Source organism: Pristis pectinata, chromosome 21, assembly GCF_009764475.1.
Source record: "Pristis pectinata isolate sPriPec2 chromosome 21, sPriPec2.1.pri, whole genome shotgun sequence".
NCBI classification, from domain to species: domain Eukaryota; kingdom Metazoa; phylum Chordata; class Chondrichthyes; order Rhinopristiformes; family Pristidae; genus Pristis; species Pristis pectinata.
This window is the reverse complement of record NC_067425.1, coordinates 34,030,901-34,091,848: the sequence shown is the minus strand read 5'-3', so window position 1 is coordinate 34,091,848 and position 60,948 is coordinate 34,030,901. Positions and strand designations below refer to the sequence as shown.

At 42.1% G+C, this 60,948-nt stretch overlaps 2 protein-coding genes across 2 annotated transcripts; one reads left to right on the top strand and one right to left on the bottom strand.

The window, feature by feature from the left end:
• Positions 1–1,011: 1,011 nt before the first annotated feature.
• On the bottom strand, positions 1,012–27,145 carry styxl1 (serine/threonine/tyrosine interacting-like 1). Its single transcript, XM_052035969.1, has 8 exons — positions 26,728–27,145; positions 20,992–21,053; positions 19,539–19,638; positions 10,795–10,928; positions 7,318–7,463; positions 3,871–3,965; positions 2,429–2,538; positions 1,012–1,143 (listed from the first exon to the last, which is right to left on the bottom strand). The coding sequence occupies exons 1-8, from the start codon at positions 26,828–26,830 to the stop codon at positions 1,012–1,014; spliced, it is 882 nt and encodes a 293-aa protein (XP_051891929.1). The 5' UTR covers positions 26,831–27,145.
• A 43-nt stretch (positions 27,146–27,188) lies between these two features.
• mdh2 (malate dehydrogenase 2, NAD (mitochondrial)) lies at positions 27,189–48,177 on the top strand. The gene is made up of 9 exons (XM_052035856.1): positions 27,189–27,344; positions 32,221–32,389; positions 35,224–35,307; positions 37,180–37,289; positions 40,837–40,962; positions 42,588–42,665; positions 44,939–45,038; positions 46,298–46,449; positions 47,703–48,177. The coding sequence occupies exons 1-9, from the start codon at positions 27,273–27,275 to the stop codon at positions 47,832–47,834; spliced, it is 1,023 nt and encodes a 340-aa protein (XP_051891816.1). The 5' UTR covers positions 27,189–27,272; the 3' UTR covers positions 47,835–48,177.
• Positions 48,178–60,948: the final 12,771 nt, after the last annotated feature.

Sequence of the window (60,948 nt, the reverse complement as noted above, 5' to 3'; positions counted from 1 at the left end):
TCCTGCATCTCCATCTTACATTATTGGCACTGGCTGGCTGGACAATAAGGGAAGTTTGTGGCCTATATACCAAGAAATTGACCAAAACTTAACATCCCAGCAAGCCATTAGCAAGGGGTGTGTGATGTACACAATGTGAGAGCAAAGAGACAGGAGAGGACTGGCGTGTATTTGCTGAAATTATCTCTTTCTCTTGTTGAATCCCTGTAGTTTTTAACTATCCAAAAATTCTGATTTTTCCATGACAGCCTAGACTCCAAGAAGTCTGGATTAATTCCCAGTCTTTGGAAATGCTAACGGTCACATTTAAGATGAAGCCCATTAAACAGCTCTTCAAAAATGTAGACAAAGTCAGAGACATTTTGATTAAAGCACCACTATGTGGTACTTAAAGAATGGTATTATAGCTGGCACTGTGGAACAGATGGTAGAGCTTCAGGAACTGGGCTTCAGTTTGGACCTCCAGTGCTGCCTCTGTGGAATTTGCATGTTGCCACTGTATCCAGTGGGTTTCTTCCCACATCCCAAAAACTAGTGGGTTAGGAGGTTAATTGGCCACTGTAAATCCCCCTTGTGCAGATGTAAATGGGTGCTTGATGGTCAGCATGGACTTTGTGGGCTGAAGGGCCTGTTTTTGTGCGCCATGATTCTATGGTAGATCAATGTTGTCAGTGACAATAGTGAGGTTAACTGCAGCTTTTACCACACACAAATGAAATGAGGACATGTTCTGCTGACATTGAATATGCCTACTGACACTGCCAAGCATTCCTTTAAACTACAACATCCGTGATAAATATGTAAATTATAATTCAAGGTGCATGGATTTATTGATATAAATGGCATTATAATTAGAAATAATGAAGAGAATTTAAATTACGGTTGCATTATAAATTAGATAATATTGTAGATACCTTTCAAGCTATTAAATCTTTTTAAAAAACAGAAACATTTCCAAATCTTGTTTTGACAATGGAGGAATGTTTGCACTGACAGTCGTTATATACCAGTTCAGTAATAAGGGTCAGAGACATCTGTGATCTTTTTCTTTAGGACAACTTCCTCCCACTTAGAAAGCTGATGTACAAAATCACGATGTGGGCGAATGGTTGCTTTACACTTCTGTACATGTGCCCAGACATCCTAAGGAAAAGGAACATGGAGGTACATGCAACTCATCTGCAAACCCAGGTTTCAAAAAGTAGCAATAAAACAAAATACTTTGTCTATTTCTCATCAAGCTATTCAGCAAGCTGTGGAGGACTCAATATTCCTGTCTGCAACAATGGTAGGGTTTATATGTGATTGAGGGGTCGGTGAGGAGTGGAGAATTCGGCAATGTGTGCACCTGCCTCCTTTCCAGACCTTTTGCCGATTATTATTCAGTAATATTTCTTTGAATTGTAATCTTTCTTTAGCCAGCTGTCAAAATAGCCAGTTCTGTTTGGATCAGTTCTGCATGGATCAGTTCTGCATGATTCCAGTGATTTCTACACTGGTCTCCACCAGCTCTGTCGATGATAGACCCAAAAAGAGCTCTAATGCTGATGTTAACTCAGACCTGTGAGAGTTCAACTAGAAGTGAGATGGACACAATTGCAAGTAATCACTGCAAACAAACTGTGGTCAGACTAAACAAAATAGGAATTGATTATCAAGGTTCACTGGTCCCGAGTCCCTATAATTAAGTATCTTAGTTCCATCATAGGAAAGATCTCATTTAAAGAAGGTTTGAAATTATAAATGTTAAAGAAAAAAGAAAATGGAAATCCAATCTCAAACTATAGAAAGGAGAAATTTTTACTCCCTGCGTGAGTTGGTGGTTAAGAAAAGGATTCCAATAAAAAAGCATTTAACCTGGAGAACTAGGAGTTGTCATAGAGTAAATGTTTCTCATGAAAGCATCCAAAAACAAAAGCAGATTGCATTTCATCTTAGAAAAGATAATGTTTTTGGTTTCCTATTCTGTACTAATTCAGCCATTTCACTGCTGGCCAGAAATGTTGGGTTCAGAAAGGATTTTATATTCACATTGACCGATGTCACTGAAAGGAAAATCGTTCTGGGGATACAGTCTGACAGAGTGGCATCGTTAGTGATGGAAAGTCAACAAACTGCAGATTCCAGATGTCTGAAATAAAACTGCAAGTACTGGAAATGCTCAGCAGGCAGCAAATGTGGGGAGGGAAACCAAGTTAGTGTTTAAGATCAATAGTCTTTCATGAGAACTGCGCAGAAATATGTGACTTTTCTTCTTATTTCTGTCATTATTTTGTCCAGCAAATATTGTTTTCCCTGCTCTCATCAGGATGATTGCAATAGAAATGATAATTCAGACAATCTAACAGTTGTTTTGTGGTTCTGCAGTGTTGTGTTCAGGGTGGCTGTTTGTTCTAACAGTCATTTTTTAAACAATCTGATCACTTACCTTTAGTGGAAGTTTCTGAGAATGAATGAGGTAGACCATCACTGCAGTACAACAGCGGCTTATACCCAGGGTGGAGACTACGCACACAACACCTTTATCCAGGTGGTCATCTGTATGTAAGAAAATAATGTAGTGTGATTCTGGAGCCCCTCAAAGTCAGGTATCAAATAACAGCACAGATTTCTTAATTATAAATCATCAATACAATTGCGGTAAAGTTCCAAAATCACTAGCACACATCATTGATTAGGATAGTAATAGGGTTGTAGATCCTGAAGTCCCTTATTCACACCATGGAACATCTAGAAACACCAATGGGACCCAGAGATGAAACTTGTATGAAATGCTATGTTGTACCTTGCACAGCAATTCCCTGTGGTATCAGTTGGGGTGGAGCAAGTGATACACCAGACACTTCCTTCATCTTAATGGGACCCACTACATGTTTGGAGGCCAGTATCGAATGGAAGATGTTTAGCTTCACCATAGTTGCCAAAAACTCACTGTTTTAAATACAAAGCAGCCATTGATGGCAGTGGCGTGTTTTAGGCATTTTACATCAATGCTTTTGATGACTTTAATGGAAGGGCCCACATCACCAAGAGCCTGCCTCTACAGGAGCCTCTCCCCTGAACTTTAACCAAGTCTGCAACTGAGTTCTGCCTGCAAAGGTTAGGGTTTAGTGGCATGGGAGGAGGGGATGAATTCCCATTTGCAAATTTGTTTAAACATGTTGAAATTGGTATGTTGTTAAAATAAATGATGATTAATATGCTGGTGAGCCTAAATACAGCAGACATTTGCTTTGGAGCAGGGAAATACTTAACTCAATTAGTATCTCACTAATCATTAAATGTGAACACATGCTACACTTTAGTCAGCATTTTGGGCTTTCTACACCCAAGCCTCGATTGCTTGACCCATTTTCTTGATTTATGAAATGGGTGACATTCTATTCCTCGGTACTCTTGCTCAGCAGAGTACAAAAATTGTCACAAAAAACTAGCATGTGATAGATTGCCTTAAATAAACTTTTTGGCCTAAAAACAAACATATCTTCTGTAATGCAAAAGCAAATGGTAGAAATCTAAAGTAAAAACAGAAATTTCAGTAAATACTCAGTGGGCTAAGCAGCTCTATAAAGAGAAAGACAAATAAAGGTCATGAAAAAAGTCATTGACTTGAAACATTCTCTTGTTTTTCTGTCCACAGATGCTGCCTGAGCTGCTGAGTAATTTTTCAGCATTTTTCTGTTTTACATTGCATCTTCCCAAATTCATTATTGATTATTTTTCATGATACACAGATTGCAGGGCTCACCATTGATCAAAAGAATAAAAATGCAATTAAATTAGAGGGTATAATTTTTATTTGCATTAACACAAATCCTCGGCAAGCTGCAAAAGAAATTCAATGTCAGTAGGATTATTAATTAAACTTACCAAGAAAGTTACAGATCAATGGAAAATGGACGAAGAAATCAGTGGTATCTGACGAAGAAATGTGTAAGACCGTAATATTTTGATCTTCTTCCAAGCTAAAGAAAGGTAAACAGAGTGAAAAAATTGTTTCTTAACTTGTTGTGAAATGAGGGACAGTTTTAGGGCAGAATTGCATAGATACATACAAAGGAAATATTACAGGGCTGTGGGGAAGGGGAAGGGACTGAAACCAATTGGGTCACTCTTGAAGGCAGCAGTGCAGATATGTTGGGACAAACGGCTTCCTTCTTTAGAAACATAGAAAACCTACAGCACAATTTAGGCCCTTCGGTCCACAAAGCTGTGCTGAACATGTCCCTACCTTAGAAATTACTCGGCTTACCCATGGCCCTCTATTTTTCTCAGCTCCATGTACCTACCCAAAAGTCTCTTAAAAAACCCTATCGTATCCGCCTCCACCACCGTTGCCGGCAGCCCATTCCACGCACTCACCACTCTGAGTAAAAAACTTACCCCTGACATCTCCTCCATAGCTGCTCCCCAGCACCTTAAACCTATGTCCTCTTGTAGTAACCATTTCAGCCCTGGGGAAAAGCCTCTGACTATCTACCCGATCAATGACTCTCATTATCTTATACACCTCTATCAGGTCCCCCCTCATCCTCCATCGCTCCAAGGAGAAAAGGCCGAGTTCCCTCAACCTGCTTTCATAAGGCATGCTCTGCATTTTGGGCAGCATCCATGTAATTCTCCTCTGCACCCTTTCTATGGCTTCCACATCCTTCCTGTAGTGAGGTGACCAGAACTGAGCACAGTACTCCAAGTGGGGTCTGACCAGGGTCCTATATAGCTGCAACAATACCTCTCAGCTCCTAAATTCAATTCCACGGTTGATGAAGGACAATACACCATATGCCTTCTTAACCACAGAGTCAACCTGTGCAGCTGCTTTGAGCATCCTATGGACTCGGACCCCAAGATCCCTCTGATCCTCCACACTGCCAAGAGTCGTACCATTAATTCTATACTCTGCCATCATATTTGACCTACCAAAATGAACCATTTCACACTTATCTGGGTTGAACTCCATCTGCCACTTCTCAGCCCAGCTTTGCATCCTATCTATGTCCCACTGTAACCTCTGACAGCCCTCTATACTGTCCACAACACATCCAACCTTTGTGTCATCCGCAAACGTACTAACCCATCCCTCCACTTCATCATCCAGGTCGTTAATAAAAATCACAAAAAGTAACACCACTGGTCACCGACCTCCATGCAGAATACGACCCTTCAACAACCACTCTTTGCCTTCTGTGGGCCAGCCAGTTCTGGATCCACAGTGCAATGTCCCCTTGGATACCATGCCTCCTTACTTTCTCAATAAGTCTTGCATGGGGTACCTTATCAAATGCCTTGCTGAGATCCATATACACTACATCTACTGCTCTCCCTTCATCGATGTGTTTAGTCACATCCTCAAAAAATTCAATCAGGCTCGTAAGGCAGGACCTGCCCTTGACAAAGCCATGCTGACTATTCCTAATCATATTATACCTCTCCAAATGTTCAGAAATCCTGCCTCTCAGGATCTTCTCCACCAGCTTACCAACCACTGATTTAAGACTCACTGGTCTATAATTTCCTGGGTTATCTCTACTCCCTTTCTTGAATAAGGGAACAACATCCGCAACCCTCCAATCTTCTGGAACCTCTCCTGTCTCCATTGATGATGCAAAGATCATCGTCAGAGGCTCCGCAATCTCCTCCCTCGCCTCCCACAGCAGCCTGGAGTACATCTCATCCGGTCCCAGTGACTTATCCAACTTGATGCTTTCCAAAAGTTTCAGCACTTCCTCTTTCTTAATATCTACATCTTTACTGTAGACTTGCATAATGCTCCTCCCAGTCAGTATGTTCTGTTCCAAAAACACCAGGAAGTATATGGACAAATGTCTTTGGATATGTGGATAAGTTTTTTTTTAAAAATCCCCTTCCCTAGAAATACTTCTGGTGCCAACCAGCCAAGCAGAGTTATCTCCCATGCTACTATTGTTTGAAAGTCAAATGTTGGTAGACAAAGCTGATTCCAGGCTCACTGACATATTCACAGAGTAAGGCACACTATTTTACCAAATAGGAATCAAGAGCAGACACACCAATCTTCCTCTTCCTTTGTCTAGGCAATCCGAGGCAGAATGCAGACTCTTTGCTGGCACTGAGGTCATGATCAAATACATCAAGACTGGATACTGAGTCTAAAATCTTCCTGATCTGTACTGTTGCATGACTCTGCTCTCCCTAGACTGCACATCTACAATGTGGGCCACACAAAGTACTTAGATAAATTATTTTTTTATAAAAAATAGATACGTCAGATGAGTGTTGCTGGTTCTGTGGAATCAAACATATTCTTGCACTGGGGATAAATATCAACATCGAGGGTAAGAGGGTGCACTCGAGGTGTTGATCAGTAGTTTGCCATTCTCCTGCAGGCTGCTGTAGGTCATACTGACAAATGTACTTATTACAATACAGATGGAGGCCATTCAACCCACTGACCCCATGTCAGCATGCAGTAGAGTAAACCCATCAGTCCAATCTTCCCCTTATTCCCCTGTAGCCATGCAACTTCCCCTTTCGATTCTTTCACTACTTACTTGGGGTGTGGGAAGAAACCGGAGTATCTGACAAACCTACTTATTCAGAGGGGGAGCTGTCAACCTCCATGCACCCAAGATCAGGATCAATCCTGAGTCCCTGGAGCTGTGAGGCAGCAGCACTAATGCTGTGGCGACATGCCACCTCTAACACCTGAATTATTCAGCCCATCGGGTCCATGCCAGCCTCTAGCAGACCAAGCCCGTCAGTCCTATTACCCCACTCCTTACAGTCATGGTAGCCCTCCAACATGTTCCCATCAACTCCCTTTTGATTGTTTGCCCCTAATATACATTCAGGAATAATTTACAGTCAACAATTAAGTTACCAGCCCATCTTAGGCATGTAGGAGGAAACCAAAGTATCCAGCAGATACCCATATGATGATGGTACAGACAGCATAATGCTTGTCCTTGTGGTGGTCAAATCAAACTCTGACAGACATCACAGGGTCTGCCCATTGGCTGCTGGAGGAGACCAATGTTATGGGGACGATCTGGTGCACTTTTGCCTTGGGTCTTAGGCATGCAAGGCTGAAAAGGTTTCTGTTGTACCTCAGAGGATGAGCTGAAGGCTCATGAGTTCAAAGATACTGCAAGGTTCCTACATTACAATCCCCATTGTTGCACACTCGGCTCAGTTTCTTTTTACAGCGACAATTTATCAGCAGTACAAGATGTACATTAATCTTATTCATTTCATACTGTCATCATAGACTTTCTATGTGTCAGCCTCAGAGCATGCACATTTTGAAAGAAAGTAAAGAACATCTTGTCAATTACTCACACTATCTCTTTATCGTGGCAGAGGTTGACATATGCCTTGATCTTCAGATCTTTCCGAACTTGTGGGTCACAGGATTGTTTGTAGTCACTCATATAAAGTTTGGCTGGCAAAATTTCTATTGGATAGGGCTCAAAGGCATCCAGCTCCTGTAGGCAACATATAATGCAGAAGAATTGACACATCTTGACGAACCTGAATTTGCAAGGAAATACCAGGAGTTCCATGTGGAACTGCTGCCGTTTCTTGGCACGTTACAGGATTAGGGATTTCCCACATGCATGTGACGTTTCCCACGTGTGTGTGTGAATGTCCTAAATTTACTGACCACTCCTTTATGAAACACATTGGTCACTTGCTGGCTACAAAATCCAAACCAGCAAGTAACAATCTAGTTGGAGGTGGGGGAAATTACAAAAACATCCATTTAACGTGGAGGCTGATGGGGTGGAATGTGAGAACCAGGGGAACTGTGTCCTTGCTCTCACCAGGAGAGGGGGGTGAGAGCAGAGGTGAAGGAAATAGATGAAATGTGGTTAAGGGCTCTGTCACCTATGGTAGAGGTGAAGCCATGGTTCAGGTAGCTATCTCCACTATATTTCCACTGACCCAGCTTTCTCTAAAGACTCCATTCTATTCTGTAAATACTGCCATCTCTGTTGTATTTGCTCTGATGATGGGACTTTTCACACAGGCATCTCCAGCATACATCACAGGGTCACTTTATGGATCGCGTACATCCTGTCCGCAAGACCAACCCTGAGCTTCTGGTTGCCTGCCATCTTAATGTTCTGTCCCACACCCATTCTGGCTGATCTGTCTACAGCCTCCTGCACTGTTATAACAAGGCCCAATGCAAGCTTGAGGAACAACACCTCATCCCCCGTAGGGGCACATTGTAGTTTTCCAGATTCAGTACCAAATTCTCCAACTTCAGGTAACTCTGCCTGTACCTGAGCTGGCCATTTCTGTCATTGACTCAGTTTTTCCCTCTCATTAGCACAGCCAGGCCAGCTGGGCATGTCCTACAGCCCTGCATTACACAATGCTCCTTTGTGTGTACTCTCACTCTCTAACTGCTCCCACTAACTCACTGATCAGATGACTACTACAACTTATCTCCCTACATAGTCCTCACCCTAAAGGAGATATTCCTTCCCCTGCCTTCTCTGTAACTTAAAACTAACCTGTTTTCTCTTTTTTTCAGTTCTGACATCGGGCCTTTGATCTGAAATGTTAACTCTTTCCACAGATGCTGCCTGACCCGCTGAGTGGTTCCAGTATTTTTTTTACCTTTGAGTTTCTCAAGAGGTAGACACTGCAGGGGTAATTGTCGTGGGCCTCACAGGTCTTTACCAACTCCCAAATGCTATAACACATCACATATCTTGCCATTTCTAACAAGTCTTGTTTCATGTGTTCAATGTGTTCAATTAATTCAAGTTTCTATTTAACTAATAATTAATTTTTAACCAGCTTATCCACTAAAGGCCAATTTTTCTATCTTTTACAGTTACCTTTCCGTAATTTGTAAGCTTAGTCAATAAAAACATTAATTTTTACAAAGCTCTAGATAAGATTATAAATACTTACCTCCTTGAATGTATGCATATTGGAGGCACACACCTTCTTACCCATTTGTGATAAATATCCAGGCTGACCAATTTCCCAGCATTAGCACGGGTTATGACGCATTCCATTAGGTTTACTCTCATAGAGTGTGATACAGTGTGGAAACACGCCCTTCAGCCCAACTTGTCCATACCAATCAAGGGGCCTTCCTGACCTAGTCCCATTTGTTCTGCATTTGGCCCATATCCCTCTAAACCTCTCCAACCTATGTACCTGTCTAAATATCTTTTAAACGTTGTAATTGTACCCAGCCTTACCACTTCCTGTGGCAGCTCATTCCATATACCCACCACCCTCTGTGTGGAAAGCTTGCCCCTCAGGTCTCATTTAAACTTTTCCCCTCTCATCTGACACCTACGTTCTCTAGTTTTAGACTCCCTTACGCTGGGAAAAAGACCATTGTCATCTGCTTTATCTATTACCCTCATGATTTTATAAATCTCCATAAAGTCACCCCTCAGCCTCCTTCGCTCCAGGGAAAACAGCCCCAGCCTATCCAGTCTCTCCTCATAACTCAAGCCCTCCAGTCCCAGCCTATCCAGTCTCTCCTCATAACTCAAGCCCTCCAGTCCCAGCCTATCCAGTCTCTCCTCATAACTCAAGCCCTCCAGTCCCAGCCTATCCAGTCTCTCCTTATAACTCAAGCTCTCCAGTCCCAGCAGCATCCCTGTGAATCTTTCCTGCACCCTCTCCTACCTTCAGTAAGGTGATCAGAACTGCACACAATATTCCAGGTGTGATCTCACCAACAACTTGCACAGTTGCAACATAATGTCCCAACTCCTGTACTCAGTGCCCCGTCTGATGAAAGCAAACGTGCCAAACCCCTTCTTCACCACCATGTCTACCTGTGCCGCCACTGTCAGGGAACTATGTACTTGCACCCCAAGGTCTCTCCGTTCTACAAAACTCTCCGGGGCCCTGTCATTTACTGATTAATACTGCCCTGCTTCGACTTCCCAAAATACATCACCTCACACTTGACTGAGTTAAATTCCATCAGCCGTTCCTTTGCCCACTTTCCCAGTTGATCTAGATCATGTTGTAACCTCAGACAACTTTCTTCACTGTCCACTATACCACCAATTTTGGTGTCATCTGCAAACTTACTAACCATGCCAGCTACATTCTCATCCTAATTGTTGATCTATCTGACAAACGACAGTGGACCCAGCTGCAATCTCTGCGGCACACCACCAGCCACAGGCCTCCAATCTGAAAAAAGAAGCCTCCACTAGCATCCTCTGACTCCTTCCAACTAACCAATTTTGTATCCAGTTGGCTATCTCACCCTAGGTCCCGTGTGATGTCACTTTCCCAACCAATCTACAATGTGGGACCTGGTCAAAAGCCATGTTAAAGTCCATGTAGACAATGTCTACTGCCCTGCCCTCATCAGTTCCCTTGGTTACCTTTTCAAAACAACTCAATTAAATTCATGAGGCATGATTTCCCATGCACAAAGCCACACTGACTCTCCCTAATCAGTCTTTGCCTTTCCAAATGCAGATGGATTGTGTTTCTCAGAATCCCCTCCAGTAACTTTCCCACCACTGATGTAAAGCCCACCAGCCTGTACTTCCCTGGCTTGTCCTTGCACCCCTTGTTAAATAAATCACATTCTGTGAGAGTTTTTTTCTGATATCCATTAGTAGGTTCTGAAGAGCACTCTGATCATGAATATTTTTCCCTTTCTTCCAAGCTGTTGCTCCTCTTAAAAAATACGATTGTTTATGCAAATGTGAGCTGCACTTTTGAAAATTGGACTCTCAGTGTTGGGGAAGGCCACATGGTTCCAGATCACCCAGTTATTGAAGACTCCTGCTCCACACAACCCCTTGACCTTACCTGTGGCATGTAAAATATTTTCTGTGTCCTGAAGAATGGATAGCAAGCAGAGAAAAGTTCATATCCACCATTCAGGACTCTAATTGGTTGTCGGCTGACTTCTTCCAGAAGCTTTGCATATTGGATTGCAGGACCTAGAAATGACGAATGTAAAAATAGTTTCATAAACGTTTAAAAAAAGAGTACATTACCATAAAACTTTAATGTGAAACACTTATCTTAATCTATAAACGTGCAACGCTATTTCCAAAAGCCCTACTGAGGGATGAAGTTACAAGTTGGAAATTTAAATGTATAGACTCTACAACATGGGGGTAATTTTTGAAAGAAAGCATCAGAATTTCTCCGAGAGGCCAATCCGAATACTAGGATTAGCATCCAGTCAAGCAAGGACAAAGGTGTAGACCCAAGGAAGGAGTTTGATTTTGAGAGTGGGAGGCAGGGATAAGTTATGTTCCCTAAATAGAAATGGATCAGTTTCCCAGTTGTGTGTTATTTGTGTGAAGGCTGTTGTGGGAGATCCAATCTAAGAGCAGAAGGTAAGCTTGTAGTCTGAAAGTAAAGACATCTGCTTCTCTTGGCCCTCACAAGTGTTATAAGGTCATATAGTTTTCCCTGAAGCTATTCACATCTCCCTTGAGTGCCAGGTTTACGGAAGCCTGGGTAAACAGTTATAGATGGTTAAACAGGATAAACGTAAGACTTATGGGCTCATTACAGTATGAAAATAGTCAGCCTAACTGGTGGGAACTGCCAGAAATTGAAGATCAGTTGGTATCAGGGAAGCGATTGTATAGTTGATGCACTTCTTGCCTTGTAGAACATACATCCAGATCTTGTAAAGATGGAAGATATGGGCTTTTGTTTCTTGGGTAGGAAAATTTGGAACATAGGAGCTCATTTTCTTTCATGATTTTTAATTCACAAAGGTGAAGTGTAAAACAATGGCATTTCAACAAAAGAGGGCAGATATTATTGGTACTGGTATTGGTTTATTATTGTCACTTGTACCGAGGTACAGTGAAAAGCTTGTCTTACAAACCGATCGTACAGGTCAATTCATTACACAGTGCAATTACATTGAGTTAGTACAGAGTCCATTGATGTAGTACAGGTAAAAACAATAACGGTACGGAGTAAAGTGTCACAGCTACAGAGAAAGTGCAGTGCAATAAGGTGCAAACTCACAACAAGGTAGATTGTGAGGTCAGAGTCCATCTCATTGTATAAGGAAACCGTTCAGATCACGGAATTATTTAATTTTTGTTGTATTAAGCACTATTTCTTTCCTCTCAGTTTGTAAGATCTACCCACGTCTGCTAAATGTTCTTATTTCTTGAAGAGGAATAGTACAATCGGTAGTGGTTACCAATTGGTAGCTTGCCTAAATGTCCTTAATTCATGTCTGAGTCATGAGTCATAGAGAGGTATAGCATGGAAACACAGGCCCTTCAGCCTACCAACTCTATACTGACTGTCAACTGCTAATTCTACCTTAATCTCATTTTTATTAGAACATAGAACAATTACAGCACAATTCAGGCCCTTCGGCCTACAAAGCTGTTCTCCCCATATTCCCATCAACTTCTCCCAGATTCCACCACTCACCTATATACTAGGGGAAATTTACAGTGGCCAATTTACCTACCAATCCACACATATTTGAAGTGTGGGAGGAAACTGCAGCACCCAGGGGAAACCCACGCAGTCACAGGAGAACATGCAAACTCCACACCGACAGCACCCGAGGTCAGGATTGGACTTGGGTCTCTGATACTGTGAGGCAATGGCTCTTTTAGTTTGTGCCACTGTGCCACCAAAGTCTTAATAAACTACCACCTATTCTGTCACAGGTAGTGTCAGGACCAAGGGTGATTCTATGCTCACATAAAGTTCATAATTCCTGCAGCAACCTCTGGATAGAAATAAAAGTTGTTTCTGGATTTTCACTTGCTAACTCAGAGGCCATGAAAAGTCAATAGCATCTCACTTGCCACCAGATAAGAGAGCATAAAATTAACCTACTGTCTTCCTGCATACCATGGCTTACTTACTCAATGGATTACTCATTGAAGTATCAGGGGAATCAGGGATCTACTGCCACTTGTAGAGTGGGAGAGACCTCTTCAAAATGGACAGGTTGCATCTCAGTATGGCTCGGGATAATGTCCTTGCAGGGAGATTCACTGCTGTTGTCGGGAAACGTTTAAGATAAATTGGCATGGGACTAGGCACCAGCAAACAGGAATAAGATACATCAAAGAATGAGAATGGTAAAACAGAATTTGAGGAGGAGGTATTACAGTTTTGGGTGGGAGCAAGCTAAAAGGTACTACAAGAAAAGTTTGACAAGTTAGAATGCATTTGTGTAATTGCACGAAGTGTGGTAAAATCAAACGTTGGTGAGTTACAGCACAAATGGCCTTGTGGGATAATGATGTAACGGTGATAACTGAAACATTTCTGACAAAAAAAGATCAGGATTGGGCATAATATTCCTGGGTGGGGAAAAGGTGCTCAGAAAAGAAGGGAATCAGAGAAAGGAGGCGGGGTGATACTGCTAATAATGGAAGATATTATAATGCTGGTCAAATCAGATACTCTTTAAAGATCAAATACAGAATCCATTTGGTTAGATTTAAGAAACAAGAACACTTAAATACTATTGGGGCTAAGTGACCAAACAGTGGGAGAAATATTAAAGCAATTCTGCAGGGAAATTACAGAGATGTGCAAGAACTGTAGATGGCAGATATTGGGGGATCAGATTCCATCCGATATCGATTGAGAGCGTTAGTGAAAAGGAGAGGAATTTCTGAAATGTTCAGGAGAACACTTGATGGGTACGTTTATGGCCCAATGAGGGAGCAGCCGTTGCTGAATTTGGTTTTGAGAAATGTGGTGGGAAAACGTCAGGGGGAAACTATCTGGAGGACAGAGATTTAGATTGGTTATGAAGAAGTGAAAGGAATAATCTAAACTAGAACTTTTAAAGGCCAATTTCAATAGAACAAGAGAAGATCTTGCAAGGATATTGTAAAGCCAAAGTTTGGCAGTTAAAACTGTAATAAGAGACTTTAAAAAAGGTGTGTTGGTACAGGCTAAGTTAATTCCCACAAGATGGGAAAGTGGGAGCACATGGGTGCCAAAGGAGTTGGAGACTATGATGAAACCAAAGGTGAATGGTGTATGTCAATAATTCAAGTGAGAACCGGTGGAACATAGTAAACTGAGAGGTTTACTATATAAAACAAGACAGTCAAAGGCAGAATAGGAGACTAGAGTGGCAGTTAACATAAAGGGGAACCTAAAAGTCCTCTATAGAGTGAGTGAGTGGCAGGTGGAGTATCACTGATTACGGGCTCAGAAAATGGCTTTTGCATTGAGTCAGAGAGCAAGGCTAAACACTTAATTACTTTGAATCAGCCTTTATCATGAAAGAGGTTTCTGTGAATATTTCTATTACCTCCTTATTAAGTGAGATAATTAGTGTGGTGAAAACTGATAAGGTTCTCGAAAGGCTAGTTATGGTTACAGATTGGTTGCGTTCTTGGTCACTTCAGGAAGGGAGGTGGCAATTGCAGAAGGACTTATCATAACCTTTCAACACTCCCTAGGTTTTGTTGAGGAGCCAGAGAACTAAAGAATGACAAATTTTACATCCTTATTTGAAAAAAGGTATAAAGGCACACCTGGCATTTACAAGTCAATCGGCAGAGAAACTTTTAAAAACATTAATCAGGGAAAAAAAAGCAAGTAAATTGAAAAAAGTTACAATGAAAAAAACTGACGCAAAACAAATTTGTTGAAAGAAAGTGCATTTGAAAATCTGATTGAACTTTTTGATGAGGTAACAGACAAGGTTGCAGAAGGAATGCAGCAGGTGTCATCTACGTGAGTTTTCAGAAGCTTTTAATAAAATCCAATGCTGGTTTGTAAAACTGAGGACATAATGAAGGCAATGGCAATATGAAAGAAATTGGCCAAAAGGCAGTAAGCAGAGAATTATGATAAGCAGTTGTTTGTTAGACTGTAGTATAGGAGACAGTCGTACTCCATACTCCCAGGGTCAGTGCTTGAACAGTGCAATTTAGATAAGGATGCGAAGGGTAAGATGTAAAAATGTACAGACAATGTCAGTGTGGTAAACAGTGAGGAGAATTATAGAAGGTTGCAAGAGGACCTTGAAATGGTGGCACATTGAACAGACAAATGGCAGATGACATTTATCACACGTAAGTGTGAAATGATATATTTTGAAAGAAAGAACTTAAGTTTTAAGGAATGAAGATCTGTATTCTTTGGTGTTTAGAAGAATGTCGGATGATCTCATTGAAACATGCAAAATCTTATATGAACATTTCAGTGTAGACGTTGAGATGGTTCCACTGGTGGGAGAGTCTCGAACAAGGGAACATAATTAAAAGGGCAGTCATTTAAAACTGAAGTGTATAGGAACTTCTTCTTGTAGAGGGTGGTAAATCTCTGAAATTCTCTACGCTGGAAGGTTGTGGAGGCTAGATCACTGGTGGTATTTAAAGAGGTAGATAAATATTTGAAAGATTGGAGAACTGAGGAGTTAAGGTCTGGGACAGATCAGCCATGATCATATTGAATGGCAGGGCAGGATTGATGGGCCAAGTGGACGACTCCTGTTCCTGTTTTTTCCTTCGTGTGAAGCGGGCCAGGTGGAAGGAGTATCAGTGGGGGAGCATTTTGGTGATAACGATCATACTTCAGGGAGATTCAGGCTGTTATAGAAAATAAGAAAAATATAAAATTGTAGTAGTAAAAGCTCTAAATTGGGGCAGGGACAATTTTATTAGATTGAGAGTGATTTTAGAAAAATGAGCTGGAAACAGCTACTTGTAGGTAAATCAGTCTCAGAGCAATGGGAGGCTTTAAAGAAGGAATTTCAAGAGGTTCATGTTAAACACATTCTCAATAAAGATAAAGGGTAGGACTGCCAAACCTGAAGTTCCTTGAATGACAAGTTGCACAGAGAGCAGGATAAGACAAAACAGGGATATTTATGTCAGAAACTAAGAGCTTGATACACCAGAATGGTGCCGAGTGTGTGGGAGTGAAATTGCAAGGAAAATTAGTAGGTTCTGAAAAATGCTGGCAAGTAGAAAAAAGAAAATCTAGTGATGTTTTATAAGTTCATAAACAGCAAGAGGATAGCTAAGGATAGAGCAGCCACTATTAGGGACCAAAAAGATGCAGAAAACGTGGGTAAGGTTCTTAATGAATATTTTGCAACTATCTTCAGGGGAAGATGCTGATGTTGTCATTAGAGCAAACAGGTGTGAAATATTGAATGGTATAAACATAGTAGCAAAGGGTTTAACATCTTTGAAAAGGGATAATTCACCAGGTTTGGATAAAATGCATCTCAGGCTGTTAAAGCAAGCATGGGAGGAAATCGTGGAGGCTTTGAATGCAATTTCTCAATCTTCGCTGGCGACAGGAAGGGCACCAGAGAATTAGGGGGCTGGCAATGTTGTATTGTTGTTTAAAAAGGGAGGAAAGGATAAAGCAAGTAACGGGAACATCATTGGAATCCATTCGAAAGAAAGGTATAAATCGTCATTTAATGAAAATACGAAAGTCTAAAAAAAATCAGGAATAAGCCATCTGACTCATCATGCCTAGTCTGCTGTTCACTAAATTAGAGCACTTCTTTTACCGCGACAACATTTTCCGGAACTAATTCCAATCTCCCTCGATTCCCCTCATATCTAAAGGACTATCAATCTCTGCCTTGATAATGCTCAGTGGCTGAGCCCCAACAGTCCTGTTGGGTGGAGAATTCCAAAGATTCACTAAGTTCTGGGTGAAGCAATTTCTTCTCCTCTCTGTTCTGAGTGGCCTACCCTTTATTTGAGACTGTAATCCCTGGTTCTTGACACCCCAGCCTTGGGAAACATTATCCCTGCATCCAACTTGCCAAGCCCCGCAAGAACTTTGTACATTTCAATGACATCACCTCTCATTCTTTTAAATTCTGTTTAATCTCTCTTAATAGGACAAACCCACCATCCCATACAGGAATCATCACTGTACTCCCTCCTTCATAGATATTTCCCTCCTTAAGTAGGGACATCAAACCTCTACACAAAATTACAGATGCTGATTCATCAGAGCCCTATATATACTTGGAGCAATCCATCACTACTCTTACCCTCAAATCCTTTAGAAATAAAAGCCAACATACTATTTGCCTTCCTAATTGCTTCCTGTACCTACATATTAACTTTCAGTGATTTATGTACAAGGACACCCAGGTCACTCTGAGACACCAGAGATTCTGCAGATGCTGGAATCTGGAGCAACACACACAAAATGCTGGAGGAACTCAGCAGGTCAGGCGGCATCTATGGAGGGAAATAAACAGTCGACGTTTTGGGTCGAGACCCGAAATATCGACTGTTTATTTCCCTCCATGGATGCTGTCTGACCTGCTGAGTTCCTCCAGCATTTTGTGTGTGTTGCTCCAGGTCATTCTGACTACTGATAGCTTTCAATCTTGCACTCTGCCTTTCTTGTCTTACCTATCAGAGGACAACCTCACATTTTTTCCACATTACATTCCATCTGCTATGTCATAGAGTCATTGAGTTACACAGCATGGAAGCAGGCCCTTCGGCCCACCTTGTCCATGCTGACCCACTTGTCTATCCAAGCTAGCCCCATTTGCCAGAGTTTGGCCCATATCCCTCACTGCCCATTTACTTGGTTTGCCTACACCTCTATGAAGGCTCTGTATCCTTCTCATGGGCTACACTGCTTTGTATCATCACCAAACTTAGATATATCGCACAATCCCTTCATCCAAATCACTGATGGTCATTGCAACCCAACCAAAAAATTAACTATTTACCCCAGCTCTCTGTTTCCTGCCTGTTAACTAATGCTGAATCTATTCTAAGGAGAGGCGTTAACTCTGTTCCTCATTCCACTGACCTAATGAACATTTCCACCTTTTCCTATTTTTATCTCAACCTACGTCAGTACATTGGCCCAGTATTGTGTGCTTTAATTTTAGTTACTAATCCCTTGTGAGGCACCTTACTGAAGAACTTCTGAAAGCCAAATTGCTGGTTACAACCTCAAAAATGCTGACGGATTAGTCAACCATGATTTCCGTTTCACACGTCCATGAAGGAGACTAAGTGGCACCATTCAAAGAGTGTGCAGAAACAGTAGGATGGATGGATGTGGGCAGGCACAGTAGTGTAGCAGTTAGCGTAACACTTTACAGTGCCAGCGACGCAGGTTCAATTCCCGGTGCTGTCTGTAAGGAGTTTGTACGTTCTCCCCGTGTGTCTGCGTGGGTTTCCTCCGGGTGCTCCGGTTTCCTCCCACATTCTAAAGACGTACGGGTTAGGAAGTTGTGGGCGTGCTAAGTTGGCGCCAGAAGCGTGGCGGCACTTGCAGGCTGCCCCCCAGAACACTATGCAAAAGATGCATTTCACTGTGTGTTTCAATGTACATGTGACTAATAAAGATCTTATCTTATCTTATGTGCAAAAGTGGCGGGAGTTGTTGAAAGAACAGTCAGCATAGTACATGGAATCCTGGGCTTCAGAGGTGTACAATAGATGTATCGAGTACAAAAGCAGGGATATTCTGTTGAATCTTTATAAAACACTGATTGGAGCACCGCTGAAATATACATCTGTACTCACCAAACTGAAGGAAGGATATGGAAATCCAATAGAGGGTGGAAAAGACACTTACTAAAATAGTACCAGGGATGAGGAATTTTAGCTGCAAGAATAGAGTGGAGAAGCTGAGATTGCTTTCCTTGAAGTAGGTTGAGAGGAGATTCAACAGCGATATACAAGATAATGAGAGGCAAATAGAGGGTAAATAGGGAGAAGCTGTTCTCATTAGCAGATCTCTCTCACACCCATGCATGCATGCGCGTGAACATACACAAAATCTGCAGGGCTGTGGGCATTCGGCAGAGGAATGGAACTGAATACATTGCACTACATGGAAGTGGCTTGGACTCAATGTGGTGAATATCCTGCTTCTCTACCAGAACGATTGTACAGTTCTGTCATGTTAATGACATTGAGGCAATTCAGTCAATAATGGCCAGGCTGATAGTTATTCAGCCTGACAGAGGGTGAGAGTTTGGCAGAGAGCTGTGGACGCAGCTCAGCATATCATGAAAACCAGCTTCCCCCTCCATGGACTCTGTCCACACTTATTGCTGCCTCAGTAAGGCAGCCAACATAATCAAAGACCCCTCCAACCCTGGGCATTCTCTCTTCCCCCCCCTCCCATTGGGCAAAAGATACAAAAGCCTGAAAGCACGTACCACCAGGCTCAATGACAGTTTCTATCCCACGTTATAAGACTACTGAACAGTCCTCTTGTACAATAAGATGGACTCTTGACCTCACAATCTACCTTGACATGGCCTTGCACCTTATTGACTGCATGCACTGCACTTTCTCTGTAACATTATATATTGCATTCTGTTATTACTTTTCCCCTGTACTACCTCGATGTACTGACATGATGAAATGATCTGTGTGGATGGCAGGCAAAACAAAGTTTTTTTACTGTACCTCGGTACATGTGACAATAATAAACCAATTATCAACTATTCAGTTGTCTTCAAATTATAACTCAATTTTTCACCAGTGTTCAAGATGAATGTTTATCCCTGTACGATGACTATGCCTCAAGTTTATCTTTATAGTTACAATTTCTGATTGTATATTTACCGTCTGTGTTCGATGAGGTTGTGTGCCCATCATAAACCACACAATACTTTACACACTCAAGCTCTACGTCTTCTGGCATCAGATAATTTCCATCCATGTCCTGCAAAATAACAAATAAAAAGCATGATTGGAAGAGTAAAGGATTTAACTGATCAGCAAGCTTTATCATTCTAGGGACGAATATTTTGGTTTTGGCAAAAAGCCTTAAGCACAATTTTGCATACGAACGCACATGTTTCAAGCTATAAACAGCAGGCTGTTTTGGACCAGAGGACAGGAATCATAAAGCATGCAATTTTGTCGAATCATCTATATGTTTGTTTTTCAGTGCTGATTGGTAATGCTTAGTAGATTTCATTTTGTACTAATCTGCAAGAATGATGCAGTGCCTTGCCAGCAAGAACATGCTTTTTGCAAAAAATATACAATTATATTTGATGCAGTAAGGTGATACAATTTTCAAAGGTTGGATTTCCAAAATGAGAATGCAAACTCCAGAAGTGGATTTGTTCAATGTTTTAAATTCTTAGCTCTGGCTCTGTTTTGTTATTGAGAATGATATTGTTTTATAGTTCACTGGCCAGAGCTGTTCGAGTTAACCTATTTATACCACTTATACTAGAACACCAGGCTGAAGGAAACAGGATCAGGAGGAGGCAACATGTGCCCCTGAGCCACACAATAAGATCATGGCTCAACCCTACATCAACAGCACTTTCCCCATTCTATTCCTTTAATAGTCAAAAGAAACCTATTGATCTCAAATGGTGAACAGACTCATTAACCGAACATCCATTGGGTCAGAGAATTCCAATGAGTAATTTCGTTATGGGTAAAGTAATTTCTCTGAGACCTAGATAGCTAACTTCTTTTCCTCAGACTAAGAGTTTTAGTTCTTCTAAGGGAAAAAGTCACAGGACATCCATGCGTTAATACAATATTGCATGTCCTTATGTTTTTGCTGAACTATGGAACTACACTTCTACATGATATATTATGAACCTTGATGATAATATGTCAAATTTTGTTAAATTCAGCAAGGTTCTATTGGTGTCAAGAGAATCTGAAATCAAGTGTTAAAGACCCACTCTAGGCCTTGAAAACATTATCAAGATTGCCACTTCCAAAATTACTGAGAATGTGCTATATTTTGGATGAGATGTTAAACTGGGGCTCATCTGCCTACTCAAATGGATGAAAGAGTCCTCTCAGCACTAGCTGAAGTACAGGGAGTTCTGTCAAAGATAAGACCAAAATTTCAGCCTCAGTTAACATCATCAGTACAATTAACTATCTATCCAGGTGGGATCTTGCTTTGGGCCAAATGGTTGTCAACATAAAAATGATTACACTTTATCTACTGCTTTGAAAGCAACTTCAGAATTCATGAGGATGGGCTTCATATAAATTTAAGTTATTTCCTCTTTTAACAAACAGAAGTATAAAATATTACCCTTTTTGCTCTCTTGGCTGTTATCACATGACTTTCATCATATTGATATTTGGTCCGTACATCTGTAATAATAGATTTTAAATAGAATTTAAGTAGATTAATAATAGATTAAGTAATAATCTATAAGTAATAATAGTAGATAATAATAGATTAAGTAATAATAGATTTTAAGTAGAATTTGCATTACAATGAGGAAAGATTGATAACCTTATGTTATATCAGACAATGACACAAGAAATTCTGCAGATGCTGGAATCTGGAGCAACACGCACAAAAGACTGCTTATTTCCCTCCATAGATGCTGCCTGACCTGCTGAGTTCCTCCAGCATTTTGTGTGTGTTGTATCAGAGAATTAAAGGAAGCATGAGATCTTTATTTGCTTCTTAAACTGTCTGATATTTAATATTTTGAAACGTATGCTGTCACATTTCACATGGCTTTAGTCAATTTAAGCTTTAAAACAGTACCTTAATATAAATTACTGTTTTTGTTGCTGGCTGTTTGTATTTTTAAAAAATACAAAAGCAGAAAACTATTTTTTGTAATGGAGAGTGTTTGCAATACCTGAGACTTCTGATGTATTATCAGTAAGCCTCCTTGGAGATTGATCATTGTGAGTTGGATGATGCACTGCCTTAAAGTACATCGCTACAAAGCCAGAAAGAAGTGTTTTCTGAATAAGTAAAAGTCATGAAATCAATTTTGCATATGTTTGTGGAAGATTTAACACCAGTTATAAGCAGGACGTCAACACTACGGTGCAAGATTTTAGTGTACTCTAGTGCTGCTTTTCTGGCATTTAGCTCACCCAAATAACATCAGTAGAGGTGCTTTGGTCAAATTAATTTCTGACATTTTGTATCACATCGTCTTTAATAATAAACCAGTGCCATTCAACAATATTTAGCGGGTCATTTGTCCTATGCTCATAGCAGAGTGGTACTTGACTCTGTACAAGACATATTTCAAGCTGACTGATCAAGACTGGGATCCCCTCAGCACATAGGTTTCCAATCAAAATTAATGGTCAGAAATGCCACAAGAAATTCAGCTAAATGGAAAGCGACTCCCCATTCATCCAATCAGAAATGATTAAAAAACAGAAAAAAGACCAGACAAAGGAGGTGGCACCAAAACCCTTCTCTACCGGTCTTCATACAGATGCCTGATCAACACTTGCTGTAGGAACAATGTCCTCGCAGTCTACCCTACCACTCACAATTGTGACCTTTGAAAACCACAAGCATGGGCTACCACAAGTACCTGCACTACTCCCAAATTCAGGTTCAGAACCCCCCTCGCTCTCAGAAACCTTGCCTTCGGATGCTTGCAGGCTGTCTCCTGATATGCCACATAGGCTGCTACCTGCTGCATTGCAAAAATCAAAAGTAGCTCTACCAGAAATTTTTGGTTGAGTTAACTTTGACTTCACTCCTGGAAAGGGCTCTTAAAAGTGCAGGCATTCATATATATATATAGGACACGTGTCCTTACAGACACCTCCCTGGCAACTTTCTTTCATAAATGCAGTAGAAGGCTGCCTCCTGCACCCACAGTTGCTCAGAACTCTGTGTGTTTTTTCTGTCTTGCCACCCCACTTCTTGGGGAGGTCAGTCACCACCCCTCACCCTCATTCCATCAGCTGAATTCCATCATTTCCCAGTCAGTGAAAGATCGCTGGTTGTATCATGATATGAGGGAGGAAATTGGGAAGTTCATCACCAATATCCAATGTTATTCGAATCAATCATTAAACAAAGACACTCTGCTGATATTGTTTTGGAACTGGCACCTCTGGTAGATGCACCTTTCTATGAGAACGCTGGTAGAAGTGACCTCCACACAGTCCTTATGAAGACAAAATTGCACCTTCACACCAAAGACACCTCCACTGTGTTGTGTGGCATTACAGTCATACCAAATGGGATAGACTCAGCACACATCTGGCAGCTGAAAACTGTGCATTCATGAGGCATTGTCAACCGATCCATCGTCCCCTTCACTGTCAGGCCTGACTATCTGAAGGTGCTGGGGATCTGGTTCAGAGGGGCCGCGGCGTGCAACAAAAATTGGCAGGAGCGGATTGGGAAGGTGAAGCAGAGACTGGGACTGTGGGAACGGCGCTCCCTATCGATAACTGGGAAGAACTTGGTCATCAGTTGGGAGGCGCTCTCAGGGCTGCTGTACTTGGCGCAGGGGTGGCCTGTTCCTCGCTCCTCTGGCTTGGGAATCACCCGCGCCATCTTCCGGTTCATCTGGGGATCCAAGATGGAGCAGATCCAACGGGCCACCATGCACAAGTCCCTGGACAATGGGGGTAAAGGTGTCCCCAATGTCGCCCTCCTCCCGATGACCACCTTCGTCTGTGGCTGCATCAGGCTGTGCGTGGAACCCAAGTATGTGGGCACCAAGTGTCACTACGTACTGAGGTTCTACCTGTCCCGGCTGTTGTGAAGGATGGGCCTGGCCCCGTGGCCACACGGCGTCCCAGTCAGCTGGACGCTGCCGCGCTACCTGTCCTTCGTGGAAAAGTTCTTCCAGACCAATATCTTTGACCACAAGTCCATCAGGCAGTGGTCAGCACGGAACATCCTGCAGGTACTGCAGGAGAAGGACTCAATGGATACTGTGGGGTGGTTCCCTGAGCAGACTGTCCAGACCATCTGGTAGAATGTCTCATCGCCAGAACTCACCAACAAGCACCAAGACCTCGCTTGGCTGGCGGTGAGAGGGGCCCTCCCAGTCAGATCCTTCCTGTATGGTTGGAACCTCACTCCCAGCGCGCGCTGCCCCTGGGAGGACTGCACTGGGGACGAGACGGTCGCCCACCTCTTTGCGGGCTGTAGGTTTGCGAGGAGGGTGTGGTGAAAGATGCAAGGGTCCTTGTCACGGTTCATCCCCAGCAGCAGCGTAACAGAGGATTCTCTGATCTGCGGGCTGTTCCCGGGGACACACACAGAGACGGACATCAGCTGCTGCTGGAAGGTCGTCAACTCGGTGAAAGACGCTCCTTGGTCTGCCCGAAACTTGTTGGTCTTCCAGCACTGCGAGATGTCCGTAGGGGAATGCTGCTGACTGGCACATTCCAGGCTGCAGGAGTATGTGCTGAGAGACGCACTGAAGCTGGGCGCAGCCAACGCAAAGGCTCGGTGGGGAAGGACTACAGTTTAGGGTTCTTCTGCCACTGGAGAGGGAGGGGCGGGGACAGGCGAGAAATCCCCAATATTGTAAATACAGGACAGGGTAGTTTCCAGGGAGCCACACGTGTGGCATCGGTGCTGTTTTCTATATAAAAAGGTAACACCAATGAATGATCTGTACAAGAATGTAAAGGTTTGCACTGTTTTGTAATTGTGTATAGTTTGTCTTTTATTGTGAATAAAGTTTATTTTGCATAAAAAAATTAGTATTAGAAATGTAGAACAACACAATCTGTAACTTCATGGCCTTGGGATAATTAAGCCAAGGAATCAACAGTAGTTCATCGAGGAGTGCAGAATAGGGGCAAACACCAGGGAAACCTAAAAAATGTGGCACCAACCTGAAAGCAGCAATACAGGACCACAAGCACGCTGAACAGCAAAAGCAGTGTGGAGCACACAAGGACCAAGCAATCCCAAGTCTGCAGTCCTGCCCACCTAACCTTTGACTTTGAAAGCTTATAATCAAACTGAAACAAATTCTGTCTTCACCTTCTTCTTCTTAGGCAGCTCTTCAGTGCTCAGAATTACTTGCTTCCATTCCAGTTCTGTGGGTTCCAAATTGGGCAATGAAAATCTGCACACTCTGCTGGAGCTGGGGCAGGTAGTGCTTAATAAGAGCTATTTGGTACATGGTACATTCTTACTGTTTTTTGTGTACGGCCTCCACATGCTCCTGTTGTCGAGACCCCAAATGTTCAGTGCCTTTCTGGATGTTCCTACTGTATTTTGAGAAGTCACAGGCCAGAGATTCTCATTAGTCAGTCAGAATGCTACATTTTTTTCCAAGAAGGCTTCAACAATACCCTCAAGCATTTTCAATGTTTTTCTGGACAAACTACTACTGCGGCAGAGCTCAGAGAGGTTGTTCCAACTGTCAAACATGCAGATAATGAGGACTGCCCACTAGAGCTGGTTGAGTATAATCAGACCTTTAATGCCAAGCATATCTGCCTGGAGTGGATGCTGACACTGGGTGGCCTCTCCTGACAATGGATTTGCAGCATTTTGCAGAGACAGCTTTGGTGGTACTTTCAGTGCTTTGAGGTGCTTTCTGTACATTCTCCATGTCTTTGAAGTACAGAGAAGGGCACCAATTACTGTTGCTCTCTAGACCACCAGTGTTACAGGATCTTGGAATTTTAGCAAGGCATAAAAAGGGGAGCTTGGACTTGCGGTTCTCAAACCTTTCTTTGTGTTATTTCTGGGTCAATAGAGCCTGATTGTTGTATTGATCAATCACAATGAGTTCTTCCTTTGCAGAGTATTTTATAAATCACTCAGACTGGGAGTATCAGGAAGACACATCTGTTTATTTCAGCTGATGATAACTACCTGAAGTATGTTATATGCAATGTTGCAAGATTAACTTTGAAATGCAGTGCTTTAATGTAATAGTGACACCAGAGACTTTACAGCAAGACTTCCACTTCCCACAAATGTACATTTACCATAATCAGTAATCCAATGATTAATGTATCTGGCAAATTAAGGAGAACTTTGGTCTTTTTTTCATCCATTAATTCCTGTGAGGATGAATAACATTTTGATAGGGTCTTCTGGTCTTCTTAGGCAATGCCTCAAGATTGAGGCTGATTTGCTTCCACTTCAGCTCTGATGAATGGAAGATCTCTGTGCATGAATTATTTAAACATGAGGTGGCTATTATACTCCAGTTACCTCATAGTGATGACAGACTGCAGGTTAAGTACAACAGCAAGGTGGTCCAAGTTGTTTGGAGACCAGATTTTGCTTCATAGACCTAGTATATACACACACAGCACACATGGACACAGACAGACACACTCTGGCCACATGCACGCAGACACACAATATTTCCTTGGTGCCTTCTCCCTCATTTTACCTCCTCCATCACAATCCCCTCCTCCTTTCTCCAGTCTTCCTATACCTGTTCCCTCCCTTCCCATTCAATCACCTTCTCTCCTTTTCTTTTCCACCTTGATTCCTTAACTCCCTCCTCCCTCTACCACAGCACCCTTCACACCCAGCTCCTGGCTCCCTCCAAGTACATGGCTGCCCATTGACTGCTGCTGCATGCCGACCCAGCTAGTCTCAATTACCTGCATTCAGCCCATATCTCTGCTTCTTAAGTGATACGTTAGTGTAGCGGTTATTGTACCGCTTTACAGCGCCAGCGATCCGGGTTCAATTCCGGCTGCTGTCTGTAAGGAGCTTGTACGTTCTCCCCGTGACTGCGTGGGTTTCCTCCGGGTGCTCCGGTTTCCTCCCACATTCCAAAGGCGTACGGGTTAGGAAGTTGTGGGCATGCTGTGTTGGCGGCGGAAGCGTGGCGACACTTGCGGGCTGCCCCCAGCGCACTCTACGCAAAAGAGGCATTTCACTGTGTGTTTCGATGCACGTGCGACTAATAAAGAAGTACCTGCCTCAACCACTTCCTCCGGCAGCTCATTCCGTATACTCACCACCCTCTGCGTCCAGGGAGGAAGGTGGGCTTTCTCTCATGATCATTCTTTCATTATCTCCTCTTATTTAAACTTTGGTCTTTCTACTCACCGACTAAATAGAGATAAATAGGTTCTGTCAGCCTGGAATACTTTGTGCTTTGATTCAGCATATTGTAGAGCTCTGTTGCATCACAAAATATAATTCCTGCCATTACAAGAGTTAATGTCAGATGGGCTGGTGAGTGCCAACTCCTTCCAACACTCTAGCCTGATCCACACCCAGCACCTCCTTGGTTGCAGCTCTTGTTGAATGGTATCCATGAAGTGACGTCAATGGGTCGGGGGGAAGGAGGAGCGCATGCGCAGTACCTCTCCCGGCCAAGCCGCCGTTGACAGCCCGTCGGCCGATCCCGGACGGGCGGCGAAACCCCCCGTTAGTACGCATGCGCCGCACTTCAACCGAACCTGCTGGGTGGATCGGGCGGACAGGATGGCGCGCCGCGCCAGCCAGTCAGCGACGGAGGAAGGCGGAGCTGAGGCAGCGGATTGGTTGATGGGCGCCGAGGGAGCAGGTTAGGATGCACCGCCGCCCTCCCTTTAGTCCTTTAGCTGCTGGAGGTCGTTCGAGTCACGTCGGTTCGGGGATCGGTTGAGATGTTGTCCCGCGTCGCCAGGCCCGTCGCTGCCGCCGCCGGCTTCAGCAGGAGTTTCTCCGGCTCCTCACAGGTATGGTGCAGGCCGGCCGGCCCCTCAGGTCCCCCGCCCCGCGGATGGAGCTATAAGGGCCCGGTCGCCTCTGCCTCCGGGCCTGGGGTCACCGATCGGGGGGGGGGGGGCAGAGCCACCGGGCGTTCGCGTCCCTGCCGATGCCTGTCGCCTCCGAGCCGGCAGGCGGTTGGGCATCGATGGGCAGGCGTGTGCTTCGGTGCTGTGCTCGGCAGTGGAGCCCAGTGTTGCCGGTACCCGTTCCGGAGGCCGTCGGCGGCCTAATCGGCATTCGCAGTGTGGCTTAATCCGGCACCTGGGGTTGCTCGGCGACATTGCAGGATCAAGTGCGCGTTGTGCAGAGAATTTTTGGGAATGGTAACAATGACTTTACCTGGTGTCATTCATTTGTTGCCCCCTTTCCCCCCCCCCCCAAAAAAAGCATGAGAACTGTTAATTTTTGTACTTCACCTAACTGGTGTAACACATCAGCATTTACTCGAGTGCTCTTTATTTTAAAGATGTGCCAGCGAGGAGACGGGGGAGAGTAAGGAGTGCTGCAGAGTTCATTGCTGAACGGTGGTCAGTGGTGCCCAATAGGCAGTGAGCACCACTCTAGTGCTGAAATAAGGAATGGCAAAAACTTGATGCAGATAACAAATTGCATTGGGTCATTTGCTTGTGATTTAAGATTCAGAATCTGATATCAGTTTGTGAACAACAAAAAAATAGAGACTGAGGTTTTGACCTCAAATGGGGCCAGATGTACTTAAAACTACAGTTTTATCAATCATATAAGCTGGAACTTGGAATGTAATACACATTTTATTTATCAAGATGAGTTGCATCTGGGAGGAATCTTTTTCCATATTGTTTTGTGCAACTGATTAGGAGCAGTATATGTGATCTCTTTTCAATAATGTAATAAATTTGGGAGTGACATCTAATTTTTAAAAAATGCAAGTACTAACTTGGACTCCAGGTGTGGCTGGAGATTCATTGATTTAGTAATGCAGGCAGACACATAGTTTGTTTAAAAAGGACTAAAGCAGGAAATGCACAAGTCTGAGATCAGTTGCCTCCTTACTAAGTAAATTACCATCATTTTGTCATCTGACTTGCATTTTGTGAAAACCTCTAGTAACAAACTTTCCTGATTTCTTCATTCTGTTCATTGTGCTCCATGTCAAGTACTAGTGGATAGAATATCACTTCTGAATCTTGCTCCTACAATAAGATTGATATGACCTTTAACCAAAGTCTTTCTTGACATGTGATATCAAAAATAATGCAGATGCTGTAATTCTGAAATAATAAAATGAGCAAATGCTGAAGGTCCTCGGCTGCTCTGGCAGCGTCCACATGGAGACAAACGGTAACTTTTTGGGTCAGTAATTTTTTTTCATTAGAAATGGGTTAGGATGCATCTGACCTCTAGTTAGTCCTCTAGTCCTTTAGATGTTGGAGGTTGTTGGAATGGTATTAACTAGGACTGCCTGCTGGTGGAGATGTTGTCCCATGTAACCTAGGTTTGTTAATGCCAGCATGCCATTCTGGTAAAAGGTCATTAACCTAAAATGTTATCTTTGCCTCCAACTTGACATTTGTGATAGAACTGCAGATTTACATCTGTTCTCCTTGGGCCTCCACACATACCCTCTCCCCTTGGTTGTCTTTTGCATAATCACTCTTTTTGTCTTTTCATTGGTTGTTCTGCTTTTGGTTGCTTATGCTTTCCTCCCTTGACCTTTCTTAGCTATGGCTCTATTTTTATCATTCTGCTGTTTGTAGGCGTTTGTATTGTGCAGGTTTGCTGTTTGGTTTCTGTAATAGCATCGTAGCTGTAAAACACCCTGAAATCGTGAATGTTGAAAGTGTTTAATGGCATCTTCAAAACATGCCTTTTTGTCCAGCTTTTGGTCACTTCTCCTCCTATCACTTTAATTCTTCATCTTATACCCAGTCTGACCTCTGTCACAAAACATGCTGGATGTTCACTAGCAAAGAGGGCTGTAGAGGCCAAGTTACTGAATAATTCTTTAAAAGGAGACACAAATTTCTAGAAATACTCAGCAAGTTGGGCTGTGTCTATGGGAAGAGAGACAGAGTTAACATATTGGTTTGAAGACCCTTCATCAGAGTTGGGAAGGAGCTAAAGCTTAAGCTGCAGGGAGGGTGTGGGATGGTGAAGGTTTCTTATGGGATAAGCTATGAAGGAGAGTGAGAACATGGACACAAATCCTGGTCTCAACTGCAATATGGTATTGGTCTGTGCATGAGCTAACGGGCATGTAGACATTTAGGTTGGTTCTTCCAGAACTGTCCTCTGGACATGCAAGCAGTGCATGAATTTGGGTTTTGTCAGTTGCTTTGCATTATGTTATATGGATGGAATAAAAGGGTGGGGGGGGGGGTGGGGGTGGAATTATCCAGATAATCCAAATTTGTCTATTCAGAGATTAGGTACTACAGAAAATTTAAAGTCAAAAGTTGAGTTTTTTTGTCATACGCACATACATGTATGCACAGGAGCAATGAAAAACTTGCTTGCAGCAGCATCACAAGCACATAGCCTAAATATTTAAGCATAGAATAAATATTGAGCTATTCAGAAATTACTGCTGTAAATGACAAGAACCTTTTCTTCATCTGGTAAAGGATCAGCCATTATTTATTGAATGGCCCATACCTATTACTGCTCTAGTTTTTACAGTCATCAGCTGCTCTTGAATTGGCCTGATGTGCACACTTCGATTCATTTTTATTTCTGATTAGAATTTTGAATTGCAAATTTTAAAATTGGATATTTGGCCAAGTCTACTCCACCCACTGAATAAGATTGCTGGTAAGGTTCTGTATCAATGCATCTTCCCACATCCCTAATTTGCCTTGTGTGTATATATACACTTTGATCTAACTTAACCACCCCTCCTGGTAGAAAATTCCAAGGATTCAAATACAATATTTGAAGTTTTTCCTCTGACCTCTGTCCTAAAAGGTTGACCCTTGTAAAGATCCTGTGCCCCCTCCACCTCCCCAGTTCCAACCATCCTCTCATATCCAATTCCAGTGAGATTAACCCTCATTCTTCTAAAATCTCCCTGGTCTGCTCAGCCTGTACCTCAATCCAGTGATGGTGCCAGTGTAGCATAGTTTCATTTTCTTTATCTAATTTGAGTAACCCTTTTATGTAAATCTATAATTTATAATAGAATACTGTATTAAGATTATTTGCAATTTAGACTTTAAAGTTTTGTGTAGAACTAGTAATATTTGCATTTAAATGTCAGTGGAATATTGCCATTTAGACTGCACCTATAGGAAGGAATTCCAGATAATGGAAGCTAGTGTTCAAATTTACTGCAATACTTTGGTATGAGGGGAAGAAAGTGGAATGGAATGCACTACTGAAGTTAGTTATTGAAACTGAGGTCTGCTGCCGATTTTGGAACAGGTTACATTTGGAGCTGAGGGAAATGAGAGAGGAAAAGATGGGTGTGGGGTAAGGACATAGCTTGCAGGGTTAACAACTATGAGCTGTCAGTTGGCCTCCTTCCATGTAGTAGGTTTGTGATGGGGTTGAACATCAATTCAGATGTTTAACCATTTTTAACTTGACCAAATATAGCTAGGTTTTCATTTGCTATAGTGTTTGGCCTCAGAATGAAAACAAAAGTTAAAATGTAAAACAATTAATTCTAAGGAAATACAAGATAACACAGAATTATGTAAGAAAATTAATACAAAAAGATGATTCTGAATTGTTTTAAGTACCTGGCAAGGTAAGCAATTGAGATTCCATTAGTGACATTCCAGATTGGAATGCAACCTTGGCGTTCAATATTTAGATAAGATTTTGAAACATGTACCAAATATAGCTAGGTTTTCATTTGCTAGAGTGTTTCGTCGTGAATTCTTAGATGTAGCTTTACTATCATAGTTGTTCATAAGGATACTAAATAGCAATGTGTAGGAATAATCATGTTGCAATTTTCATGAGTGCCTGTACTCCTTTGGTCACACTATAACAGGCAAATGTTTCAAAATTCTATCTAAGTATTGAAGGCCAAGGTTGCATTCCAATCTGAAATGTCACTAATGGAATCTCAATTGTTTACCTTGCCAGGTACTTAAAACAATGCAGAATCATGTTTTTGTATTAATTCCCTTACATAATTCTGTGTTCTCTTGTATTTCCTTAGAATTAATTGTTTACATTTTAACTACTTTGTTATCATTCTGAGGTCAAGATCAGGTTAGTCACGATTTTACTGAATGGCAGAGCAGCCTTGAAGGGCCTCTATATGGCTGACTGCTGCTCCTATTTGTCAGTTTGTTCCAGAGCTGAACTGTGATCCTCCAGTCCAGTATAATGTGATTTGAGGAATCAGTCTAAGTGTTATTTTGTTCCAATCTGTTTTATGGCTCCTTGGATATGTAGGGTGTTCATTTCTTTCCCATCCTCATCTTTTCCACCCACTTGACAACTAATAGAGTAAAGCAAGAATATTGCCTCGAGACAAGCGTGGCATAAGTTTTCTAAAAATAATACAAGTATTGTACAATGTGAGGAAAGCTTTCTGAGTAGCTCTTGTTCTCCAAACTGACTAATGGCTTTTGAAGAAAACTTTAATTTAGAAAGTAAGATGCAGGTGTGACTCCAGGGTTAAATTGAGGGTTGGTAAAGTCAAGACCTTCTGTAATAACGTTAACTCCAGCTTGATTTATAAACTGAGGGATTGCAAGAAGTGATTTTAAATAAATTGCATTAGAAAGCAGTAAACTAGCTTACAAACAGGACAGTTATTGTTTTCTTGTACATGTCTATTAATGACCCTGGCTATCAAACTTTACTAGTAATTTACACTTTTCAATATCACATTTTTCTTTTGCACAGAGCAATGCCAAGGTAGCAGTGTTGGGTGCATCAGGTGGTATTGGGCAGCCTTTCTCTCTGCTACTGAAGAACAGTCCACTTGTAGGCCAGCTCTCACTGTATGATATTGCTCACACACCTGGTGTTGCAGCAGATCTCAGCCACATTGAGACCAGGGCAAAAGTAACTGGTGAGTACTGCTTTAAAAGAACAATATAAATTCTTATTTGGGTATGTAAAAGTTCGCTAGACAAAAATGGTTGAAGCTGGTACTTGTATATGTCCAGTCTATAGCTTGATTGTCTTAAGTGAAGTAAGATGAACCCTATTATTCCAGCCTTAAAGGAGGGACAGGAAATATGGACCACTTAGCCTGGTATCAGTGGTAAGGGGAAATGGTGGAATCTAAGTAAATGGTGATAGGATTGGGCAGAGTCAATGTGAATTTGTCAAATGGTAAATAAATCTGTTGGACTTGAGGTTATAACTAGCCACGTAGATTAGGGGGAGACAATTAGCATTTCAGTAAACATTTAATATGCCATTGCAAGGTAATCAAACAAAATAAGAGTGCATGGATCTGGGGATATATACCAGCATGTATTGATACTTAGTTAAATAACACAAAACCTAGAAATAAAGGGGTCATTTTTGGGTTGACGGGCTTTCAGTTAGGGTGCTGCAGGAATTGGTGCTGGAGTGACTGCTCCTAATAATCTTTGGCTGAGGGGATCAAGTGCAATGTATCATAAAAGCTGGGTGGCAGTGGGAACTGATGAGGATGAAGAGAGGCTTTGGGATGGATGGATGGAAAGGCTGAGTGAATGGGTGAGGATGAAACAGGTGAAAACCAATAGGGGTATCTACTTTGGCAACCAAATAGAAAAGGTAGAATACTTAAATGGTGATGAATTGAAAGGTGTTGGTGTTCAGAGGGACCCAAGTATCTTCGTGTATAACTGAAAGTTCATTTGCATGTACAGAAAACAAATAGGAAAGTAAGTGGTCTCTTTAACTTTATTGCAAAAAGACAAAGATTGAAGTTTCTATAGGGTTCTGATAAAGGTGCACTTGGAAGTTGCATACAGATCTAGTCTCCCTACCTGGGATAAGAATGCAGTGAAGATTCCTCAGATTGCCACAAAAAGAAGTCAACCAGCCTAGACCCATACTCTTTATAAGAATAAAAGCTGATCTCGTGTAAATGTAGAACATTCTTGTGGGGCTTGATGGGTTGTGTGCAGTGCTGATGTTGGTTGGCCAGACCCAGCCTTGAACCAAGTAGGGACAATCAGTACTGAGTTGAGAATTTCAATGCACAGAGCATGGTTTGTCTTTGGAATTCTATACTAAGAGGGTTTTGGAGGCTTGTCACTAAGTATATATTTAAGATGGAGGTATATTGTTTTTTGGATATCAAGTGAATTGAGGAGTAGGAAAGTGACACTAAAGCAAAAATTAGCCTTTATCTTAATGGCAGAGCAGGCATGTGGGGTCAAATAGTCCAATCCGGCTTCTGTTTATTCCTTGTCTAAACTCTGGTGGGGAAACTTGCTAATGTGGTTTATGCCAGATCAGATTTTGTCTATAGTTTTGTCTCTCAGTGATAGAAAGTTGTCAGTTCAAGTCCTGCTCTAGAGATTAGCACATCTGGCATGCTAGTACTTCTGTGCAATTTGAGGAAATGCTGCATTATCAGGTTTTAAATCACTTGCAGCATGATGGCATCGCTGACAAGTGCACATTTATTAACCCATCACTCCTTGGTGGTGGTGGCAAACTGCCATCTTGAAGCTCTGCAATTCCTGTGACTGTTTTCCACAAAACTGTTGGGAAGCAAGTTCCAGGATTTGGACCCAGTGATGATGGAATAGAGACTTAGCTCTGAGTCAGGGTGGAACATGTAAGTGGTGGTGTTCCCATGTGCCTGAAGCACTTATTCTTGGTAGTGATCATGTGAAATGCTGTCAGAATAGCCTTGGCATGTAACTATGGTGCAGTTTACAAATGGTATACCTTGTAGGCACTGTGCCCAGTGATAGAGGGAATGTTTGTTTAGGGAGTTGGGTGAGGTATTAGTCAAATGTGCTGCTTTATCTTGGTGTTAATAATGGGACATCCTAGTTCTGCACTCATCCAGGCAGGTAGTATTCTATCACAGTGCTGCTCTATGCCTCGTAGACAGTGGAAAGGCTTGGTGAAATTGGGGCTCCCTTTGGGTGGTGGGGGGGGGGGGGGGTGGGGGGTGACTTCTGGAAATGTGGTCTTTGACCAACTCTTGCAGTCAGTACTTGCATAAATGATTAGTTATAGTTCTGGTCATTGGTAACTGTCCAGATATGTGGTCAGACTTCCTTTAGTTGATGGCATTGCCTGCCATTTGCTGGGCGTGTGTTATTAGCCATTTATCAATTTGTGCCTAAATGTTGTCCATGTTGTGGTGCTGCATTTTGAGGAGATTTGAAGACTGTGATTATCAGTGAGTATCCCCATAATCTGATCTTTGTGATGGAAGGAAGAACTGAAACATTTGAAGGTGGTTGGGCTAGGGCACTGCCCTGAGGAACTCCTAGGATGAAGTTAATTAACCTCTAACTGCAACCATTATTTGATTCCAACCAGTGGAAAGTTTTTCTCATTGACTTCCATTTTAGCAGGGCATTTTAGTGCACCTTTATTTCAGATTAAATATTAAATTGGGGCCCTGTCTGCCCCCTCCATTGGCTGTGAAAGTTCCTGTGGTCTGGTTCACAAGAGGAGGAATTCTCCTTTGATCTGGTCAATCCTGCAGCTGCCATGACTGAAAACACAACATCCTGGTTTTCCTTTTACTGTATGTTGGACCTTGTCAGGTGCAAATTGCCTGGCCTGGTTGCTACACTGCAGTAGTTACATTTGTAAGACAACTAGTCAGCTGTGGAGAGTCTTAGAATGTTTTATGGTCATTTTAAACTCTATGTAATTGCAGTCTTTATCAATTTGTTTCTACATTATATAGCACTGACTGAAATTGTTTTTGCCCAGGTTATTTAGGTGCTGAACAGCTGCCTAATGCCTTAAAAGGATGCCAACTGGTGGCTATTCCTGCTGGAGTGCCGAGGAAACCTGGTACGTACTTAAATCTTGGAGTAATCCATGGTTACTTGAGCCTCAACTCTGCCTGGACAGACTCTTCAAAACTTAAAACTGGATCCTACTTTGAAACGACCTGTTAAAAGCAAGGCTGTAATCATATGGGTCATACATAGTATATTGTGTGTGTGGGCAGGGGGAGGAGGGTTAGGGGGAAATGAAAATCAATAACCTGCAAAGCTGGAAATTGGAAATTTAAAATAGGAGCTGTAAACACTCTGAAAGCTAGGCAGCTTCTGTGGAAGAAAATGGTTAACACTTCAGACTAAAGACCCTTCCATCAGAACAGAGTGATTGCGATGACTACTTTGAGTGTAGTGATAGAATTTAAACTGCTGGAGAAAATATTTTCTTTCTCCAGAAGTAGCATTTATATTATACGATTACTATTTATTTTCTGTAATGAAGGCTTTGAGCTGTGTACTAGCTGGCTGCCTTTTAAAACTTAATTACAGAGCTTGGGCTGAAAACCTTTTTGGACATTGGGTATGTCACTGCACTATTGGAGCTTGCTTTTTATTTCCATGCCCTTTCACTCACTTTCTGAATATTAGAATTTTCAAACTGAAATTACAATTGCCATATCTTCAAGTATTAGGTAATATGTTTATAGACCTTTGATTGTGTGAGGAACTAGTTTTGCTATACTATATCATTTTAATACATCTTGTCTTTCTCCAAAGACAAACTTCCAACTGAACTTGTTTGGAGTGAATAGGTTGATATTCTAATCTGAACAAATGTTCCCTACTGAAGTTGGAACTTCTGTTCCAACACTGAAGTTTGGATACCCAAAGAAGTGATGTATAGGATAATCACTAGTATTGATTAGCTTTAAAATCATGTGTTGCAGTTTAAACCATTTGGTGTAAATTTATCTAGAAGCAAAATAAATTTCCAACCTTCCTTTGGCTGGGGTGTTTAGAGCTAGGGGTCTGCCATCCAGGGCAGATGAGGGGAAATGTCTTCTCCAAAAGGAGATAAATCTCTTGAATTCCCTACTCGAAGCAGCAATGGAGTATTCAAACCAATACTGAGAGGTCTTTGGATATTAAGAGAATTGGGGTTAAATGGGGTTGGTGCAGAAAGGTGGTTCTAAGGTAAACTAGCCAGGATCTTAATGATTTGCAGCTAATTTTGTTTCTCATGATCTTTCATAATGACAATAGTCCAATTTGTATTGAAAGGTTTTTCTGATTTTTTTTTTTGCTGAACTCTTTTGAAGATTAGAATTTTTTTCTATTAATAAATAATCCATTATCTTGTTTTGGCACTTGTATTGCTAGCTCAGCCCAGCAACTCTAAATTTAAAATCAGTTTCTCCTCTTCTCTATATTTTACTCTGCATTTCATTTAACTAGATTTGTGCTCATTCCTGATTTGGGGTGGTGGAATGTTTTTGAACACTTATTCAAATTCAGTGTCATGATTTGCAAATGGTGCACGAGTCTTTCAGATGCTGTCTATATTTTTCTGCTGGAGATTTTGAGCATCACTGAGGGAAAATATGTCACTTGAAAGCTGGCTTTAAAAAGTACCATATTCTACTTTTTAAGATGGTATGCTTATTTGATTTGGTTACCTATAACTGCTCCTTAAAGGTGTATTGCTTTTAAAGGAGCACACCTTGGTAAAATTATGCCTGCGCTCATGTTTTGTTTATATTTTAACTAGGCTTGCGTACAGTTAAAGCATAAAAGGTTCCATTAAGTTGCACATGTTGTCACTAAAATATGAAAATATTTCATTTGTAGGAGAAATAAATGGAGGAATTTAATCAGTTAGAGTTTATGCATGTAAGAGTGCTGTTATGTAGATGTGCTGTAAATATTAAAATTACCTTTGCAGGCATGACTCGAGATGATCTGTTCACCACAAATGCTTCAATAGTTGCAGATCTAACAGAAGCTTGTGCCCAGCATTGTCCAGAGGCAATGATCTGTGTCATCTCCAACCCTGTGAGTTTGTTCTATAAGTTGATAATGTCTGGCATATGAAAGTACCAACTTGACTATTATAGTTGTCTTTATTCATCTATTTGGAGCCAGAAGTCTTTGGAATTCTCTGTCCTAATGTTTCATCTTAATTTAAATGCAATATTGTTAATTTGGGGATGGTATTTTTCATGAAATATTCACACAACTACCCTTCTCTGTTTATTGGTAAGATGGATGTTCAGACCACAATGCCCCGATTTTAGGTAGCGGTAAATTGGAATTGGTTTATTATTGTCACTTGTATGAGGTACAGTGAAAAACTTGTCTTGCATACCGTTCATACAAATCAATTCATTACACAGTGCATTGAGGTAGTACAAGGTAAAATAATTCAGAATGCAGAGTAAAGTATCACAGCTATAGAGAAAATGCAGTGCATTATTCCAGTATCCTGGTCAGTTGTTGCAATGTTAAATTTCCATTAACCAAGATGTAATGTAAACATTGAAACTGTTATGGTGTTGAGTCATGTGTCTGATCCATGATTTGATTAAAGAAATACTGCATATTGGGCTTTGGTAAATAACTTGAAATTTATATGGCAGTGATGGTATTAGGAGCAACTATTTAATTTATTGAGACTACTGTAAAGAGGCATGGGTTAAATGGACTATATGAATCTTGTACCCCTTCAGTCTAAACTCCAAAGAATACACCCAACTTCTTTAGCCCTTTTGTAATTGGACAATCTCCTCAACCCAAGAATTAGCCTAGTATATGGAAGTCAGAAATGGGAAGAGAGAAATCACTCTACTGGGAGTATTCTATAGGCCCCCTAATAGCCACTGGGACAATGATGAGCAGATAAGTAGGCAGATTTTGGAAAGATGCAAAAAATAACAGGGTTGTTGTTATGGCAGACTTCGACTTCCCTAATATTGATTGGCATGTCCTTAGTGCAAAAGGTTTAGATGGGGCAGAATTTGTTACGTGTCCAGGAAGGATTCCTGATACAGTATGTGGACAGACTGACTAGAGGAGAGGCCATACTGGATCTAGTTCTAGGCAATGAACCTGGTCAGATGACAGACCTCTCAGTGCGTGAGCGTTTCAGAGATAGTGACCACAGCTCTCTGATCTTCAACATAACCACGAACGAGGATAGGAGCAGACAATATGGGAATGTTTTTAATTGGGGGAGGGCTAATTATGGCATAATTAGGCAGGAACTTGGGAGTGTAAATTGGGAATAGATGCTCTTGGGGAAATGTACAGTGGAAATGTGGAGGCTGTTTAGGGAACACTTGGGGTTCTGGTTAATTTTGTCTCATTGAGACAAGGAAAGGATGGTAGGGCAAAGGGACCATGGTTGACAAAAAGTGAAACATTTAGTCAAGAGTAAGGAAGCATTCTTAAGGTTTAAGGAGCAAAAATCAGGCAGGGCTCTTGAGAGTTAAAGGTAGCCAGGAAGGAGCTTAAGAAGGGACTTAGAGCTAGAAGGGGACATGAAAAGGCTTTGGCAAGTAGTATTAAGGAAAACCTAAGGCATCCTACACATGTTAAGAACAGGAGGATGACTACAGTGAAGGTAAGACTGCTCGGGGATAAAGGGGGAAACATGTGCCTGGAGGTAGAGGAGGTCCTTGAATACTTTGCTTCAGTGCTCACTAGGGAGAGGGACTGAGTGTGAGGTCTGTAGAACCAGCTAATGTGCTGGAGCACGTAGAGGTTAAGAAAGAGGTAGTATAGGAGCTTCTGAAAAACATAGGATAAATAAATCCCTGGGGCCAGACAAGATATGCCCCAGGTTATTATGGGAAGCGAGGGAAGAGATTGCTGGGGTGTTGACAATGATATTTGCCTCCTCCCTGGCCACAGGAGTGGTAGCAGAGGGTTGCAAATGTTAGTCCTTTGTTCAAGAAAGGTAATAGGGATAATCCTGGGATTACAGACCAGTGAGTCTTGTGTCAGTGGTGGGCAGGCTATTGGAGAGATCCTTGGGGACAGGATTTACGAGCATTTGGAGAGGTATTGTCTTATTAGGGATAGTCAGTGTGGCTTTGAGGGGCAGATCATACCTCATGAGCCTAATTGAGTTTTTAGAGGAGGTGACAAAACAAATTGAAGGTAAAGCAGTGGATGTGGTGTATATGGACTTTAGTAAGGTGTTTGACAATGTTCCTCATGGTAGGTTCATCCAGAAAGTCATGAGGCATGGGATTCATGGAGAATTGGCTGTGTGGTTTCAGAATTGGCTTGCCCACAGAAGGCAGAGGGTGGAAGTAGATGGAGAGTATTCTACCTGGAGGTTGGTGACTAGTGGTGTTCTGCAGGGATCTGTTCTGGGACCCCTACCCTTTGTGATTTTTATAAATGACTTGGATAAAGAAGTGCAGGGGTGGGTTAGTAAATTCGTAAATGACTTGAAGGTTGGAGGAGGTGTGGATAGTGTAGAAGGTTGTTGTAGGTTACAACAGGATATAGACAGGATGTAGAGTTGGGCAGAGAAGTGGCAGCTGGTGTTCAATCCAGAAAAGCGTGAAGTGATGCACTTTGGAAGAATGAACTTGAAGACAGTACAAGGTTAATGCAGGATCCTTAGTGTGGAGGAGCAGGGGGATCTTGGGGTCCAAGTCCATAGATCCCTTAAAGTTGGCTCTCAAGTTGATAGGGCAGTTAAGGTGTATGGTGTGCTGGCCTTCATAAGCTGGGGATTGAGTTCAAGAGCCACAAGGTAATGTTGCAGCTCTAAAACTCTGGTGAGACCACATTTGGAGTATTGTGTTCAGTTCTGGTCACCTCATTATAGGAAGGATGTGAAAGCTTTAGAGAGGGTGTAGAGGAAATTTACCAGGATGTTACCTGGATTAGAGAATGTGCCTTAAGAGGAAAGGTTGAGTGAGCTTTCTCTTTGGAGAGGAGGATGAGAGGTGACTTGATAGAGGTGTATAAGATTGAGGAGCACAGATAGTGGACAGCCAGCACCTTTTTCCCTAGGATGGCAATGGCCAATACCAGAAGGTATCAGTTTGTCAGAGGAGGAAAGTTTAGGGGAGATATCAGAGGTTGGTTTTTAAAGAGTGGTGGGTAACTGAAATGCACTACAAGGGCTGGTGGTAGAGGCTATTATAATAGGGACATTTAAAAGATTCTTGGATAGGCACGTGGATGTGAGGAAAAATAAAGGGTTATGGGCTGTGTAGGAGGGAAGGGTCAGATTGATCATAGAGTAGGTGTTCGTATAGGTCGGCACAACATCATGGGCTGAAGGGCCTGTAATCTGCTGTACTGTTCTATGTATCTCACCATTTTTATTGGACAAGCAAGAAATGCCTCCCTCAAGTATCCTTTAAGCTGTGTTTGCATGACTGGAACTTGTAAGCTGTAGATGATTTTTGACTAACTGCAGTTTTTATTCCAATTGAATTGTAGTTTGATTTTTAATCTATAATATCAATCTACAAAATGTATAGATCAGCCAAAGTAAGGACAACATTGTGGATTTGTACTGAATGCTTTATGTTTGGCATTCTCCCTCCTCTTGTATTAAATAGTTTGTCATTTTTAGGTAAACTCCACAATACCAATCGCAACAGAAATTTTCAAGAAACATGGAGTATACAACCCTAACAAAATCTTTGGTGTATCAACATTGGATGTGGTCAGAGCCAACACTTTTGTTGCTGAGCTTAAGGTAAACAAAAAATAGGATGGTCTACACTTTGTCACATGGTTGTAAATTTAATGTTTTAACCAAAGGCTTTTTATTCCACACATTTGTGGAACTGCTTGTAACATGGCTGCCTTTGGCTGTTTTAATTGCAAGTCATTTGACATGAATCAGAGCTACTTTATCCTTTTGTACAATTCCTTTTGAGAAACTCCAGCAGTTTGAAAAGATCTGGTATTAATCCATCTTGCAGGTGAACAACACTTTAGATGTGCACTACTGGGAGTGAACTGATAGTGTAGTATATCAATGTTCTGCTGTAGTGTTGGGGAGAACTGAATACATTGACTTTTCTTTCCCTGACCAAAATGAGAACTCTTGGCTCCTTGGTTTCTTCTGTTTTAGATTTGTCACGTACTTTTCCATCTGTTATTTTGGTTTTGTGATCCATGTTGGGATTAATTTCAGGTGGTATCTAATTTTAACTGAAGTTACTGATGTAACATTTAAAGAAGTTATATTCTAAGTAATGGAATGAATCTAGATGGTACTCTTTGGAGCAAGTTCCATCTAAATCAGATCTATAAAGGCTACTTATTGGCAGCAGAGATGTTTTCTGAACCACCTCTGCTGGGAAGCATGCACTAAGTTTGAAGTGAGAATGCAATTTGGAATGTTCCTTTGAAAACAACTGCAATGAAAAATTTGAAAAGCAGTTCTTCTAATAAAATATGAACTTTCTAAACCAAGACTGGATTCAGAGTTAAGTCCCCTGTACATTTTGAGTTCTATAAACAGCAAGTTAGCCCTGTCTGAAAGGAGTGCTTGTTAAATGTTTGAAAACAATTGGCAAGTTTGATTTTTTTAAAAGGCTGGTGGAATTTGTCTCTGATCTCTTGCTCAGCCTTTTAAATGCATTGACGAAAGGGGGGCTGTTTCAGATGATTCAGGTTTTCATTTTTTTTCCAATGTTTGAATCGTGGGGGCAACTTTCTCATAATTGCTTGCTCTCTTCCCCTTTCCTCAAAGATATTTAGCATGTACCCCCATGTTGCATTTTGGATTTTCATATCATTTTTGTATGCTCGGAGGTAGAACAAGTTCTTCATTCTTTGGTGTATAGTACACTATGTAACAATTAACTTCAAATTCCAATATAATCAATTGAACAATGGCATCCCTCAATTTTTTTTTAGAGTAACATGTTGATAAACTCTCACTTGCGGGTTAAACTAGTCCATTGAATATGTAATGTTACAGAAGCCAAACAAAATGTATAGCAAGAAATGTGGTACAAAAAAATAGTATTTGAGATCTAATTTGTAAAGCTCATTGAATGTTTATGCAAAATGGTTATTCATTTTTATTCTATTACCAGTTACTTGTACAGGTTGGATAGCAGTATACCAGGTCACAGGATTACAAAGATACTTACTTGGTTGGAGGTCTGATAATTGGGTGAAATTGGACATTTTCTGAGATGTGCAGATTATAACAATTCAATCAGCTTCTGAATACAAGACTTGGCAGTTACCAGACAATTGTTCCTGCCTTTATTTTGGAGCTTTGTAAAATAATTGATTTGTTGCAGTTAACATTTCTTACGTTTTCATAAGGATAAAATGTAAATACTTCGTTTGTTTTTGCAGGGCCTTGACCCTGCACGTGTGTCTGTACCAGTGATTGGAGGCCATGCTGGAAAGACAATCATCCCTCTGATCTCTCAAGTAAGTAGGCATGAAGGTGACAAAACAGTGAATGACAGTCAGTTATTTGGTATACCATTTTTCTGTATATGGGGAAATGCTGAGTTTTAATTTCACCACAGTTTGGAAACCACATTGTTAGGATTGTCCTGAATCATCAGTGAAATCAATTCTTAAAGCTAGTTTCTCTCACTGAGTTTGCTGAAGTGTTGTGGGTAAAAGGACTTTATGTATATCAAAACTGAATCTTAACGTAATGGAGGTACTTGATATTAGGCCTGTGTTGATTTTTGTTTTTGCCCCATTTGCTTGTGGGATGTGACCATGGCTGATAACATGCCCATTCCTAATTCACCTTGAGAATGAGGTGATGTGTTGCGTCCTTGAACGGCTGCAAACTTTGTGGTGAGGTGCTTTCACAGAGCACATGTTTAGAGTTCAGCATTCTGATCCAATGACCAAGTTAGGATGGTGAGAGTCCTGGATGAGAACTGTGTGCGGAGATGTCTTTGTAGATGATGCGCTGTGATGATGGTAAGAGAAGTGAATGTTCAAGGAAATGGATAGTGCCAGTCAAATGAGCAGCTTTATCCTGGATGGTGTTGATCTTTTTGAGCATAGGAGTTGCACTCACAGTGTAGCATGTTCAGTCACTCTCTCGGCTCGCCATGTAGCTGGTGGAAAGCGTTCAGGAGTTTAAGTTACTTGCAGCAATCTATTTAATCTGACTTGTTCTTGAAAGCTCTGTATTATGTGCCTGTTCAAATTTCAGATTATTGGTGATTTAAAGTATGTTGATGGTGGGGATTCAATGTTGGTAATACTGTTGAATGTCAACAACAAATGGTTAAATGCTCTCGTTGGAATAGCTATTGCCTGATAATTCTGTGATTATAAATGCTACTTGGGATTTGCCACCTTGTGCCTGAATGTTATCTGAAGGGTTTTGAAGGAATTGAACAATTGTACAGTCATTAGCAAATTGCCATTTGGAATTGTAGAATCCTTCCTAATGGGAGGAAGCCATTCTGCCCATTGTCTGCCAGTCATATGTAGAACTCTCACTTCTCAGCTCTTGCCATTGAATTGTTCAATCTTCATAACCTACTAACTTTTATCACAGGAAGGTCATTGATAAAGTAGCTGAAGACAGGACTTGGACATTCCCCTGAGGAACTTTTGAATTCAACTCAGTTTTCTATTTACTGCTTTAAGTTGATTCCCCATCTGTGGCATTCCTTGCACACTTGGAATTCCAGCATTGTGTACCTGTATTCCAGATGCTTCCTCCAGAGAAGCTGTTCTACAGAAACCTCATCAATTGCATTCATTATATTAAACATCAGTCAAACGTTTGACTTGTTTCCACAAAGTTTTGCCTATCTCTCAAATTCATTGTATTATAAGTTTATTTGACTACAAAAATATTCAACTTAATGGAAACTCATTCTTTTATGACAAAATCCATGAAAGCATTTATGCCCTGAAAACTCATTTTGGTGATTCCATTTAATTTTGTGCTCTTTCACCATACTACTCACCAGCTGCTCAGTCAGTTTAATAAATAAAACCTGCAAGTTAATGTCATCTGGACCATGCTTGCTTTTTTTTTTGCTTCTCCACTCCTGAGCCAGTTTCTCAGTGTGCTCCTCCCTAAGTAAGCTGCAGGTATTGTTTTACTGACAATTCGCCTGGCTTGATCCTTGCCACATCTGCGCTGGTTAGCCTTGTACAAATGAGTTGCTTGCCTTTGTGGAGTTTTCTGCTTACCTCTTTCCATTTTGACAAATTCCAATATTAGTTTCTGAATATGCCTAACAGATGACACCTTTTTTTTACATGCTAAGTACAGGATTACAGCATGAAGCTGTACCACCAATATTATTTTGAACTGGGAGCTGGAAAATCTTCCACTTGTGTGATGTGAATACATTTGTAACAGCTATGCTGTGAAGATATGGGTGTTTCAGCAGTCACAAGCTGCTCAGTGTTGTAAAAACATTTCATATCCTCCAGTTACATGGTGACTGTGACTTATGCAGATTCTCTTTGCTGACAAAGATATGGGACAGGCCATCCACCTGAGCTATGCTGTGAGCCTCTTTTCTCTCCTACCAGTAGCTCTGCTGTATCCTGAAACAAACATTGTTCTTTAAATTAAATAATTAACTTAGAAAATGTACTTCTGCTCTTAAGACAATAGGTTTTGTTTTTACAATTAAACATGTATTCACAGGTTGGCTGAATCTGTATAAAATTAGCATTTGAATGTTAACTTTTTGTTTTGATTTTAGTGCAACCCTAAAGTAGACATTCCCCAGGATAAGCTGCAGGTCTTGACTGAAAGAATCCAAGAGGCTGGTACAGAGGTGGTCAAAGCCAAGGCTGGAGCAGGTTTGTTTATTTGTTGTGATTCGTACAAAAACCCTCCGTCCTGTTGCCCACTGTAGGAGTCGGTTCATGATTTCTATTTCTGAACTTGTCTGATCAGGCTGCTTTGGCTATTGGTTGACTTCTATGCAAGGTTTGATTCATAGCCTTTCAGTCAGATAATGACCACCGAAGATGAAGCTTCAATAGTTCTTGGTGCTGCGCAAGCATCAATTCAATAACTTGTGCTGTTTACAATAGTGATCAAGTTTTCAGTATTGCTTCCACTGTTTAAACAGGACTGAAAGTTACTAAGATTAGTTCTGGAGATCAAAAGTAATTTTTGCTTTGCGTTCATTTCCTTAAATCCATCCCTGTTAAGAGATCAGAGACAGACTTGCCAGCAAGACTGAATCTGTCTATGGAACTATCTGCTTTCATCCTTTACTAGCGCCACCCCCCCCCCCCCCCCCCCCCCCAATAGCTGGAATTTGGAATTGTCTTGTTTCTCACTCATCTCCACGCATGCCTTGTTCCTGAGACTGACCCCTGCCACCCCCACCCACCCACCCTTCCTGTCAACCTCATTCCAACTAAATGACTGAGCACCCTTTAATCTTGCTCCACAGCCTATATTGTAAATGGTTTCCTTGATTCCACTCCTTTCAACTTTCAAAATACTGCCCCATCTGCAACATACCTTTTGCTTTTGAGGTCTTGGGTGCCTTACCTCCATAATTTGTTCTCTTAAATCCTTCTTTAAATGCACCTTTGGCCAAACTTTTAGTTGACACTCATCTCTTCTCAGCACTTTTTTTACATTTTGACCATGAAGCCTTTTGAGATGCCTTCTCCAATGAGTATGTGCTACCATAAATTTGGGTTGTTGCCTGAAGGGGTGAGGTTTGGGAATGTAATTATATCTTTGTCAGCAGTAACAGTGCTTCAATTCAGATTTTAAAATTTTAGTAGCTGGGGATGTGAGAAGTGCATGTCAAATGGCAGCATTGACTGAAACCCAGGTGACTGGAGATTTTAAAGAAACTGTCCAACATGCTGTCCTTCAAGTTGCCACCTGTTGTATTACCAACAGAAGCATCATCTCGTAGGAAACAAAGGATTTCCTTTAGCTTGTGAAATTTGATTTGCAAGTGCCATTGTTATTTGTATGGTTTTTTTTCCATTCTTGTTCCATATTTAACTGGGAAATGGATTTGTCTTTAGTTCTTGACAAAAATGCACATTAAATTTCATGCAGTTCCTGACTTTTTGGTCTGATTTAGGTTCTGCCACCCTGTCTATGGCTTATGCTGGTGCCAGATTTGTCTTCTCGCTCTTGGATGCTATGAATGGTAAAGAAGGTGTAGTGGAATGTGCGTTTGTCCGGTCTGAAGAAACTGAATCTCCATACTTCTCTACACCTTTACTACTTGGGGTGAGTTTGTATGCTTTCAATCTGGGCCAATTGTTTGGCTTTTACATTTTTCCTCCCCAATTATAAGTTGCAAAGGGCCAATATCTTAAAGAATTTGTATACTTTAACAACAAGAGGACAGGTTTTTTTGAAATTCCATCTCTTCATTTCAATCTGCAATAGAGAAACAAGCCAGACAATTCCACTAAAACTTCAGTCATTCATGACAACAGCTCTATTCGATTACACAAGTACCTGGCAGAGAGCTGGTTTCATTATGGTGCTCCAGTCTGAACACTGGATGTGTACAACCCTTCCTATAGTTGTGTAATTATACAAAAAGGCACCTGCTCAAGCTGGGAACTTGAGCTGACCCACTGCCCTCCACTGGCACTCTTCCAGCAATGTTGTGGAGAAGGCTGCTTGAGAGGGTTGGTGTTGGACGGCCCCTCAGCACAGGTGTGGGGCTCAGCACTGCAACATGGCCAGCAGGCTGAGTGAGGGCAGTTGTTGGGAACTGGTAGCACCAGCTTCATGTGGTGACAGAGCACCCAAATCCTGTGCTCGCTCTCATCTCTTCCAGTTGGATGTGTCAGAAGCTGCTGTATTTCCCCCCTAAATTGACCTCATTATCACAGCAGCTCTCTCCAATGGAGTGGTTAGGGTTAGCACCAGGTTCCTGGCACAGCTTTGTCAGTAACACCTTAAAGATGCTGTAAATAACCCTTCTTGAAACTGATTCCATTCATGCTCTTGCTCCCAGGGATGTATCCTGAGCACTATGTAAGGTAACAAATGTGTAAAGAGGCAATTCTATATGAAGAGGATTGTCTTTTGACTAATTTTAAGTCATTATGAAGATGGTGACTCTTGGAGATGTACAGTTTTGCTGTCACGATCTCAACCAAAAGACCCATCTTGTCTGAGATTTAGGTGATCGGTGATGCCTCTGGAGGGAATCACCGTTGAGTTCAATTCTCTCCTCATGCCTTTGTGTAAACATGTTCCAGCAGGGACCAAATTGGTAATTGGAACTTTGAAGCTTGCTTGCCTTTCTCCATTTTCACAATTCTACCTTTGTTTTTACAGGGATAATGGGACTTTGGTTTTAGCTGAGATCAGTTAACTTGTGAAATAAGTCTTTGCCCTTGTAACTTTGACCTTCTCATTTATGGGCTCTCTCTTGCATATTTTTAGCACAGTAATCGTGTGTTTCTAAATTGTCTTTAAGAAAATGTTTTAAATTGGTGTATTTCACTTCTTCCCCCCACTAGAAAAATGGCATAGAGAAGAATCTTGGGCTAGGTAAACTATCTGCTTTTGAAGAGAAGCTTGTAGCAGAAGCTATGGGTGAACTGAAGGCTTCTATAAAGAAAGGCGAGGACTTTGTGAAGAGCAGAAAGTAAATGATTGTATTGATATGTACAGAATGGAAAAACGCCAGCCTGTTGCAAACCTCCACTAGTGGCTGCTAAGTGTTGGCTGCTGCTATGTCTGTTTGCTGTCAATTTTTAAACCTCTATTTGTCATAGCAGATCTAAGATCATTAAATTACAAGCACCATTTCTCAAACATTGTGGGTTTTTTAAACTTCTGAAAGATTTATGTGATGCCATGTATTTCATTTTAAGTGCAAATAAAGTACACCTGCAGAGAATTTCTGAAGTTGGAATACATGCATTCTGATGTTTTCTGTATTAAATGATGATATTAAATTGCTGGTGATGCAAAGCAGCATATTAACTTGCATCCTCTGGAAAATTGTTTGCTTTGCTTTCTGCCTGATTCCTGCTTCAAGAATTGTATTTAAGAGGGAGTTGATATTACGAGCCAGTTAAAGCCATGCTGTAGCTTGAGTCAGATCTGCTATTCAGCAACATTGTGGCTGATCTGGCCTTTGTTCCACCTCTCTTTCTGATCTCTGTAATCCTCAATTTCCTCTGTAGTCCAAAAAACTCTCAGCCTTGAATATACCTGAGTTGGGATTCAGAGTCCTCTGGGGCACAGTTCCAAAGATTCATAGCCCTGGTGAGGAATTTCTTCTAAGTCTTAAGCAGTCAATCTATTTATCCTGCAGCCATGGCTGCTCATTGTAGACTGCTCACCAGGTGAAAGTCTTGTAGCAGCTGCACTGTTAAGCCCCCTAAGAATACTATGTTGCTGAGAATGCTGCAATCTTTTTGTACTTGAGTTAACAAGATGAGCTACTACTGTGTTCTCATAAACCAGCTCTTTCCAATAATCTGTCAGATGAACCTTTGTATTGTCTCCAAGACAAGTGTCTCTCTCCTTGACTAAGGAAACCAAATCTTTGTGTTACGAGACTTCCTTATTCTTGAACTCCATCCCTATAGGAAACATTCTTGTACTTGTACAAGGAACACCTAGATAACTCTGATCACCTAGATTTAATATTCTCATACTATTTGGTGGGGGGGTGGAGGAGAAAGAGAAGAGGTGTTAATATCATGGAATGCACAGGGGTTGATAATACCCAGGGTTGGATGCCAATGGGAAGCAAAGGAGTCAGCTGAGCCCCTGACAGATTTTTGCATCTTCATTCACCACAGGTGAGGTAGCAGAAGTCTGGAGATATCCTTACTGCCCTTAAATGTAGGCTAAGTCAGGTAAGTATAGCACAGGAGCTGTACATCAGTGGTAGGGAAATTATTGAAAATTCAAAGGGGCAGATTTGTGTACATTTGGAAAGGCGGGGATTAATCGGACAGTTGGTTATGGCATTGTGTGAGGGGAACTCCTGATTAGAGATCTGTTTTTGAGGATGTAGAGCAGTAGAACGTTCATATGGACAGTAAGGCACATGGGATCTAAGGCAAGCTGGTTAATTGGATCCAAAAATGGTGACCAAGGTGATTGAGGAGGGTAGAGCAGTGGATGTTGTCTACATGGATTTTAGTTAGGCATTCGACAAGGTCCCTCATGGTAGGTGCATCCAGAAGATTAAGGTGCATGGGATCCACTGTCACTTGGCCATTTGGATTCAGGCTTGGCTTGCCCATATAAGACAGAGGGTAGTGGTTGATGGGTCTTATTCTGGCTGGCTCTACTTTTTGTGATGTATGTAAATGACTTGGATGAAAATGTGAATGGGTGGGTTAGTAAGTTTGATGCCACAAAGACTGGTGGCATAGATGGTGTAGAAGTTGTGGCAGGATATAGATTAGTTGTAGATATCAGCAGACGAATCCCAGATGGAGTTTAATCTGGGCAAGGATGAGGTATTGCACTTTAGGAGATCAAATGTAGAGGGAAAGTGCAGAGTTAATGGCAGGACCCTTAACAGCATTGATGTACAGAGGGATCTTGGGGGCCAAGTCCACAGCTTCCCTGAAAGTGGTTGCACAAATTGATTAGGTGGTAAAGTGTATGACATCCTTGCCTTTATTAAGGAGGCACTGAGTTCCAGAGTCAGGAAGTTGTGTTGCAGCTTTAAAACTCTGGTCAGGCTGCAGCTGGAGTATTGCATTCATTTCTGGTTGCCCTTTATAGGAAGGCTGCAGAAACTTTAGCAAGGATTCAGAAGAGGTTTACCAGGATGCTGCATGGATTTAGAGGGTGTATGCTATAAGGAGAGGTTGTTATCTTTCTGGAGTGGTGGAGACCTCCCAATTTATAAGATTATGAGGGGCATAGATGGAGAGCCTATCTCTTTCCCAGGGTCGAAATAAGGGACATGCATTTAAGCTGAGAGGGAGAAAGTTCAAAGGGGATGTTCTGGGCACATTTTTTTTCCCCCAGAGTTGTAGGTGCCTGGAATGCTGGGGTGGTGCTGGATGCAGATACGATAGAGGCATTTAAGAGGCTCTTAGATAGGCACATGAATATGCAGAGAATGGAGGGATATGGAGCATATGCAGACAGAAGGGATGAGGTGTCATTAGTTTGGCACAATGTTGTGGGCTGAAGGGCCTGTTCCAGTACTGTTCTGTGTTCTAAAGTTGGCTTGCTGATAGGAAATAGTGGTGAAAAGTTACTTTTTTGCTTGGAAGTTGGATCAGTGATGTACTGCAGGGATCTGTGCTGGGACCCTTGTTTAAGATGTATATTACTTGGATGTGAATGTGGGAGGTATGATACGTTTTCAGATGCACAAACATTGGTGGTGGTGTGGATAGCAAGAAGAATGTCTAAGGCTACAGCATGGTGTTAGGTTGGTTGCAAAAATTGTGCAGAGTATTGGCAGGTGGAACTTAATCCTAACAAATGTGAGGTGATTCATTTTGGAAAGTCGCAGGAGTGGGACATATACAATAAATGGTGGGGTGCTAAGGAATGTTGATGAATGGGGGCAGGGGGGTGGCCATGGGTTTCAAGTCCATAGCTCCCTGAATGCACCAACATGGGTAGATGGGGATGTTATGTTGCAACTTCACAACACAGTGGCTAGGCCACACTTGGGGTATTGTGTGCAGTTAGGAAGGATGTGATTATGTTGGACAGTGTGCAGAGGAGAGTCACCAGAATGTTGCCCGGACTGGAGGACTTTAATTATGGGGAGAGAGTGAATGAGCTAGGCTTGTTTTCCCTGAAGCGAAGGAAGCTGAGGAGTGACCTGTATAAAAATTAAGAGGTAGGGTGGATAGAATCTTTTTCTCATAAGAGTATCAAAAACAAAGGACATAGGTTTAAGGTGAGAGGTAGGTTGTTTAAAGGGAATTTGAGGGGACTTTTTTTGCACGATGGTTGATAGCTGGAATTTGCTGCCAGTGGAGGTGGTGGAGTCAGAGATTATCACTACATTTAAGAGACATCCAAACAAGCACTTGAATAAGCAAGGCCTGGAGGGATACAGACCTAATGTGCGTAAATGGAATTGGGGTAGATGGGTATAAAGGTTGGCATGGATGTGATTGACCAGAGGGCTAAAATCTGTGCTGTACAACTGACTCTATTTAAATACCTTTACATTTTTCTTAAATAGGTGGATAACCTTGCATTTCTTCACATCACACTCTTGGTGTCATTTTGCACCGTTAACCTCTAACATTGTGCAGACTTTGTCCACTTTACAATTTACTTTGTCCTATCTTTATCTTACAAACAGATACATTACACACAACTCTTTCATTGAAGATGTTAGCACAGACTATAAGTAGTTGAAGTCCCTGCTCTGAGGTGCCTCATTTGTTCTCGCATGCTATCGTGAAAATAGCCCATTTAATCCTTAGACGATCAGTTAATAGAAAACTATATGTATAGTTTTAGATCCTCAACAGAGTTCTTGTGCAGTTATCTTTTATGTGGCAATGTATCAAGTTTATTTAGGCACCTTTGCTGTCCAGGGAAGATACCTTTTGATAATTTGGGAACTTTGATCCTGATTTGTTTGCAATAGATTCATGACTGGGGTCAGAACAAGGAGATTTGGGGGACTAGTAATTGCACAGATGGATGATGGCTAAAGTGGGAAATGGTATACTTCAGTGACTGGAATCAGAACCACTGTTTGCAAGTGACAATATCATCTGCAGTCATTGAGGGAATGTTTCAAAATCTAGAAGCTGCATTGGTGGCATAGTTGATAGGGGTGAAGAATTAAAATACAAGGCCAGAAAAATTTGCAGAAGTGAGAGCACAAATTGGCAAATAACACTTCAATAGAATCAGCTGAAGCAGTTTGATTGAGATAATAGAGCAAATGTGGTGGAGGACCAGATGGAGTTGGAGTGTTGATGCACAGTTGATGCAGGCTAATGAAGCCTAAAAAATCCCTTCATCCCTGATGAAGGGTCTCAGCCTGAAACATCGACTGTTTATTTCCCTCCATAGATGCTGCCTGACTGGCTGAATTCCTCCAGCACTTTTTGTGTATTGCTCCAGATTCCAGCAGCTGAAGAATTTGTGTTTCTAAAAAAAAACGAGCCAGTTTTGTTTCTTCCATAGAGCTAAAATTGAAAAATAAGGAAGGTGTATTAAAAGGGATTTGAACAAATGGAGAAAGTCCAAAAAAAAATGTTCTGTTGTCCTGATCAGGCAGGTGGAACACAGTGGTGCTTTTCTACTTAAAAAGGAGGCAAAAGGATGGCTTGATAGAAATCTTTTAAATTAATGCTTTAAAAACATAGAGCATACAGCACAGGAACAGGCTTTGCAGCCTACCACATCTGCACTGACCATGATGTCAATCAAAACTAATCCTATCTGCCTGCTTGTGGTCCGTATCCGTCTATTCCTTACCTGTTCATGTGTCTGTCAAAATGCCTCTTGAATGTTAAATCTGCTTTTATCACCTCCTCTGGTAGTGCATTCCTGCCACCTATAACTCTGTGTAAAACAAAAAAGACATTGCTTCCTTTAAACTTTCTCCCTCGAACGTTTTCCCTCTAGTATTTGATGCAGTGGTGGGGGGGCTGCTATCTAGGTGTTATAGGAAATACTTCTGTCTGTGAGCAATGGCCAAAGTATAGGGTCATAAATAAGGTAGTCACCAATACACAGGGAATTCAGGAAAACATGCTCACCCAACAGTTCCAAATTCTTTACTGCGTGGCATAGATGTACTTCACGAAGCTATCAAAGAACACACATTAAAGGAATAGAAAGATAAAAGGTCAGCATGGACAAATTGAACCAACTGGCTTTTTTCGTCAGCAAGTGCTTGTAATGACATTGCAACCAAATTCGATGCATGGATTGCCAGCCAGATTCCAAGAATTTTTTTTGCTGGTCTTTAATTCTGTTGTAACTGATAGCATACATTGCAGTTGTGTGAATAAGTGCAGTTCTTACAGCACTCAAAAATGTTGACATCTCCTTGTATAAAGCAGCCGACTTGAGTTACACCCCACCCACTAAATGTTCGCTTCATTCTCAAGCAAAGGATTTGCAAGAAGGAACTCAAACTGGGGACTAGGAGGGCCCAAAAGGGCCATGAAATGCCCTTGGGCAAGGAAGATTAAAGAGAATCCCAAAGCAGTCAAAATCTTTTTCGCGGAGTAGAATGTCAAATACTAGAGGATATGTATTTAAGGTGAGAGGGACAAAGTTTAAAGGAGATGTGTGGGCATGCTTTATTTTTACACAGAGAGTGGTGGGTGTCTGGAACAGGCTTCCAGGGTTAATGGTGGAATCAGATACAATAGTGGCATTTCAGAAGCTTTTAGATAAACACATGAATGTGCAGGGAATGCAGATGTCATTAGCTTTGCAGACCTAATACAGACCAGGTAGGTTAAACTTATCTATGTCCTTGCTATTTATTGATCTCCCATTAAGCAGAGGGAGGAAGCATCATCTGAACCGGGCTTGATCAGTTTGTTAACCTAGCTGCTCTCAATCAAATCTGTCAGTTTCTCTTTACTGGTTTGGCCGCACTTGGAATATTTCACACAGTTCAGGTCACCACACGACAGAGAGGTTGTGATAGCACTAGAAAGAGTGCAGAAGTGATTCGTCAGGATGCTGCCTGGAATGGAGGGCCTTATTTACAAGGAGGGATTGGACAGGCTGGGATTGTTCTCAATGGAGTGCAGGAGGATGAGGGGTGACCTTGTAGAGGTTTATAAAGTTATGAGGGGCATAGATAGGGTGGATAGTCACAGCTTTTTTTCAAGGGAAAGGAAGTCTAAAACTAGAGGACATGGGATTAAGGTGAGAGGGAAAATACTTAAAGGACATCTGAGGGGTAAGTTTTTCACACAGAGGGCAGTGGGTGTATGGAATGAGTTTCCAAAGGAGGTGATAGAGGCAGGTATAATCGCAGAGTTTAAGAAGCATTTGGACAGGTACATAAGGCCAAATGCAGGAAAATGGGATTTGTGTAGACAGGCATCATGGTCGGCATGGACGAGTTGGGCCAAAGGGTCTGTTTCCGTGCTATACAACTCTGAGGAGGCAAAAGAGATTTAGTTTAATTTGGCATTGTGTTCAGCATAGAGGGTAGCAATCTCGGGATTGCTGCCGGTGCCACGTGATAGTGAAGGCAGGAACAGGAGGAGGTGGCAGATAAATGCGTGGCTGAGAAGTTGGTGCAGGAGGGAGGGTTTTACATTTCTGGATCATTGGGATCTCTTCTTGGGAAGGTGGGACCTGTACAGAGAGGACGGGTTACACCCGAACCAGAAGGGGGCCAATATCCTGGTGGCTAGGTTTGCTAGGGTGGTTCGGGATGGTTTAAACTAGTTTGTGAGGGGGAAGGGAACCGGAGGAGTAGGTCAGAGGAAGAAGGGAATGGGGAAAAGTTAGATCAAACAGGTAGAGAGGCTTTGGGGAAGGAGAAGCAGAATACAGGCTATGAAAGTAGTAAGGTAGATGGACTGAAGTGTGTTTACTTAAATGCAAGAAGTGTCAGGAATAAGGGAGGGCTTGGATAAGTATGGGGCACTATGATATCGTGGCTATTACTGAGACGTGGCTGACATCAGGGCAGGAGTGGATATTGAATATTCCTGGTTTTCGGTGTTTTAAGAGGGATAGGGAAGGGGGGAGAAGAGGAGGAGGGGTGGCGATACTGGTCAGGGACACTGTTATGGCTGTGGAAAGGATGGATGTTGTAGAAGGATCATCTCTAGAGTCCGTATGGGTGGAATTAAGGAACAAGAAAGGAGCAGTTACTCTACTAGGAGTATTCTATAGGCCCCCCGGTAGCAGTAGAGATATAGAGGAGCAGATTGGCAGGCAGTGTTTGGAGAGAAGCAGAAATAACAGGGTTGTTATAATGGGAGACTTCAAATTCCCAAATATAGACTGGAACCTGCTTAGTGCCAAAGGTTTAGATGGGACGGAATTTGTTAAATGTCCAGGAGGGATTCCTGACGCAGTATGTCGACAGGCCGACTAGAGGGAATGCCATGCTAGATCTAGTTTTAGGAAATGAACCGGGACAGGTGAAGGATCTATTGGTGGGTGAGCATTTGGGGGACAGTGACCATTGCTCCATAACCTTTAAAATTGTCATGGACAGGGACAGGTGCAGAGAGGACAAGAAGATATTTAATTGGGGAAGGGCAAACTATGAGGCTATAAGGAGAGAACTTGGGAGTGTAAAGTGGGATGTCCTTTTTGAAGGGAAATGTACCATGGAGATGTGGTCGATGTTCAGGGATCTTATGCAGGATGTTAGGGATAAATACGTCCCGGTGAGGCAGAGAAGGAACGGCAGGGTGAGGGAACCGTGGGTGACGAGAGAGGTGGAACGACTAGTTAGGAAGAAGAAGGTAGCGTACATAAGGTATAAGCAGCAAGGTTCAGACAGGGCCCGTGAGGAATATAGGGTAGCGAGGAAGGAACTTAAGAAAGGGCTGAGGAGAGCTAGAAGGGGACATGAAAAGGCTTTGGCTAGTAGGGTTAAGGAAAATCCCAAGGCCTTTTTCAAGTACGTGAAGGGTAGGAGGATGGCTAGGGTGAAGGTAGGTCCGATTAAAGACAAAGGTGGGAGTATGTGCATGGAGGCGGCGGAAGTGGGAGAAGTTCTCAATGAATACTTCTCTTCGGTATTCACCAAGGAGAGGGGTCTTGATGATGCGGAAGGGAGTGCTGGTAAGGGTAATGTTCTCGAGGTTGTAGATGTCAAGAGAGAGGATGTGTTGAAGTTGTTAAATAATATCAAGACAGATAAATCTCCGGGGCCTGACGGGATTTTCCCCAGGCTGCTTCGAGAGGCGAGGGAGGAGATTGGTAAGGGAGGAGCCACTGATAAGGATCTTTGAGTCCTCGTTGTCCACGGGGATGGTGCCGGAGGATTGGAGGGTGGCGAATGTTGTCCCCTTGTTCAAAAAAGGTAGTAGGGATAATTCAGGGAATTACAGACCGGTGAGTCTCACGTCTGTGGTGGGTAAGCTGTTAGAAAGGATTCTAAGGGATAGGATCTATGTACACCTGGAGACTCATGGACTGATTAGGGACAGCCAGCATGGCTTTGCGAAGGGAAGATCTTGCCTCACAAGCCTGATAGAGTTCTTTGAGGAGGTGACCAGGAATATTGATGAGGGTAGTGCGATGGATGTGGTCTATATGGATTTTAGTAAGGCGTTTGATAAGGTTCCTCATGGTAGGCTTCTTCAGAATGTCAGAGGCCAAGGGATCCAGGGAAGCTTGGCTGTGTGGATTAGGAATTGGCTTGCATGTAGAAAGCAGAGGGTTGTGGTGGAAGGAGTGCCCTCAGATTGGAGGGCAGTGACTAGTGGTGTCCCGCAGGGATCGGTTCTGGGAACTCTACTTTTTGTGATATTTATAGATGACTTAGATGAGGGGGTGGAAGGCTGGGTTAGTAAGTTTGCGGACGACACTAAGATTGGCGGTGTTGTGGATAGTGTGGAGGGCTGTCGGAGCTTACAGAGGGATATTGATAGGATGCAGAGCTGGGCTGACAAGTGGCAGATGGAGTTCAATCCGGAGAAGTGTGAGGTGGTACACTTTGGAAGGACAAACTTCAGGGCAGAGTACAAGGTAAATGGCAAGGTACTTGGCAGTGTAGAGGAGCAGAGGGATCTGGGGGTTCATATTCACAGTTCACTGAAAGTTGCCTCACAGGTGGATAGAGCAGTTAAGAAGGCTAATGGGATGTTAGCTTTCATAAATCGTGGGATTGAGTTTAAGAGCCGCGAAGTGATGATGCAGCTTTACAAAACTCTAGTTAGGCCACACTTAGAGTACTGTGTTCAGTTCTGGTCGCTGCATTATAGGAAGGATGTGGAGGCATTGGAGAGGGTGCAGAGGAGATTTACCAGGATGCTGCCTGGATTAGAGGGTATTGAATATGAGGAGAGGCTTAAGGTGCTAGGGCTTTATTCACTGGAAAGGAGGAGGATGAGAGGAGACATGATAGAGGTATATAAAATATTGAGAGGAATAGATAGAGTAGACAGTCAGCGCCTCCTTCCCAGGGCACCAATGCTCAAGACGAGAGGGCATGACTTTAAGGTTATGGGTGGGAGGTTCAGGGGAGATGTCAGGGGGAGGTTTTTCACCCAGAGAGTGGTTGGTGCATGGAATGCACTGCCTGGGGTGGTGGTGGAGGCAGATACATTGGACAGGTTCAAGAGTTTGTTGGATAGGCACATGGAGGAATGTGAGATAGAGGGATATGCGGGAGGAAAAGGTTAGATAGTGTGAGGGTGGTTTGATGGACGGCACAACATGGTGGGCCGAAGGGCCTGTTTTGTGCTCTATGGTTCTATGGACATTGTGGGCGGAAGGGCCTGTTCCTGTGCTGTACTGTTCTATGTTTCATGATAGACTGGAATAATGTCTACAGGAATTCTTCAACAGTAAGTCCCAAGCCTATAAACTCCAGCACTTTGACAAGGACAATGCCAGCTGGAGCTTGGGTGTATGGCTACGTGCATGTTCCACTCCAAGAAACACACCAAACCTGTCTTGGAAATATAATGCTCATCTTTCATTATTGGGTCAAACTTCTGGAACTTCCGACTGACAGAAAATTGGGAATTCCTACAACGCAAAGGTGCCAATGGTTCAAGAAGGTTGAAAACAAAGGCGACCGCAGAGGCTGGAATCTGGAACAAAAGCCAGAGCACTGGAAGAACTCAGCAGGTCAGGCAGCATCTGTGGAGGCAAAATGTGTAGGTCAATGTTTCGGGTCGAGACCCTGCTTCAGGACTGAAGGGAGGAGGAAAGATTGCGAGTTTGTAGCAGTGCAAGGAAGATGATAGGGAAAGGTGAACAAATGGAGAAGGAAGCTAGGTGGACAGATGAGTGTGTGGGAGGAGAACACGGAGGCGTGGGTTACCTGAAATTGGAAAGTTCAATCTTCATACCATTGGGTAGCAAGCTATCCAAGGAGTGTATGAGATGTTGTTCTTCCAGTTTGCGTTTGGCCTCTCCATTGCAATGGAGAAGGCTGAAGACAGGCAAGGTCAGCGTGGGATTGGGAAGGAGGGTTAAAATTACATGTAACTGGGAGCTCAAGATGGCCGTTGACGACAGAGTTCAGCTGCTCTGCAAAATGAACGCCTAGTCTATGCTTGGTTTCTCAGATGTGGAGGAGGCCACGTCACAAGCACCAGATGCAGCAGACCAAGTTGGAAGAGGCGCAGGTGAATCTCTGCCTCACCTGGAAGGGATATTTAGGTCCCTGGATGGTGGTGAGGAAGGAAGTGCAGAGACAGGTGTTACACCTCCTACGACGGCAGGGGAAGGGCAGGGGTGGGTGGGAAGGAGTGAACGGACCAGGGAGTCACAAAGAGAGTGGTCACTGTGGAAAGCAGAAAGTGGGGGAGAGGGCAAGATACATCTTGTGGTGGGATCGCATTGGAACTGGCGGAAACAGCCAAGGGTGATTTGTTGGATGTAGCGTCTGGTGGGGTGAAAAGTGAGGTCCAAGGGAATTCTATCACTGACTCCATCGCTCTGGGTAGCTTACGCCCCAAATGTTATGTGCAATGAAGTTTTCCATTTCAGGTAACCCACACCTGTGATGTCCTTCTCCCTCACCTGTCCACTTAGGTTTCTTCTCCTTTTTCTCAACCCTCCCCTCACCCTCCCCCATCTGGTTCCATCTGTCCCCAACCCTCCCTCGCATTGCTATACACTGGCAATCTCTCCCCCACAATCCTGATACAGGCTCTCAACCCGAAACATCGGCTTACACCTTTTGCCTCCACAGATGCTGCTCGACCCACTGAGTTCTTCCAACACTCTGTTTCTTGTTCAGGAAGGTTGTTCACCACGACCTACTATGAAGATACTGGCCTTGAACACTGATTTTTCCAGCAACATTCACATCCACAGAGTGAACTAAAAAATAAAGTACCAGTGGTGTATATTGGTAACATTTGCCCATTCATTTATGGAAGACAGATCTTTGTATTGATAGACTGTACAGTTTGTCTAAAGAGAATTCAAAACAAAAATATTTAGCTTGCTCTTGAGCGAAGTTGCATAGTGATTGTTCTAGTCTTGGCTCACTGATCCAGTGATACAAGTTCAAATGCCACCAAGGTAGCCGAGTAATTTAAATGTAAGCAATGATGTGAATAAAAAACTAGTATCGGAAAGAAAAATCATGAAACTACCAGTTGATCGTTTAAAAATACATTTGGTTCACTAATGTCTTTCAGAGAAAGAAATCTGTCATGTTTACCTAGTCCGGTTTTTAAATGATTTCCGATTCAACAATGTGATTGACTCTTAATTGTCTAATGAGTTCAGGGGCAATTGGTGATGAACAGTAAATCAGGGCCTAGCCAATGATTTCCACACCGTGTGAACAAATGAATACTAAGGAATTGAAAGGACTGTGGTAGTTTGAGAATACATAGCATGATACTGAATTGAAGCAAAAATATTTAATATTCTGGTGAAACTTAAGTGTAGGCTTTTGAGTTCAGATATCTTGTTGAATTGTTGGGATAAGTAAACCATGATACAAACAAATGCAATAGCACCATCATTAAACAATTGCTAATGGTTTGGGTGGGATTGTTCTGATACAGGGAGTTGCGATGGAAGGTCGTCGACCTGAAATGTTAACTCTGTTTCTCCACAGATGGTGTATTTCCAACATTTTCTGTTTTTATTAAAAATAAGTGAAGCTGTTGTTAGTCAGACAGGGAGAACTAAGTATTCTGTTTGTGGATTGTAACTGTGGTTACATATTATGGATTCAAATTAGCAGCTTTCTCTAATAACGTATAACATGAGGAAGGGCATAATTACCAGCTAAAAATATTTTGTATTTTCATTTAAACTCAGCCATCTGAATTGGACAATGTGCAGTTTAGAATATGGCCTGAAAATTATGTTTACTATACTGAAGGCAAAGGCTTCTGCAGGCTAACAAAGATTGTTGTAACTTTTTAAGGCAAAATTAAAAAAAACTTAATCTTATGGCTCTCACCACAGTAGCAAGAGGAACCTAAGGCACCTTCCTCAAACTGCATACAACTTCCTCATCCTGTTCAGCCTGTGTAGTTAGTAACACAACACCACTCAAATGAACACCTGCAGACTTGAACACATTTGTGCCGTGAATGATACAATTTGAAAATTGAACTACAACTTATCAAATGCAACAGGCTGGGAGTTGTTTGCCTTTCGCTTGGGGCTCAGAGGTGCATTTATTTCTGCATCCTCATTGGTAACATACCAGTGTTAGCAAGTCAACTGCTTTCCTGGTCCCTTTTTTAGAAAAATAAATTGGAATCTGATGAGAAAGTAGTTTCTTACTATTAACAACACATTACAAAGACCAAGAAGTTTAATGTGCTGGTAACTACCCCATTAAGCCATTTTGACTTGACCTATCGTAGACATTCCTTTTGTTCTACACAACCTGAAATATCAATATTACAAAAGAGGAGGTGTCGTGGTCTTGAGCTGCAAAATCCCCCGGGGCCTGACCAAGTGTATCCTAGGACAATGTGGGAAGGAAGGGAAGAAATTGCCGGAGCCCTGGCAGAGATTTTTGCACCTTCCTTAGCTGTGGGTGAGATACCAGAAGACTGGAGAATGTCTACACTTCTGGCTTCAGTCTACACTTCTCACTGCCTCGGTAAAGCAGCCAACGTAATCAAAGTCCCCTTCCACCCAGACATTCTC

Excerpts from the sequence above, each read along its gene's own strand:
- styxl1 (XM_052035969.1), bottom strand. The coding sequence starts at position 26,830 with ATGGCAGGAATTATATTTTGTGATGCAACAGAGCTCTACAATATGCTG. Across the intron at positions 19,639-20,991 it reads CAGCCAAGAGAGCAAAAAGG|GACATGGATGGAAATTATCT; the intron begins GTAATATTTTAT and ends GTTATTTTGCAG. Across the intron at positions 7,464-10,794 it reads AAATATTTTACATGCCACAG|GAGCTGGATGCCTTTGAGCC; the intron begins GTAAGGTCAAGG and ends TGTTGCCTACAG.
- mdh2 (XM_052035856.1), top strand. The coding sequence starts at position 27,273 with ATGTTGTCCCGCGTCGCCAGGCCCGTCGCTGCCGCCGCCGGCTTCAGC. Across the intron at positions 35,308-37,179 it reads TGGAGTGCCGAGGAAACCTG|GCATGACTCGAGATGATCTG; the intron begins GTACGTACTTAA and ends TTACCTTTGCAG. Across the intron at positions 42,666-44,938 it reads TCATCCCTCTGATCTCTCAA|TGCAACCCTAAAGTAGACAT; the intron begins GTAAGTAGGCAT and ends TTTTGATTTTAG.